At 40.4% G+C, this 72,089-nt stretch overlaps 1 protein-coding gene across 5 annotated transcripts; it reads left to right on the top strand.

Annotated features, from left to right (window-relative positions):
- Positions 1 to 2,200: 2,200 nt before the first annotated feature.
- Positions 2,201 to 58,330, top strand: LOC124119631 (steroid hormone receptor ERR2-like). 5 transcript variants are annotated; one of them, XM_048402888.1, is made up of 7 exons: positions 2,201 to 2,424; positions 17,657 to 18,056; positions 31,298 to 31,414; positions 41,693 to 41,806; positions 42,295 to 42,477; positions 49,237 to 49,509; positions 50,002 to 58,330. In XM_048402888.1, exons 2-7 carry the CDS (start codon positions 17,702 to 17,704, stop codon positions 50,241 to 50,243), a joined length of 1,284 nt encoding a protein of 427 aa, XP_048258845.1. In that variant the 5' UTR covers positions 2,201 to 2,424; positions 17,657 to 17,701; the 3' UTR covers positions 50,244 to 58,330. The 5 variants fall into 5 exon arrangements, with proteins under 5 accessions (XP_048258845.1, XP_048258843.1, XP_046338175.1 ...); XM_048402886.1 differs by lacking the exon at positions 2,201 to 2,424 and adding an exon at positions 2,698 to 2,745; XM_046482219.2 differs by lacking the exon at positions 2,201 to 2,424 and adding an exon at positions 2,752 to 3,473.
- The last annotated feature ends 13,759 nt before the right edge of the window (positions 58,331 to 72,089 follow it).

The raw sequence follows: 72,089 nt of genomic DNA on the forward strand, positions 1-72,089 counted from the left end.
TGATCTAATTAATATCTGTTCTTTTGCCAACACTTAACAAATCGTCAACAGTCGTCAACTTTTTACGCGTATATACAGAGTTGAGCGTCGATGTTTTCTTTTGGCTTCAATGAGTCAAAACAAATTAAATCAAACACATGTTGCTTCACGCGAAAATGTACGGTGAAGTTACTCTCTTCTCATTCAACTTTGATTGGAAAACAACCTGTTTTGTGTTGAAAGTCGTGAACAGACTGACGAATATGTGTGCCTTACACAATTTACATACTTTATTTACACACCTAAGTGAACTTATAGTAAATTTACATATACACACGTATGTATAGTTACACATGTGCAAAATAACTTACGTTAGTAAATGTTGTGCATGTGAACGGAGTATTAGATTCTGCTGTACACCATACAATCCATAGGCTAGATTTGCTAGCATCACCTAGTATAGTTAGGGTTTGAATTCCACAGTTATGTTTCTAGGGCTGTCAGAACCATACCCGTGCTCGCGAGTGTTTATAATTCAAGTAAAAAACAGCCAGACAGCCGGACTGGCAAGTCTATAATACATAGCCTGTCTGATTGCCAGTTCAGATTTATTTTACACTGGAATAATTATTGCAATATCGTTTCTGTGATATATTAGTATCGAATCATTATTTAAATGCCATTCATGATGTAGTCCATATCCTTTATTTTATTAACTAAATCTAAAACATATATCAGCCAGACCATCGGACGTGCATGTTTCAATAGTTGACCGACTCTGAGAAAAACTACAGCCTGTCTCCGGGACGAAACCTGTCCGCCTCGGACGGATTGGCAGGTGGGAATTTTAAACACTGCTTATACCTCCGTCAGATGTTTCATTTCCCAACATTCATCTGACACGCCAAGATAAGACTAAAATATTGTTCACAGCAACGTAAATACCACTCACTCACTCACTACAAAATACCAGCCATTCTTTGTAACACAAGTTCCTAACCTTACAACTGACTGTGTTTGAAAGGATACAAGGTGAACGATAGGAATAACCAATACGTCAATGTATTTATTATTCTATACATATTGTACAAATCCCTAACCTCTTAAATGTATATGTTAATGATTCAATGATATATGGATAAAGCCATATTGTGGAAAGTTATAGGACTGTCCTCTTTAACAAGACATGGATCACTATCAGGTCTCGGGGTTCTATATAGCATATAAATGACGACATGGGGTGATTGACAGCTAAGGAGCACATGTCAGATGACCCAATTGTGTCTGGCATGCTTATATTTGAAGAGAAAGTATATCGGATTAAGATTTCTATAGACATATAAATTGGATGTGCGTTTATATATATTAGGGGTCTTTGATATTGCTAGTAGTACTGTGATTGTAAAATTTGAGGGGGTCATTGAACACAATTACAAAGCATACTTTCGTCCCTGCGGATATATAAATGTGAATTGAATGGTTTACAGTTTTTTGTGAAAAATATCCATATCATTGTATTTGCTAAAGCTTCAAAAAGCCATTAATCTTAAATGGCGTCTGTCCGCTAATCCATTTCTGATTATCCATCAAAATGTTATATTCCATGTGGTTTCTCCCTTTAGAAAAACTTTAGCAGGCAGAAAATGTTGGACGAAATTACAACAGCAAACACACCTTTCAAACATCCAAGCGATATTCAGTGTTCAGACATAGAAAGCCGCGAAGGATCTAAAAAATACCGAAGCCTAATATAACGTTCTAATAGCAGACACTGCAGCCTGAGGCCGTTCGATGTTGCTTCACCAAAAGCTATTTCCAGTAACCCGTTTGCCTAGTTATCAGATTATCAATCAATACCCTATGCGCAGTTAATAGTACCTACCGTGCCATGAATATGTAAGTATACCCACGCGTTCATTTATATTGCATATATGTCTCGGTTACAGATAATAGTTGAATGCGAAAGCCTAACATAAAAGTTTCGATTTACTATTTCTATATAGAGGCAATTGATTTCTCCAGCGAGAAAAACTAGCTCCGTTGCGTCGGTGCTCTGGATTTGCGTAGGTATTGTACGCACGTCAGTTCACAAATAGCAGCGCTTCCCTCCAGAAATCCAATGAAGAAAACCCCATGTCCATAAAAGAGCACATGACGTCAGAGATCTTGGAGCTTCCAGACTCGGCATTGAACCAATATCTATACTTTTCAGTGAAGTTTTAAGTTTAATGGATTCTTTGAAGTGGGGATCACTCCTGCGCTGACTTGGTGTTGAAAAACTGACCACTTTGGGGGACAGCGGTGTGCCTAGTGCCCCTACAACGCCTGACCCACATCGTACCGGGACACAAGGATATATCGACTCGATCGCGACCCAGCGCTACGCTGACGCAATACACTCCCACTTGGACTCAAGGAAATTTTCACACATGATTTTCACACAAGGTAACTTTCCGCATGTCTCACGGCTCTCATCTTTCGACGATCTGTTCTAACGAATGTATTAAGTCGATTTTGTTCTTGACCACATCTCGGGAGATAACTATAATTACTTACTAGCATTTTACAACTGTGCCGAAATGTGTAGTATAGAGTTCAACGTGCTATATCAGAAATGAATGTGAAGGCCATGTGTCTCACACCTAATCTGATTGGTTGCCTTCTTGGAGGCTCGGCGAATGATAACCAATAGCATCGCGTGTAACTTAACTATCAGTTCTAAATGACCCGGTTCAGTTTTAGCCTTTCGCCGGTGTTGCAATGCAGGTAAGTGTAAGAGCCCGTTGATTTACATCAGACGTACACTTCGACTGTTCCATATAACACACATACTTGCGCCGGGGTACATTGTGAGGTGGACGTCACTCATGTGTACCTAATGTTTCGTTGCACATTGCGAAAATCGGGATGATAGATTGCGGCCTGTCATAGGAGCATAGCGTGTTATCACTTGGAGCTGGAATATATATTCCGTGAATGGATCGAATAAGTTATCTTCTAAGAATAAGAAGTGTGTGATGTGCTCCAGGAGTACAAACTGTGCTCGATTTTCGTACTTGGCTCTTAACTTTCACTTGAAGATATCCTGACAGTGTCACGATATATTTGTGCATATTACAAGTCTGCCACGAGTGATGGAAAGTGGATAAACGTCACGGATCTAACACATGTCAGCTGACAGATGAGCATAATCTGCGATATTCAGATCTTTATCATTCAACTAAAGGCCTTCGGAATTTGAACTTGCTTTTAATTTCATCTCTTCGTAGTTTCATACAGATTGTTCGACATTTAACAGACTATTCCGGTCTTGAAGACAAATGTAACCAAGTCTGTCGCTTGTGATACTAAGGGAGATAACCCATGCTGTACTACTGTCAGGTGGAAAGTCAGTTGACAGGTGGTAGATTTGGTAGCAGATCGGTCTTTGGTAGCGTTAGCTGTCAACTTGAAGTCACCCAAAGAGGATGGACACAGTTTTGACAGTCTGTCAGGTAGATAGCCATTTTCTACTGTTTCATAACTGCTCATAATTTATGCCTAAGATAAATCAATACGGTAATCTGGACCCGTTTGTAACCTGTAAAAACGTTATTTTATCAATATTTTTCATACATCAGATTAGTTTTACTAATTCCATGATCATATCTTTAAGGAATAGTTACATTTTAAGAAAAGAGTAATTTTACTCTGTGAGAAGAGATTTGAGAATCATACTTGATTCTGTGCCTCATATGTTTACTTCAGTGAAAAGAACACCCAGGGTGATTTCTTTTAAAAACCTTATCAAAAGTACTATGAGCTAGCCATGCATAACTGATCAAACATAAAATCAATTTTTAAGTTCTTGATTACCAAACACATTTGCACCACTTTAGGAAATTGCAACTTGCACATACAAACTTAAGAACTATACATAGAGCACATTTGTAAGACTTCTTGCCAACATAAAATGATGTTATGATGTGATCACTTAAGATGCTAAGTAAGCATGGTAAGGTAGTGAGACTGTAACAGCAAGCCGTGCCATACAGGGTTTGAAGATTTATGTTATCTAACTCTACCTTAACTGGCTTATGCTTTTAGCATGTGTGCATTGTAAGCCTCTTTTCTTGTGTGCCTTCTTCAGGTACTTTGTATACCTATGCTTTCTGTATTGCATAGTCTATTATTTGTTGACCGTGATATTGTGTGACATATATTATGAATGTTAGTATAAGTGTTTGAATTACCTTTGTTTATAATCGCAGCAAAGTACAAAGCATTTATTGAGACGTGTTTCGGTTAATCTAAGCTTTGGTTAATACTTTCATCCAGGTCATTTCCATGCTGGTGTGTTTAAAAATACTTGACCAATACTGCAGTCTGCAGCCGCTCTCCGACTTGAGATCACATGAATTAACCAACACCTTTGACTGACTGCTTGTTGATATCTTATATAACATGTCTCAACACCACAAGATCAATGATTTGATGTTGCCTCACATTGGCTCCCTGCTCTCATATTAGACTTGAAACTGGATTGTGAAGAACACTTCTTTGTTTCTTTCAAATGAAATGGAACATGACACTTGTGTCATATCAAGACAGAAAGTTGGTTCATGTCATATACAAACTTGTCTCAACACTGCTTGAAAATTGAACATTTAAGGAAATTCCCCTTTCCAAGTTTGGCGGCTATAGGATACCTAGACCTATAAGGATATCATTGACTTCCGCTATGTAACATGGCATCGGACATAAGGCAACATCCAGAGCTAATACTTAATCATCAATACATAAAGGTTGTGAAATTCCAGCTAGTTGCAAAGTAGTGTTCAACCGCTATTTGTTATCACAGTAATAATAGTCATCGAGTGAAAAGCCTCATGGTTGCATGCTGTTCCTGACAAACCATACACAGGGTCTGTCATTCTATTTGTAGGTATTGATCAAGATGTATTCTATGTGTATGGTACTCTATTTCTCCACTATGTACCATTGTTGGGTTGCCAGGGAAGAGGGGTATTGTTGGGGTTAGCCCAAGGGTCATCCAGCAGTTGGCCTGGTATGGCCTGGGTTATCAGCTGACTGCTATACTTTTGCACACAGCTCCAGGCTGGGCAATGGTACAGTCTGTCACAATCCTGTATCGTTGTATCAGCTGACTTGCAGATCTTGAGCCATATCTGAGACTAAATAGCTCCTCAGCCACACCACCTCCAGTGATGTGTGTATTAGGATGTTAGGTAACCAGTTTTGTGGAGCTTTGAAGTGCATTTAATGCCTTTTAATGATCACAATCTCCAATGAAGAATTTATGACTGGTGGTTCTGTTTGTGTGCTCACCAATTATGTAATTGTTAAGTTGGTGCAAAGAGAATTAATCTTTCTATTTCACCTGATATCTATTCCTGATCTTGTTGATTACATGTTAATTGTCATGTTTTGTTGTTCTTGGATTGGTTTATTCAAGGTTATGTTTGTCATCCAAAGTCATTGAAAGTATAATGATCCCATATAATTGTTTGTTAGGTTTAAGAATCCATTTAAATAATTCAGATTCAATATAATATTTGTTATGTCCGTCAGACATTGCATGTTTATGGGAGTATGGTTTGATTTGTTTTCACAAACCTACCCAGAGTAGTGTCAGTTTGGTTAAAGAGGTTCAGATCTAATTATGTTCATCCATTTTTATTAGGGGTGGTGGGGTAGCCTAGTGGTTAAAGTGTTTACTCATTTTGCTGAAGGTCCGTGTTTCGATGCCCCACATGGGAACAATGTATGAAGTGGCGTAAAACCACACTCACTTTCTCGCTTAGGATGACTCACACGAGTAAGCATATTGAATGTATGATACACAAACAGTCTGGGGGTCCTTATGCTAAAACACTAATGCCGATAGACATTAGGAAATTTCGAGATAGATTCAGATATTATGGGAACAAACCTGAAGGACCCCAGGAACCCCCCTTAGTTTCAAAGACTGTAGGCTTGCTTGACTGTAGAAATTTTAGTGGATCCAGATTTTGAACAAATGGCAAAAATCGCAAGTGGCACAAGTAATATTTTTATGGTTGATAAGCAATAGTCAATAAAGAACTATATGGCCTCAGAAGTTCATTAGACCATTAGGCCACAAGCTTCAGATCGGTGTTAATACTTTTACCAGTCAGGTGAAAATCACCTTTGAAAACAGTGTGGTCCAGGTATCAGAAATAGCGAGCCAGGGAGCCATACTGCCCAATTAATTTTTTCAGGGGTCAGTGACCTGAAACACTTCATGTATAATATAGTTCTCTTTATAAAAGTTGGTTTGTGAACATGGGAGTGTAAGTTTATGTTTATTAGATGACTTGGATTTGTTCTGCTTGCAACAAGTTGCTGAGGAAGCGATTTTCACAATTCACTCTTTGTGAGGATTTGTTTGTGAAGTGTCCCACAGATAGCATTCATTTATCAGCCCAGCTGAGCATGCTAAGTGAGTCATGTGAAATCCACACTACTGTGGCTGGTAGTGTCCCATATTCCTGAGATGAGATTACCTATTTAACACATAGGCTACCTGTGTCACCATGGTCAGACACCAGTGTCTTTGACGACTAAAACAAGAAATCATATTTATGATTCATAATAGCTTTTTTTAGCTTAAAAGAACTTTTGAATTTGATAGACTTATTGTGTTTTTTCTTTTCCTTTATAACTAAATACAACTCCTTATTTGATATATGAGCTGTCTGCTAGTACTAGGCCGAAAGAAACTTTACAGAGTTGGGATGTGGACTTTCATATTTGTCATTCTAAAATACCTTCAATAACCACAGCTGTTTTTTTTTAAAGAATATTTTTTGCCTAAATTTGTGATGATTCTTTAACATGGTAAATTTGGTAATATACTGAAATGTGAAAAGTAGATTTTGTATGAATCAAACATGTATAATCCTGTATCTCCTGGTTGGTATGTTTAGGTTGAAAAAACGCCTTCTTTCTCTTTATTTGCAAAAATCTGAGGGCTCCTCCGAGCTGAAAAGAAAATGGCCTGTACCTGGTACAGATGATTATTTCCAAACTCTTCAACAGAGGTTAATGATGCTCTGCCCCTACCTCTACAGACTAGCAACAGAAGCAAAGCTTACACACATGTTACTCTCTCTGTCTCTATCTTTTAGCCTGTGGCAAAACAATCCAGTGCACCGGTAAAATTAGCTCAACATTTCCTTCTTCAATCATGTTCATAAATCAAGACAGTTTTTCTGTCAGGAATGATTGGCTTAAAGCCAGTGTAAAGGTCCTGTGTTAACTTGCCACTTTCACTGCACTTTGTTTGGCAGGGCTTGGTTGTAGTGGAAATTTCCAGTGTGATAATTTCGTTCATTTGTTGAAGATCTTTTTTTGTCCATTCATATGTCTCTAAAATGGTTACAAGTAAGTATGTTATTATGAAGTATGTAATTTCAGCAGGAAGCTGAATACTAACCCACATGATGTAATAATGTCTGTGGACAGTAAATATTTCCTGTGTTGTGTAAACAACTTTAGTAATTAAGGGAATAACAAGCCAGTGGTGAGCCTGTGGCAAGGGTAGGAATTAAGGAAGTTAAACAGGCTCAGTAGAATTGCTTGAAACAAATGTAACCGATCTGAAACCCTTAGTCTGTCTTATGATAACACATTTATATAACACCTTGAAATGTTTGAGATTCTGTTTAGCCCCCAGTAAAGCTTAACATCAAGCACACTGGCCTAGGTGGCACTAATGCTTGGTTAAATGGTTAAAATACATGGTTCTGAATCGTTAGTAATTAGTCATGCTGCTTTAAGTCAAGTGTGCAAATTCTAAATCAGCAAAATACTTCTCAAACTGTTCTTACCTACTTCATGTACTTCAAGCAGTGTGTTGGGTACATATTCGTATGTTATGATCATTTTCATGTATTCAACAGTCAGACTTCTTCATACTGAGTGTAGGACTATGGTATTAGAGCACCAGGCATCCATACTAAGACTCCTGCTTGATATTAGCCGGACAATCTGTGGTGATGCAACAGACATGCACAGTGAGTCCCACAAGCTTAGGCAATATTTGTTTTGCTGTGGAGGAGAGTAACAGTGTATGGATTGACCCTGCACTCAGATCAGGATGTGTGACAAAATGTGGAGCCCATCCCAGGGGTGATATTAGCACTTCTCCAGACGCTATCTACCTTTGCTAACAGTATTCTTTGGGAAAGTGGAAATGTTTGTGTTTTTTTTAATCGGTTGCTGTATACAACATTTTCTCTGTTTTCCTCCCTACCTGTGTTGGACATGCAGATTGAGTCCTCCTCCTATGAATATAATGATACATGAATCTTTATTTGACATGTAACACATATAAACTTTGTTTATCATGATAAACTATTTTTGGGTTAAAGTATTAGTAATAACATTTCTTGTTTTGATATGACTTAACAGAAGAATACAATATACAGAATACAAAATCACATCTTGCTGTCAAATGTTATTGTTATTTTAGGATAAGTATAAGTATGATTATTAATACATGACCAGAAGGAATAATTATGTATTGCAACTGTTGATTAGTACTAGTTTGTTGACAATTTTTTTTTGCACATAATTGAGTTAATTGAGAATGAACATGTGTATCATATACATTATTTACATATTGCAATGCATCAAGGAATCGTCTCAGCATTAACCTCTGCTCAGCTTCCATGGTTCAGGATGCTGATTATATTTTAAGCCAAAACAGAGAGATTTGTAATGTCTGAAATTATTGATTTTTTAATAATGATTAAGAAGAATATCCTGTTAAAATTGACATGGGGGCGGTCGGGTAGCCTAGTGGTTAAAGCGTTCGCTCGTCACGCTGAAGACCCGGGTTCAATTCCCGACATGGGTACAATGTGTGAAGCCCATTTCTGGTGTCCCCCGCCGTGATATTGCTGGAATATTGCTAAAAGCGGCGTAAAACCATACTCACTCACTAAAATTGACATGGATGTGGAAAGATCAAAGCGTAAGTTTGGTCCAGCAAACTTCCTCCATGCTTCTGATTGTGTCCATGTTCTCTCATTACTCTCTCAGTTCCACTGATGGGCGTCAGACCTGAAGCACATTCTTGCTGCCCGGACTGCAGAGATGTGCTGGAATTGCTAAAAGCAGCATCAAGTCCTCAATCACCCACTTATTGTCTTGTAATAAATGATTTTTGTAGAGTCAGGGAGTAAAATATAGATTTAGTGGTCAATGTGAATGGAGTTATTTCAGGAAGCCATGTGATTACCCAAGGCAGTTCTAAGTTGGTATCCGTGTTCCGTTTCATAACTCATTGTTTAGTTACATCTGAAATGATGAAACAGATGGGAGTCCCTATACAACTTACAAGCACGCTACCAGAGATTACATTGCACACTTGTTGAGATATGTGCTGTATTCCAGAAGGGCATTTGATTTCTAATACTATCAGACCAATTTTGTGAAAATATTGATGCCTAACATCAAAACTGTTCTATCGATTGCTACCTTAATAAATTGCTTGACAGCTGATTTGCATCAAGTCTTCCCACTTTTTAGTCAATTTGTATCGATGATATGTGGTCGGTCTGATAATCCCCCATCCCAAGATGCATTGATTGATTAGCAGCTGTGCATGTATGGCCATGTAGGGCAGCTCAGCTTCCATCGCCATGTGAGTGAGGCCTTGCCACATGGCAGCCCAGCACCCTTCCCACCCACTCCTGTTATCAGCAGCTGGTTGGCTACCCCACCCACGTCCCACACTCAGGTCAAGTCATCTTGCCCACTCCTTCATTGATTACCCTGTGAAGCTGATCATTATGACTTTTAGCTCAGTGATCATGAATTATATGGTGCGGATAATGGCTGTGTGAAGACACTTTTTGTATTATTGATATTGTTTCACTTTTCAGATTGTATATGATTTTGTTTTGGGGCTTGGGTGGCTGTAAGACGTATTGTTGAGGAGGAGATGACTGTGTATGATTCAGTTTTTGGGATTGGGTGGCTGTGTATGATGTAGTGTTGGGGATTCGGGTGCTGTGTATGATGTAGTGTTGGGGATTCGGGTGCTGTGTATGCTGTAGTGTTGGGGATTGGGTGGCTGTGAATGCTGTAGTGTTGGGGATTGGGTGGCTGTGTATGCTGTAGTGTTGGGGATTGGGCGGCTGTGTATGCTGTAGTGTTGGGGATTCGGGTGCTGTGTATGATGTAGTGTTGGGGATTCGGGTGCTGTGTATGCTGTAGTGTTGGGGATTGGGTGGCTGTGAATGCTGTAGTATTGGGGATTGGGTGGCTGTGTATGCTGTAGTGTTGGGGATTGGGCGGCTGTGTATGCTGTAGTGTTGGGGATTCGGGTGCTGTGTATGATTTGGTGTTGGGGATTGGGAGGCTGTGTATGATTTGGTGTTGGGGATTGGGAGGCTGTGTATGATTTGGTGTTGGGGATTGGGCAGCTGTGTATGATGTAGTGTTGGGGATTGGGTGGCTGTGTATGATTTGGTGTTGGGGATTGGGTGGCTGTGTGTGATGTAGTGTTGGGGATTCGGGGGCTGTGTATGATGTAGTGTTGGGGATTGGGTGGCTGTGTATGATGTGTTGGGGATTAGGTGGCTATGTATGATTTAGTGTTGGGGATTCAGGGGCTGTGTATGATGTAGTGTTGAGGATTGGGTGGCTGTGTATGATTTGGTGTTGGGGATTAGGTGCCTGTGTATCATTTGGTGTTGGGATTTGGGTGGCTACGTATGATGTAGTGTTGAGGATTGGGTGGCTGTGTATGGTGTAGTGTTGGGGATTGGGTGCCTGTGTATGATTTGGTGTTGGGGATTGGGTGCCTGTGTATCATTTGGTGTTGGGTATTGGGTGGCTTTGTATGATGTAGTGTTGGGGATTGGGTAGCTGTGTATGACGTAGTGTTAGGTATTGGGTGGCTGTGTATGATGTAGTGTTGGGGATTGGGTGCCTGTGTATGATTTGGTGTTAGGGATTGGCACATCTTATAGTTGTACCAACGAGTAGTACGCTCCCCAAACTTCTAATTCCTTAAGCATGTTAAGACAACACATCATTGTTTCATTCTTCTTATTCATGATTATATAGTCATGTGGTTTCGGAGTTATACAATCACCTGAGATCATGGTCTCATTAACTTTAGGTTGAGCTTCAAAACTGCTAATAGTAATCTTATCATTGATGATTTTAATATATTTAATTTGATAAGCGACAGTTCCTAGATAATTATCACCCACATTATTTTTTTGGTCTGAAACTGTTCTTTATTTAAGCATTTTGGTGAGGTCATGAGTTAAGGATTTGACATGTGCAGCGTATACCTGACACCTGTTAGTGTCATGAGAATATATGACAATATATGTGTACAGATGATTAATGGCTGAGTTGGGTTAGACAGTCTATTTGTGTCAGCTTATGATGACTTATTGTTGGTCTCGATGCACAGTTAGTAAGTAAGGCTAGCCTGTGCCTGGTACTACTGTATTAGTACTGTAGTGGTGCTAACATTTTCAAAGTACTGGTGGAATGATGACAACCATTTGATTTGCTAGCTGTCTTACATGAAGATAAATCCCCCCACACCTTCCACCAGAGGAACAATTGTTATTGGGATCATTGTTTTACTGTGAGTACTTGTCAGTAAAGAAGAAAGCCAGAAATTAACAGTTTCAACTAAACAAAAATAAAATGGGCAAAGTGATATTCACAAGGACCTGCTTTGCTGACCAGGGATGCATATTTGCACTAGTTGGATAGTCCGAGTCTGTAACCTGAGAACCAGTAGAATTTCCGGCTTTTTGGGTGTTATCACTGCTCAGGTAACTGTTTCAGGTTAAGTTACGTCCTTGCTAATGGAGCCTTTGTGGCGCGATCCAGACTGCTCCTGTTTAGCAGAATGAATTAAGTTTTACTTCATCTATAATCAGCCACTATGAAGCAAACCTCCCCTCATCCTGCTGTAGACCCATGACTTCCGCAACTTATATTTCCAGCTATTTTGAACAAAGATGGAAACCCCCTGTCCCAGAACACCGGAATAGGAAACAGCTGTTGAAGTATGAAAACATGGTTTCAATTTTCATGATGCATCTAGACACATTTTTTTGTTAATATCTCTAGCAGGGTGCTGTAGGCCACACTGTGAATACACTTTCATATCAGGCTGTCCATACTGCTTCATCTACTCATCTACATCCTGCTATTTCTCTATTGCCTTGTCCTGGGTCCTGAATCACATACTTCCCCCCGGGTCCCTCGGTGCGCCATGCAAGGGAGTGGGGTAGGGAGGTATGTGGATGGGTGGGGGCAAGGGTTGGGAAGCGAATGGTCCTTTGGGAAACAACAGAGGCGGAACTTCTGTAACAGCAAAACAGAAATTCTGAAAGTCCATTGAGTGTATTGAACGGAATGTTCAGTCAGCGTATCCTGAACCTCCAGTTTGCGTAAACAAAATACCAGTTTGGGCATAACCTATGATAAAATCTGTTCATACAAGCCTCGTCATAGATTAGGATACCATGATGAGATGATGTTGCTGACTCATTCATTAAACTAATTTGATAATCTGATGATTTGGATTGTGAAATACTTTATCACTTGTCTTTGAGCACATATTTGAGAAGTTTATAGCAATTGACCATGTTATTATTTAATACAAGGGTAACATATTTTTGTGTCTGAAAGTCAAGGCCTTTGTACATTTGTACATGTACATATGTACATATATTAAAAGCCATATCTTGAGGCCCTTGGTCAGTGTGTGTCTGGTCTGGTCCCTGATCATACATAATGTAGCCTCAGAGTGTAAGGATCGGTTTTGACCTGGTCTGAATTGGGGAGCTATCTCTGTGGTCAGGTGATGGCTATTTATGCATGTCTCTGTCTGTGAATAAAGCGCACCTGGCCGTCTCCCACAGCTGCCAACAGCTGCCAACATCTGCTGCAGCAGCCTAAATACCAAGCCCTGTATGGTAGCGAGTCGGATTTATCTGAATCACTTGAGATGGTTGTGATGAAACAATGAACCAAATGTTTTATCAGCTGATTTATGTTTTAGTCCCTGAAGTAGGATGTAACTGCCGTTTTGGGTTTTCTGGCTAGAGAATGTAGAATATCTTATGAGTCTTGAATTGTTAATAAAGACTTGATTAGGTCTATTGCTGTGGTGTTAATGCATTCATATGTTTGACAAGGAATTGGGATTGTTTGGAGCTGGTGGGATATTCCTATTTATTATTTACATGATTCCAAGTTAACAGTGATACACTTGGGCATATGCTCGATGTCAAGGCAAACTTGTTATTTAATCAGCCACGATGTGGCAAGTGCACCCTGGTTGATGAGTTAGGTGTGCTCATCCTGATCCAGACAGTACATCCTTGTTGAGGACAGGCAACCCCAGTGTGAACAGGACACTTCACAGTTGTCAACAGATCCTAGAGTGGGGAAAGCTACCTCGTAGAATAACACACACCAATGACAACAGCACACGGACAGCGCAACAGCAAACCCTAGTGAGGACATAAATATGGCAAAGGTAACACCTTACTGACACCCCAGTAAGGACAGCACACCCTGCTGTGACCCCAGTGAGGACAGCACATCCTGCTGTGACCCCAATGAGGACAGCACACCATGCTGTGACCTCAATGAGGACAGCACATCCTGCTGTGACCCCAATGAGGACAGCACACCCTGCTATGACCCCAATGAGGACAGCACACCCTGCTGTGACCCCAATGAGGACAGCACACCCTGCTGTGACCCCATTTAGGACAACACACTCAAGTGAGGACAGCACACCCTGTTGTGACCCCAGTGAGGACAACACACCCAAGTGAGAACAGCACACCCTGCTGTGACCCCAGTGAGGACAGCACACCCTGCTGTGACTTCAGTGAGGACAGCACACCCTTCTGTGACCCCAGTGAGGACAGCACACCCTGCCGAGACTTCAGTGAGGACAGCACATCCTGCTGTGACTTCAGTGAGGACAGCACACCCTGCTGTGACCCCAGTGAGGACAGCACACCCTACTGTGACCCCAGTGAGGACAGCACACCCTGCTGAGACTTCAGTGAGGACAGCACACCCTGCTGTGACTTCAGTGAGGACAGCACACCCAAGTGAGCATAGTACGCTCCAGTGAGAAGTCGTCCTATGTCAGAGCTGCACACTCCACTGAAGATGGCACACCCGGATGTTTCACATGACTGTACATCCAGCCTACAGCTGCTACCAGTTATGACCCATATCTCCAATGGTTGACAGCTGGAGCGTGGCTCACTTGTGTGTACACACAAGTACACCTACAAGTCTCATTATGTTACAATCATCACACCATTTGCTTTCACCCATGCCATGTTATCAGCAAAAATAAAGAAAAGAGCATGCTGTGTTTTTCAAAGGCTAATATTTGAAAGATGTTTGAGGTGAAAGTTAAAAATTTGCATGCATTGTTTGAAACATAGTTGAATGTCCTGAGCATGGTATACTTCATGAAAAGGCATTCTTCTTATATTGATAAAGCTCCCTGCTCTATGTACTTAAAGCAGAGGCGAGGCTAGGTAATATTAACATACAGCATTAACGCTGAGTGGGGGAATAGAACATGAATAGGTGCTTTTGCTTCAATTTTATTGTTGTTTACAACAAAGTTGTTTATGCTGCTGTAAATGCTCTGCTCTGTTTAATATGAAACTAAAGTATACCCTCCCCAGAGCATTGACGTCAACACACGGATAGTTCAAGTTGTCTTTCCTGCAGTGCTTAGTCACCTGTAAAACAGCTATCTGATTTCTTTGATGTGTTTGATTGAATCATTGTACAACTCCAAACATGAATTGGTTATACTCTGTATGCATTGAAAAAACACAATTACCAAGACAGTTGGGAGCATGTAATGAGAGTATACTACACAGGGAATCAGAGTGAATTACTGTCAGTGGTAGTTTCAATCTTCCATGCGAGAGGTGGCAGCAGAGCTGTGGACTGGGACAGCTTTTCATTCCTCATATCCTATATATTGATTGTGCAAGCCTGGTGAAGCCAAAGTGTCCAGCAGACAGAACCATTGACTCCCGTGCTGTTGCCAACTCGGTGTCTCAAGAATCTCAGGGCACCCTTGCATCCACCTTCTCAGGTCAGGATATCTTCTAACATCTAATTCCATCACAAGCAGGTTGTGCTACATCGGAGTTGATGCACCTATTTAATTCCCGCTGATATTTTTCTGTCGTCCTCGGCTGAAACATTCTGATAAATTTCTCCTTACTGTTGGATTTGTTTTGGTGACAGTGATTTAGCATTACAAGAAGTGGAGAAGGAAATGGCTGTGCAATTTGAACAGTTAATTGAGATGCAGGGGCTGTGGTGCAGCTGTCAGTGTTTGAAACAGAAAACAGAAATAATCCAGGAGTATTAGCATAGGCATATATTCAGTTTGTGGTCCTCTTGACATTGTGCATAATAAGTGATTTTGTTGTGTGTGGCACCGACAGTAATGGATTCACAGTGTAAGGTAATGTCATCCGCTTAGTGATTGTAGACCACCAGCTGTGGTATAACATGCTGTAGTCATGGTTGTCATGGTCATGCTAGTGATGTTCAGGGGACATGACATACCACAGCATTCGTAGCATAGATGTCATGAGATGTATCATATATATGTGAGTGTGCTTTTGTATGATCTATCTGTACATGATCATTTTTGTGATATTTCGTAGTCCATCCATATGTCATAAAACATGTAACTTGACTATGTTTCACATGAGCTCATTGAAATATATGAATCCTTCCAGCAGTGTCAGTGTGATCTATTTGTAGCCATGCATTAGCTGTGCTAGTTTTGTGGCATGTGGGGGATGTGTTGTTGTTATGTATTTGTGTCTGTGGATTAACTAGTCTCAGACTTGACAACCAGCCTCCCAGTGCAGGCAGAGAACGTTCCCCATCACCAGGTTTGTCTCAGTGTAGGTGGTTCGAGTTGTTGTCTTGCGAGGAATTGGTCCATTCAAGACTGGTATGTAGAATAATATTTACTCTGCACAAGAGTTAAAGAACACAAAGTTTTTGTGTTACATGTAGAAGTGCTTAAAAGGTCCTGAGGATCTCTTTGATGTAGTGATGATGCAGTATCAGAAACTTATGGCTGTCCTATTGCCAAGAATAAAACAGAAATTCATGGTATCCATAGGACTTTGGTTTGGAAGATATTTTGTAAACTTGATCAAACAATGCAATAGATTAGTTTTATGATGTGAGGAGTAGTATGCAAATATCTGCAAAGGAATCATTGTCTTGTTGAGGGAATTCTTTTCCTATGGGAGCAGTGAAGTTTGTTCCAGTTGATAAATGATACCAAAGAAGATAATAGCATGAATTGCTGGAATTACTACCCCTGCTTTTGGAGTACCTGGTATATTAGTTGGAAGGAATCTTAATAGTGGCTCCCCTGGCCGAGTTCCAGTCTATCTTGTCTAGGAGTGGATAATGGTATAATTTGATAGAAAAATGTGGTAAGCACAAAGCCGAGTACAATTTTGTAATGGTATCTGTTCAATGGACCATGTGTATTGTTATTTTGTGGTGATAAGCAAAGATCATGATGATAAAACACAACCTATGGGCACCCAGCAGGGGGCTGTGCAAACAACACCAGGTTTTATATCTCTGCCAGTCTTGATATGCCAGGTAAGGGGTAATAAATACCTCGTATCACCTACCAGCACTGGCTAATTAAAATTGGCCTACATCAGCTTCTTTCAGTACCATACCGGCATGGTGCCTATCATCTCTGGTCATGTTTGTGAAATATGGAGCTAGCAATCCCCCATGCTCCCTGAGGGGAACGATAGAACAGATGTGCTAGAGCTTCAGCCAAGTCTGTCAGGACAAATATTGATAAACACTATGTTGAACACTTTTTTCATCCCTCCTGCACTTACTGTTAGATCCTGATATATCCTTGAAATGGTATGCAGCCGCACGCTACTGTGGTTTCCCATTTCACCTGAGAGCGTCATGCTTACATGAGACGTCTTTCGATGATGCACACAAGTAATACGTAAATGTTGGCTAGCATACGTCACGAAACCGAGAACATAGATGTGTATCTCCTACGTTCACTCATGGAACACAGGCAGTGATGACACAGATTGGTTGAGTGCCAGTTTTATTATTAGCTGTGGAGTGTGAGAATGGGGAGTTCTGCTACCTGTACATATGTAAGAAGAACTGCCAGTGTTTACAGTGGCTGCTCTAGCACAGACATCAGCTTCATGGAGGCAAGGAACTTGGAGCCGGATTTTCACTGAATCTGCATTTATGCTTCATGAATAACTGTTTTTAAGACATGATGCTCATTAACATTTAGAAGCCAATGCTCATGTTAATCTCTTTGGTTAATCATAAATGTTATTTAGAAATTTTATGATAAGCCTCTATGAGAACCATCCTTGGATCTGTTTTGTTTCAAAGCCTGCTTATTCATACAATTCGTAATAAAACTAAAAATTTATTCTTATTGGTCTTCAGGGCATTGATATTCAAGGCTGTGAATGTATGGTATTGTAGATCGGCTGTGATGCATCTAGATGCAGTCAGAGACTATCAGTTGTGTTTGTGCCAGGATTGCACATCTTATCGTTTTTGTTTGTTACAGGGTTCCGGGACATTAGATTTTCCACCCACTTCCCTATGGTCAAGTATGGATCTGGACTCCAGTATAAAATGTGAACCTAGCAGCCCTCTTGGATTAAGTCGATGTTCACAACCATCTCTTGATGAAAGTTTCGGACGGGATGTGTTCGGAGATTACGGCACCCATGATGACTATGGGTCTGACCGCTCCTACGGTGACAGTGGCGACAGTGGAAATATCTCGCCTTGTAGTGTGGAGAATGGCAAAATGGATTTCTGTACCAGCACTTTGTCGGTTGAGTCGGACAATGCAGATGGAACGAAGAGAATCTGCCTGGTTTGTGGTGATGTAGCATCAGGATACCACTATGGTGTGTCTTCATGTGAGGCGTGCAAAGCCTTCTTCAAACGGACAATTCAAGGTAAATGTCTCCTCACAGATTATCTGTGGATTTAGTGAATGTATAAAGTGATAGCATATTTATCGTATATACTTATGTGTTACGGAATGCAGCTTGTCCATGGACATGTAACTGCTGATGAAGGTAGGTTGCAGGGTGTCAGTATATATTTGTGTACAAAAGCAAGTGGAGAGTCAAATGATATTCAAGAATATGTCCTTAACATATATCAAAATACGTGTGTAAAATTTTTGATGAAAGTCGAAAGGATTTGTGAATCTTAGTTTTCGAGATTAAACATTAAGGGGGTTGTCAGATTAATATATGTTGCCCAGAATCGCGGGAACTAACTCAGTTTCTAAAACATTCAATACAAAATACTGTGACATACCGGAAATCATATTCATCTATCTGAGATAAGGGCGGTACCAGCACTGTACGTCAGTACACAGCGTTGCATGCATTGCTGACATCAGCTGAACTGCACAGGGTACATACCATTGCCTTGCCGAGTGAAACAGTGTATTACGTCAAACATCATGTGCAGTCATCACACGCAACTCTTTCTTTGTGGCCCATGACCTACATCCGGCATATATTTTTAGTTTCTATTATGTAAGACATTCCATGATGTATTAGCAAGAGCTCACTGCTTTGTTTCTTATGGCTATGACAAAAAATCTCTGATCCTCATTTGCAGGCAGGTTTGGATGGGCTCTCAGACAGTGGCATAGACCCATGATTGAGGTGGCTGCTCATTATGGGGATAGCCACTGTTCATGTTTCCCAAATTGGGTACAAAATATGAAGCTCATTCTATATATTGCCCACTGATATTGCTTGAATGTTGCTATGGTCGGGATTTTGCTGACAGCATGGTTTCCAACAAAGCTTGCCTGTGCTTTGATTATAGGATACGTATGTGCTAGCTATCGAAGTTTCTCTGGGGTGTTGTTTGCACTAGTTTGCACTTGTTCTTTGTAGGGTATAAAGGGGGAAATCTTTGTTTTGCCATTATATGTTGCTAAATTTATGTTTACTATAAATGTTGATGTAGAGTTGCAAGGTATTGAACTGAATGGTGTAGTTTCCCAAAATAGATTTTTGGTTTCTTTCCAAATGGACCTATTTTAGACTCTTTTTGCATTTCGCATATCTTTTTCTTGGTGTTCCTTGACTGGTGCAGAAAGTTAAGTTGCTGTCAGTGTCAATCAATCTAACAATAGTAACATTGAGTGAATTTTTCACAAATTGTTTTGTTTTACTTCCACTTATTTTGTGGAAGACCTGAAAGACAACAAACTCATGTTCTTTGTTTATAACATCTCTCTGTTCCTGTACATATGTATACTGAGTGTTTTGTTGTGTGTGGTGTTCCAGCAACACAACAACAACCATCCATAGGTGTTGGCAGGTGTAGAGCAGCAACAGGGGGCACGGGTGTCCCAGTTGTCTTAGGCGCTGCGATTCGCTGTGCAGAGTTGCATCCCTTTGGCATGCCAAAAACCTATGATTGTGGGTTCGAATCCCGGTTCGCCCTGATTATGTTTCTAGGTTTGTCAGCACCGTACCCTTGCTCGTGGGTTTCACCGTAGTGGTAAACATCTGAGACCTGCATCACTTCGTGCTTTCCTCCCAGTCATTAACTGAAATACTGTTAAAAGTGGTGTTCACTCACTCACTCACTCACTCACTCACTCACTCACTCACTCACTCACTCAATTCACCAGCAGTAGAACTAGCTCATTTTAGTTTCAATAGTCTGCATATGTCTGAATACTTTTCAAATTTGGTCTTTCCTGCTGGTCATATGGACCCATTTAGTTTATCATTGAGAGTATGTTTGACCTATAACACTAAAATACAGGTGCCAGTTTCTGCAGAGCTCTGTCACACTAAACAAGTCATGCCACAACTTGCACAGCCTCACATTGATTGAAATTGTGTGTTATCCACTTCATGACTTAAACAGTGGGCCTGGTTCATGAATATAAGATCAGTGAATCCATATTGCTCACATTTGATTGTGTTACTTCCTGAAGTCTAAAACTCACTACATACAGAGTTGGTCCTTTAGAGATCATCCTTATTAATATTATCCCTCAATCCAATCTTTCATTTACATTGACAGTGTCCTTGCATGGATCATATACTAGTTGATATTCTAATAGTAATTCATGTCATGTTTGTGCACAGAATGAGCAGACTCTTATTATACATAAACTTGTAATAACACTGATAATGTGTCAAACCCTTGTGAATTCAGGGTAAGGATAGAAGTCTACAATTTGAGTGTGTCACCTACCCTGAAAGTGTGGATCGTTGCTCAGGATATCAATCACAGGATTTTCTAGTCTTGTCTTGATTATTTACATTTACAAAAAATAACAAAAGAGTTTTTCTGATAGATAAGCATGGATAGGTTGAAATGAAAATATATATGTGGATTGGGATTCCTGTGTAGAATGTTCCAGTATCCCATCACAGCTGACTAAAGAGGATTGGGTGCTCAGACTCAGTGCCCAGATGATGTGGATCAGTACTTATACTTTCGTCAATGGTTTGCCTGGTCCAAAGCCCCAGTCCACAAAACAATCTCAGTGCTTAGATGATGGTAAAGCTATGCTTAAATATGGGAGTTACGATCACCGATCACTTTGTGGAACACGGGCCAGGCACAATTATATACAGTTGGTGTGATAAAGCTTGAATATTGCTGTCATTAGCGAAATAATAGGCATTTCCTTGAACAGGCATTGTTGTGGTTGGTCTGTTTTGGAAGAAAGAATTGTACATTTGTGTGTACATTGACAATTTGTTAAACTTGGGCTTTCCATGCTAGTTATGTTCAGTGACTGAGATTATTCTTTAAATTTTGATTAGTTGGTATTACACGTCTTAATATTTGAAGTATCAGCTGTTGGTTTTATTGTCTTTTGTAGATGTATAATGCTGTTTTTGTAATCTATTAAAATGCCGAACAGGTGGGTGGGTGGGTGAATAAAAATAGATTTTAATATTATCCATTTATTTATTGGTCGGATCCAGTTGGTTGATCATTGAAAGAAACGTGGCGGCCACTACTTACCCTTGCAGTGTAGCATAACCTATTGATCAAGATGTTTTTTACATCTGTTTGTCATAAAATTGGAATATTCAATCAGATTGTGTTTGTTAGAAAGGACCAAAGTTCTAGGTGAATGAGTGCACTATTTAACATTGATTTATAAACAGCTCGCTCCTTTTCTAATCCCAATATAAAAGCTTAAGCCCTGGGGAGATATTGATTAATCTGGGAATTATTTACCGCGTGCGTATAAACAGTATACTCGGTATAAGACTAGTACCCAGAAATAAGTCTGCACGTTCGTTAGTGTCAAAATAGGAAGTTCAGTGAAACTGAATGTATTGATAGGATCAGGGCATTAGGAGCTGGTATAGATCCTGCTGAAGCTTCATCCCACACTGGTTTCTTAGGCTTGTTAGTTAGGCTGTCTGCATACAGTCTACATGGACACACTTTGCAACACACCAGTGGGGTCTTCAGGTGGTTTTACATGTTACTTCTGTGCCATATGTAGAAATTTCAAAATGTTGTCATTTGACCATCTGGAACATTTTCAAGATTTTATCATTTTTCCATAGGACGTTTTTCTACATCGTTACCAATTTTGAAGAAAAAACTTTTTTGGATAACAGTCAGTGTCCTCTAACTTTCAACCATTTTGAGTTGCAGTTAATATATCAGTTTTACATACAACTGTGGCATTGTCAAATCCTGTTGAATGTCCATGTGTGACTTTAACCACTTCTGATAAGCCTAGCAATGTAAAATGCCTTTCTATCTAGTGAGCTCTGCTATTATGCTAACAATAGTCCAAATATTATCACTAAAATCTTGTGCCCAAGAACATGTTTAGGCCTTTAGACATTTTTTGTATGATTTTAAAGTATGAAAGGTTGTGAATGACTGAATATCACTTGCGTGTATATCAGTGGATATAAGATTTGTTTACAGTTATTTATGATGAAACTATATTATTAACAGATTTTAGGACCTTTTGATTAAAGTAATCAGCCCAAATCCTCAAGGACCCAAGGGCCCTCATTACTGACAACAGTGCAAAATAGTTCTGGTGTCTCTGTTACTTCATGTGATGATGTGATATATGAGATCAACGTCTCTCTTATTACACGGTTTGTGTCACTAACCATGGAAAATTGCAGAGATTAAGAGGGGCAGATCAGCCTTTCAATAGATAGCCTTCATCTGCTATCAGCTGGCAGTTGCAAGTGGCCCAGTCCAGTATGAAGCCATGTTGAGGCTTGCCGGCCTAGATTGAAACCATTGATTGTAGAAAGGGCTGACTTGCCTATAACGATATTGATTGGTGAAAGAGTACTTTATTCTGTAAGATCTGCCTAATCAGCATAGTGTCACAGGACTGTAGAGCTAGTCTAACGCTATTGATCACATGCTGTTGTAATATCATAAAACGCCACCCACCAGCATGATGGGCTTGATTGACAGAGAGCAGATAAGCCTTTTAACGCATCTCTAGAGAATCAGCTTCTTTGGGTATTTTGTATCAAGTTGACATTCACAACTCCTCTTGTTGCCCCGACAAATGACTGCACGAGTTGACTCCTTCATGTGAAGTGAGTTGGCAGATACTGTTATTCCTTATTTATTCTGGAGCTGTAATCACTCTCATTTGATAGTGTAGGAGGACCATTTTACTTTAATAAAGCTGAAATGCAACATCGGATTTCGATTCATAATCTTTTTGGTTCATAACATTGTGTTTGTAGCAGTAGCTAAGTATTTTTGATTTTTCAACTTTACGGGTCTTAGATTAAAAAAAACCCAACTATCTTATTAAGCTAATTAATCTGTATTTTAAAAGTAAAAAATATATATAAAATATGATGTTTCATTTAAACAGACTCTGGCAACTTATATGTTGCATTTTGAAAAGATATGGATGTTTTTGTTACCTTTCGTTATTTCTGGCCATCCAACTCCAGACAATTAAGTACAATTTGTTTCAATTGTTGGGTCAAACAAAGCTGTAGTAATGCAATGATTATGCATTCCATTGATAAACCACAAACCAGCTTAGTGTCATCTGTTGTACAACTCTACTATGCTCGATTGATTGTGATCACATTTACACCATGCAGCAGGGCCATTGTTACACTATACATGATACCATTAATGTAGACCTGTAGTATTGATTTCCAGGGATATCAGTCCACCGCCACTATTTGTTCAGTCAGACAGAGGTCCAAGGATGCACACAGCCTTGTCAGAACAACACTGACGTGTGCAAGGATTAGCAATGGAAACCACTGCTAGCCTGATAGCCCATGGCTAGTAAAAGTTTTAGTAATTGTGGCATTTCGAAAGCCACTAATTGGCACTGCTGTCTATTTAAATCCAGCAGAAAACTAGGTTTTGCTTCCAATATGACAATGATTCATGTTTTTTTTGTTCACATGTTTTTTATCGATGCATGGCACAACTCAAGAGAGAAAATTCACTTATGAATACCAGGTGTTATCAGTGTAAAGGTTTCTACACTACAGCCTCAGAGGATCAGTGTGTGGCAATGCTACAACATCCTGCAGACTTATTGTGAAGATCCGGGGTAGAATAGGTCTTCACCAACCCATGCTAGCCATAAGAGGCGACTAACAGGATCTGGTGGTCACGCTCGCTGACTTGGTTGATGCATGTCATCGTATCCCAATTGCGAGGATCCATGCTCATGATGTCAAACACCGGATTGTCTGTTCCAGACTTGATTATTTACAGACCACAGTCATATAGCTGGAATATTGCTGAGTGCGGCATTAAACAACAAACAAACATCATGTTAAGCCCTCTGTTAAACAATCAGTGTTTGACGCTTCAGGATTGATCATGAATTGCAAAGTAGCTACCTAATGTCCAGACCTTGATCACTGATGATGATCACAAATATATATCTAACACTGGCCCAAAATTCTACATTCGGTATTTTGGTCAAAGTTTGAATTGGTAGAGGAGAACATGCTTACCCTTTTCGTGAACACCTGATGTCATCACTGATTTTCAGTGACCCTATCATAGGATTTTCACCACTATATTGCCCCTAATGACGAATGGAATCTGTTGAGATACATAATCAAGACGGATTATTCTCTGGCATTAACATTTTATATAATATTGTTACTTTAATCATGTGGATCTGAAGTGTGATTTTTAATTCATTTTGAATGTGACATTACTAGAAATTGTAGAAGTTAATATAAATATTATACAAAAATATTTTCAATTTAGCATTAATACAACTCAAAATTTTGAAGGTTTTCATGTATCCTGATAAGGACCAGTGAGTTAGAAAGAGTTGGTATCTGTGCCCCAGACAGGCCTCTGCACATACACTGCAAGCTCCAGCTCCTGTTTAGTGTTTACCCATGAAAAATCAGGGCTAGCCAGACAGGTTGTAACCCGGCCTGGAGACTTACCACTGGGGTGGGTGGAGGTATTCAGTGTAATAATAAACTAGAATAATATCAGTCTGATTTGTTAGGCCTTGTGTGGCGGTCTGGAAGGGTGCCAATTGACAAGTGACAAGTTCATGACTTGGGTGCCAAAAGTCCAGCCACTATTGTTAAATTTACACCTCTGACTGTTGCGCACTGGGAATATATGTGTCGAACCAGATTGGAAATCTCATAAATTGAATTTGTATTGAGACTCGAATGAATATCTAGCAGACATAGTGGTAATGTTTTCTGATTCAATAATATTCATGTCAGTGTCAGAAATTGATGTGGGATCCTGACCCAAGGATTCAGGACTCAGATTCCCTGTAGCAGATGGCGGCATGGAGCAAATATACTTTTACATTGATTCCTTTGATGGATTAAGCAGTGTTGTCAGCTGGGCTATCTTAAAGAATGATGGAAAACAATGCGTCACAGCTCTTATTTCTTCTATTGACTTTCACATAAACCTATCATGCACTCTGCGCTTAACATATAAAGAAAAATACATGCAAGTTGATCAGAAATAATACACTGCTGTAACATGCATGAATAGATAGGATGACATATCAGGATTATGATTATCATTATTATGCATTTTTATGTACCAGAGGTATATGATACTACACATGTTCCACTGGTGTAAATGAATTGCTTTATGTCACTTCAGTAATTTTAAAGCTATTCACATCAAGCGTCTTTCAATCTTAATGTTTCTAAGGCATTTCAATCACTAGTCATTTTGATGGTCATGGATCTATGCTTTTAAAAAAACCTTCCAAATTTAGGGAGGAATGGGGTCCCAGATGTCTTAGGCATTACTTTGCCATGCAGAGTTGTGTCCCTTTGGTGTGCTGGATTTCCAGATTCCACCTGATTATTATTATTTTAGGTTTGTCATGGCATTTTACCTGTGGCCGTGAGCTTCACCAAACTGGTGAATGTCTAAGGTTTCATCACTTCAGGCTTTCTTCCAATGTTATGTTGACACACATATCAGCGTTAAATATTCCTAACCAAATTGTAGTGTGTTTTACTACCCATAACCATCTAGTCTTTTAGTGTACAGCTGAACCATTTTGAATTACGTTTGACATTGTACAAATTATGTGACAGCTGTTCTTGATGCATTACAGAGACGATATGTGCTTGAAAATTTAGTCAACTTTATGTAAACTAATATGATATTTATGCACGTCCTGTAAAATATTGAGGTATGAATGTGCTTACAGAGAATACCCATGGGCAATGTTTGATTGATAAGTCTACTAATGGCCCTTAACACATGCCTAAAGAACTAGAATTTGATGTCAGTTATGTAAAGATGTATGCAATGGAAAACAAGACCATTGACAATTTCTGTTTATCACTGATAGCACCATACGCAGGCATGCATAGGTTTGCACCCTTAGAGGAACAGGTGTTCATAGCAGTAACATTGTTAGGTATTATAGTATCAATTGGTCTAGTGCCCAGTAGTATTGTATGTGCATGAATGAGGGTTATCGTTCGTAATCCGTTCTAGTGGCAGTTTGACAGGAACAATGTATAAAGTTAATAGAACATGCTAACTCATGAAGTTTTGTTCCCGCTAACACTCAACAAGGGATTTAATGTTTGTGTACTGATAATAAGATTTTTATGCGTAATCATGTTTCCTGAAAATATTGTTGCCTGATGGCAAACATTCTTCTGTATTATTTTTCAAGCAAATTGTTTGTTACATTTGTATAATGTAGGTCAATTGGGTTTTAAGATTACATTGTCAGAAACTTTCAACAGCAATAAAATTTCAGTGAACACATATCAGCAGTCTACTACTTAAGCCACTAGACTGATGCCCAAGTCATGTAAGATTATGTTTGGGCAAGTGAGCTCAGATAAAAATTGTCCACAAAAAATAATAATTGTTTTCTGAAAATGATGCTTAGAGCCAGGTGTGGGCTAACTGCTTTAAAAGTGTTCAAAACTGTGGATGAAAATCAAAGTTAAGAATGAAAGCTTTCAGAGAGGGGGTCTTTACAATCAATACTATGACCAAAGACTCTTATAATTTCATAAATACAGTTTTTAAATTAGTCTTTCTGATTTGCTGCTGTTGTATTGGAATCTTAGGCTATCATTAGGATATCTCTAGAACCTAAAGTTCATGCTGTATCAGTTACTAACACTGATATATAGATTCAAAATTGTATGTATTAGGTGAACCATTTAACAAAATTGAGAAAAAAAATCCAAAAGAATATTTTTGATATTCCTATAAAAACATTCCATCCATAGAAAAACATTTGGTATTTACTGTGTTGACAACTGAAACGAAATATTATGTGAAAGCTTTTTATGTGCATAGGAAATATGAATATCTGTAACCTTACTTTGACATATCAATTTACCATGTAGCTTATACTACTCCAAGACATTAGATAACAGTATTTCGATCATGGGATGTAATTGTTTCTATGTAAATACCACTTGTTGTTATGTGTCAATGTCATTATGTGTAGCAACTGTTGAGATAACGATCGAAGAATACTGATGAGTGACAGGTGGCAATACAAGTTTCTTGCAATGTCTCCACATGCATAGGTTTTGCATGCACTTGCTATCCATAGGACAACCACTTGTTTAAGTGTGATAGGCTACAGCTGTTTCCCAGTATGGCATTATGAGATCATAAGTTATTAGGACCCCCTTAATGAAGCCATCTTAGCACCACAGCTGTCGCAACTCCCAAACTTACAGATTTTCAAGTCTAAGTGCTACAATAGCAGCCCATTAAGCAATTGTGGTGCTGAAATTGTAACCTTGTAAGCAGCAGTTAGGATAACAAAGAGAACCTAGTACTACGATTATCTTAACTTGTGTGATTAAACACAGACTTACTATATTCATAGTGCTTACACTGGTGTGTGGAACAAGATTTGGCATGTGTGATCTGAATTTTCAGAAGTGTGATGTAAAAATGTGGGATAATAATATGTATGCAATCTACTTGCCTGAACTGGATGCTAGTAGCATACTTTCCAGTAGATTGTAGTGTTGGTATATGGACTATGATAGGCTCTGCTTGCTGGACCAAACAGAATTTTATAACACTTAAGCTTCGAAAGTTGCAGTATCCTGGACCTACTTTAATGTAATAGGAGGATGTTTGGGTCTGGGGATTGACTTTGATTGCTCAGATTGTGCTATGGATATGACAGGCTGTGGGTGTCGATTCAAGCTGTCAGGGTATGAAGACACACAGTCAACCAAGTTGCCGAGACTGACCACCCAATCTATTTGGTCGCTCTCAAAACCAGCTTATGGTTGCTGGTGACCTTTTCTAAACTGGAATCTCCACAGGGTCATCCTGTGGTAGAAAAGGCGATACTGCTCCAACTGTACATTCTATTGTCACACACCTTGTGTGGAGGTTGGGTCAGATCAGGTACCTACCTCATTCTTGCCATAAATCGTCACGATATGGCTAAAATATTGCCGATGGGACGTTAAACGTAACTCTCTCACTCACTATCCATGAAAGCTGACTAAACTGGTGATAAAACCACAAACGGAACACGGAGAGCGGAAGGTCCGGGGTTCGATCCCCGGCCGCGTCATACAAAAAGACGTTCAAAGATTGTACTTGTTGTTACCCTGTCTGGCGCTCGACATTAAGGGGCTAAATCAAGGACTGGTCGGCTCGGAGTCAGTATACTGTGTCTGAGTGGGGTATTCCTGTTAAACTGCGGCATGGTATCTCAGTGAGCTAGCACTATAAATCGGCATCAGTCCGGACTAGTACAAGCAGCTACACACACACATACACGTGCATGCACGTCGCTATATAAGTGCAATAATCTTGGACGCGACGTTAAACCCAATTTCACCTCACCTCACAAACGGAACAAAACAAACCCCAAACCATCAAGTAGTCAGGTTCTGTTACCTGCCTCAGATTGTGTCTACCCATTGATCAGTGCTCATGTTATCAGTCCCTGGTTTGCTGTGATTGATTGTCAATGAAGGAAAAAGATACTTGAATAAGTCTTAACACTTAGTTACTTTCTTGAGCAAACATTTACCATGTTATGGAACTAACTACACTGAAGCAGATTCAAGGTGATCTTAGGCCCCGTAGGTCTTACACATTGATCTGTATATCAACCTTAAATCTGAATAATGAAAAAAGACAGAAAATCCCCCACAAGACAGCTATAAGAAGATTGTGCACATTACACTGGCAGTTGTAGAGTTCAGATGGGTTCTTATAATCTGTTGTGATATGCAATGTTAGTATTTACCTCTTGAAATATGTACTTGTGGTATAGAGGCCCTCTTTAGGCTTGGGTCCCAGCCAGTACAGAACTATTTGTCTTGTCAGGCCTTCTACTAATGTAGCTAACTGCTAAGGGGATTGAGAAATGGAAGTGAAGTTTTTTTCAAATCACAGCTGCTTTGTATATTTTGTGTGATAACAAGTAGTGCGTGTCGTGTATCTAGAGAAGAATGTGAAGGTGATTGCAAACCACACAAACTTTTACTAAGTATTCATCTCCTGTGGCAATTCTGGGGAAGCATAGTTCTACTGTGTAGCAACTCATTTACATCACTATTATGAGTGAGTCAATGGGTGAGTTGGGTTTAACACCACTTTGAACATTATTCCAGTTATGTCACAGTGTTTTAGCTTAACATGGGAGGAAAGCCCGAAGTAATGCAGGTCTCAGACGTTTACCACTCTGGTGAAACCTACCAACATGGCTATGGTGCTAACAAAGCTAGCCCACTATCATCAGTTTCTGTCGTATGTTCCTGTATATAATTATATGAAAACCTTCTATATTTTATAGTTCTATGAATTCTTTAACTCTTGCAGATTTGTGTTCTTGTCAACTAAAATGAGGATTAGGTGGTTAATGTTTTGTGAGCAAGCTGATTCCCAGTATGTCATGGTAGTAAAATGAATATTTGAACTGTTGAATTAATGGTAATTATATCTTCAAGAAGACTATAAAATACATAGTGATCCAGATTTCCGAAGAGTTGTTAGATTATATAAATATATTCCAATTGTCAGTCAGTGATTATGGCCACTAATCTGAAGCCCAAGTAAAGATCTGTTTGGTCTAGTAGGCTCAGAAAATATTAGTCCATATAATAACACTAAAATCCACTTAAAATGGTGCTAAGAGCCAAATTTGGGCTAGAAGCCTAAGAGTTTTGGGCACATACTGAGTTGCACAGGCTTGGGTCATCATGACCTGAATTACACCTACCAACCATGTTGCCGAGTTAATTCTGCTCTTGAGCGCTGAATATGCACTGTCCTGCTATGACCTCCATTTTTCATCTGTCATGATCTGAATTAAGTTAGAGTTGACACTGATGGTGCCGCCTTTTGCACATCTGGTCCTTTTGATTTAAATGAATTCTGTCATTGACATTTGAAAATGGAAAGTTATGGAAATGTCTAGTGTGCTTAAAACAAGGAGGTAGGTATTTGAGAGAAAGCATTATAAGTTATGGACAGTTTACTGAGGTATGGGAACAAGCTCTCTTTTTGATCAAGGAAAGTGAAACTTTATTGAATTCAAATAACTATTTCTCAGGAGAGCTATCTCGCTGGGGTCTTTGTTTACATGAACTGAGCTTTGAGATATAGCAAGAATTGTTTTAAAATACGAAAATAGTGAATGTATCAAAACCTCTGTTCTTTAAATTCAAATTTCAGTGTAATAATTCCCAGTGGAATATTGGTGAGAGCAACTTTCACATGTTCACAGTTCCATGCTTTATCAAGGATCAATGAATGAATTGAATTTAGCATGTTTTTGTGAAAGATCTCGATTTCAATTTTTTATATTTATCAGATTCCAATCCCATGGTCATTAGGGCCTTGAGCCATGAAAAATGTATTATCACACCTCTGGGAGTACATCTGAAGTCAAGTTCAGTGACAAATTGTGTGTTGTGCTATTTCTTCTGTGCAGCTGTGTGACATAGCATGTATATAACCCCAGCATTTGTAGGACTGTACCTACTTCCTTGCAAAGCACACTAGTGTTGACATGGCTCAACCTGCTTTATGGTAGAAATCCAATACGTTCCACTAATCATAGTAATAAACGTGTTGGGTTTCTGAATAGGCCCAAGGCTTTAGATTGACTGTTAGGAAGCGATAAGCGTACAATTGCTGTGATTTCATGATAATGCCAGGTTCAAGTTGGACTAGATTGATTTTTGTTTGGGGAATGTCAGCTGCTTTATTGCAAAGAAAAATTATTAGGACTTTTTACCACTTAATAGTTTTGAAAAAACCAAGCTTTAGTAGAATTTTGTAAAGACTACAAGTTTGTTGATGGTTATTTCATGAATTGCCTCTTTGATAACAAATTGACAAGACGTATGGCACTGCACGTACGTGATTAAAGGTAAACAACAAATTTACTGAGATGTTGATTGTTAATTAAAAACTAAAAAAATGATTGGATTATATGTGTGAATTAATTGCTTGTCTTTTTCTCCTCTAACTATGCGGTGGAAGATTTAGAAGCTATATACTGTGAAATGATTACTACAGAGCCAACTCTTGAATATTCAAAAGAGAAATATTCACCAAAATGTGATGATTGTTATACAAGCTATTGAAGTAGTATTAAGCCCTACCTCATAAAGTGTAAATGAAATCGTGGGGCTGTCAACAACTGTGATGAATGGGACTTAGTTATTATTTTCTGTTGTAGGAAATATTGAATACTCCTGCCCAGCAAGTCAAGACTGTGAAATCACCAAAAGAAGAAGAAAGGCATGTCAAGCCTGCCGGTTTCAAAAATGTTTACGAGTTGGCATGCTTAGAGAAGGTAAGAACAGATCTTAGGACCCTATTACTTGTAGACCTTTTGTAGAAAGTATGCTATAGTACTTCTCAACCTAACAAAGCTCCTATGGCAATGTATTGGATTATTTATACCATTGTAGCATACTCTTCTGAGAAATTATAACAGGTCGTTAAAAGGTAAAGCTACTTAGCTTCTCAATAAACCTTCAAATACAAGCTCATTTAGTGAACCTGCATTCATTACATGAATGGAATTTTAACTAAATGGTAAAATAAAGCTAATGAATATTGTCAATGTTCTCGATGTTATTATGATGATGGACGCTATTGGCTATGAAATGGATGTTTCAGTGAGGAAGTAATTGATATTGCTGATTAAGAGAACTCTGGGGTGTGGTTGAGAGAATGAAATATGGCATATGTGGCAAAAGTAGAAAAGGCCAGCAAATTATAATTATTGGAACGTGTTATTCCTTGATGACATGCAGCTCCAATGTTGGTAAAAAAAATAAAGGTTAACAAGACTGGGTTCTGGCAATGAATCTTTGTTGACATGTGTTGTCCTGATGTGTCAGTGCATATTCATTGTGGTGTATTTAGATCACAATTAAGCTAAGGCAGAAGCTTATACAAAACAGCCTGCTCATGTTGAACATTTACACATTCATGATAGACACATTTTTATTGCCTGTAAAGCATCAATGTAAACATTTCCTTTTGCTGTGGCTTTAGACAGCATGGGAGTGATTAAGGTATTGTCATACATATCACATGGACCCGTGAAGATCTGGGTTGGAATAGGTGTTCATCAACCCATGCTTGTTGTAAGAGGCGACTGACAGGATAGGGCCGTTGGGCTTGCTTAGACTTGGATAATGTGTCATCGTATACCAATTGCATAGATTCATGTTCATTATATCAATCACTGGATTGTCTGGTCCAGACTTGATTATATGACCATCCTCATATAGCTGGAATATTGCTGACAAACAAACAAACATATTATATGGTGCGCTAGAATGCCCGGGGACCCTGGTTACTGAGCCCTGACGAAACCAAAACGACCTGCCAAATACCTGGCCCATTATTTCTCCTAGTTTGATAGACAGATTCATTGATGACTGACATGAATAAATATGTATCCATAAGTTGTTTATTGTTCGACACGTGAATAAGGAGGGCATTTGGGTAGCCAGTTGTCAGGGTGTTTACTTGTCAAAATGTTTCGTCAAATGGATGGAGTGGAGTCGTTCATGGTGTGTCATTTTGTAATACTGCAGCAATAATGCCAAATCAGCATAAAGCCTGACTCCTTCATCTTGTTTCAGTCTGCTACTTGAACACTAAGTCCCAAGCCCAAGGCTTGTAGAATCTACCTTTGCTAATTATGGTCCAAATACATTTACACTCAAATCTGTTGCAAATGGTGTTCAAACAGGCTAACAATTATGCATGACAGTCTTTATGCATGACAGTCAAGGGTTCCTTGTGATAATACCAATGGTAAAAGTGATCATTTAATGGTTCCCTTGATTCACATATATATGAGTAAAATGTAAGGACACCAGGACCTGCCTTTAATTTTAAACACAACTAAAGACAAGCTGAGACTTGAAAGTTATTGCAACCGACTTGTTAGAAAATGCAAAAATTGATCATTGGTTTGAAAAATATTTTATCAATTAATGACAATTCATGATTGAAATGGAAAATCTTTCTCAGTAGTCTTCATGTAATTATCAATAAATAAAAACTAAAACCTTCTTAAAACTAAAACATAAAAAAAGTTGTTATATCAGCAGACCTTGAAAACTCCATTACCACATATTAATTCATTTCATTGAACTCCTATTATTAGAAAATACTTCCTATTTTTAGAAAATAGTTTGTGAGCATTTGTGATCGATTTCTTAGTTGGAAACTGAAACCATCCATCAGTGAAATCTAATAATTAGAAAAGCTCTGAAATTCTGTACCGTATTCAATGTATTTTGTGTCCTCTTGTGAACATGCTGCAGTAGAATACTGGCCTAAACTATACCTCCTTATGTTAGTCTGGATCATAACAATTGAACAGAGATTTAGCCTGGATTCCCAGTCAGAACAGGTCCCCAGTACCCCTGCCTGTAGGAACAGTGTTTCATCAAGACTCATGTTAATATATATATATATTTTTTAACAATTTGCATGTTTGGTTTTACAGTGAGTGAGTTAAAATTAAATGTCATATCGGCATTGGATTTTGCAATTTCATTCATAATGAGTCTCCATTTTGGACACAATCCATCAGTTGTCTGCCCCTGTAGTAGGGATGGTTGGTCATACTTTCGAACACTCTCTCTCCTAGCCCAAATCGAATATTGATGACTGTGGCGTAATACAACATTCCATCACTCATTTTAACTAAAACACTTTCTGTGTTAAATATTTTCATTATTGTTTCACTACAGAGATGCCATCGGTAATGGTTAAAGTAGTAGTCCACAAGGACATGTGATGAGTCGTTTCTGAACTTGGTGTTGGACCTAAGTGAATTTCAAACCCTTTCCATACAACGTATTCAGAGTTTTACCTTGACTTTCAAAAGTGGGGGTCCAGAGGACCTTAATTAATTTTTACAGGCTATATGAGGGTCCTGTAAAGTAATGAAATGATGTGGTGTCATGTACTGTACGTTTTGATAATTACTTGGGAGCCTGGAATGAATCGATGATCCTCTTGATAGTGGTAATGATTGACGGATGAAATGACAAACACCCATAACTGCTCTTGATGCGCTGTAGGTTCAATGATATTATTGTGCATCCCTCGGGACGCTGTATGTTATTCTTCTGCTTCCAATCTCAACATTTGCGTGTACAGGACGCACATTTGTGCGTCGCATAAAACCCTGCAGATCAGTATCTTTACGCAATTGAAACAGATTATGAAGATGGTCATTAAGCCATCTTATGATAGGTGTGAAGTGACAATGAGTGGCGGACGACCACGTTTCGGCATCACAGTCTTTACACTGCTATTTGGAGTGCAGTCATGTTCAAATGCATAAGAACCTAGTCAGCTACACCAGCTGAATGTGGTGGGAATGGTTCTTTACACAGCCATATATGTCATCATCTGGCGGTGGAAATCTGCTTGGCCCTTATCTATCACCGCAGCCTGAAGTATACTTTGGGGTAAATTAGAAGGTATGCTGTTGAGGCATGTGAGACGTCAATTGGTTGGTAATGAAGACGCCAGACAAGACGTTTATGTGGCGGTTGACATCCCTGCACCGGTTGCAGACTTGAAAATGGATATTGATGAAGTGTGGCTAAGTATATGGATGCTGTCATGACTGCAGACATAGTTGATTCTCTCCATTCTCTCATGTCCCTTGTTTCATGATTTGTTGTGTCAGAGATGACTGTGGTTGTCTCCAGTGATGTGGTAATGGTTGCTTTGGATGTCTCTTCATTATGGGGAGCAACAACAAGATGCTTCTGGTGTGTTGGTTTTGGAACAGATTTAGTGGATGGTGTGAGGTAACTTCAAATTCCCTGATATTGATTAAATATTAATTCCAGAAATTCTTGGATGTATTGGTGGGGAAGGAAGTGATTGTTTGATTCTTTTTGATGCAGTAGATGTTGGGGTATCCTCGTGGTTAAAGAGTTTGTTTGTCAACTCAAATACCAGTCTCATTTCAAATCAGGGCACAATGTTGGTAGCCCATTGTTGGTGTACCCTAAGTTGATTTGACAGAAAACTGCTAAAACGGGTGTAAAACTTCATTGAGATGCTCTTGGATGAGATTTGAAACATCATTTTTATCCAATTTACAAAATTAAACGTGGAAGTGGTCCTTGTCAAAAAAGCCTTAAATTAAAAAATCAAAGATTTAGGGAGCGCCTAGATTCAAATACTATCAGAGCAATTCTCAAGAAGCCCTGGGCCACACTTACTTCGAACACAGTTTATCCAGTAAAGGGCTGTTGTGTGTTCAGACTAGTTGAGCAAATTGTTTTTTGGTGTATATGATAAGTATCGTTAACAATATGAGCATTTCTCCTCACAAACTTCATGCTATGTCATTCCATTACCGGACCGGAGTTGGTAATGTTGGCCACAGAAACAAGGCCTGTCACCATATTTAGGGGCTCATGTGGACAGCCTCTTTTGCTGACCATAGAGTGGAAACTGGAATGAACAATCATGTAAGATAGTTATTGCCAGAATGATTGCTTTGCTGAAATAGTTCAGCCTTACAAAGGTTATCAGACTACCAGCAAAGAGAGAAGTTCTTCTCCAAAGTAATCTGATTTGGGATGGTTCTAGCACTGCCTGACGTGAATAGTAACCAAGGCCGACAGCATTTACCAGTCAACTATCAATACTGGTTGCTCCCTACATGTCGGGGGAGGTCAGTTTGGGTTCTTCTGCTTGCTGGAGTAGGATTTGGGTCGTCATTGGACTTGCATGTAAAGTATTGATTTGCAGGGTTTGTGTGCCCCCGCCTTTGGCCTCCTCAGTGAAAAGTGGGGTTGGGGTAATTGATGGCGTAACAACAGCACAGCCTGTCATTTCCACTCTTCCTTTAACTGACAGCCAACCACCAACAGTCTGGGCACAATCAGAAAACCAGAAATCAAGATTAGCTTGGAAAGTTGGCTTTTATCCCCTTGCCAGGGAGAATCTCCTCGGAAAATTTATCGCAAGTTAAAATCAATCAAATTTTTCCGTCCATTGCCTCTCTTGCTTAGCTCCATATGGAGTTTCAATAAAATCCCATGTCAGTTGAAATGACATCGATGTCTTCAAGAACATCTGCTTAAAAATTGGATAGTTCTTCAATAGACGTAATTTTAGTTGCCAAATTTTTTATTGTTTCATAATGGGATTTAGATAGAATATCAATACAAAATGCACTTTAAATGGTTGTTTTCTTTGACCAAATAGTCCAAGATCAATAGAAGAAACATGTTGAACGATTTTAATTCAATTCTGGTACAAAATCAGACAATTTGCTCTGTTAGTCTCTGTTGGGGAACATAATTAATGAGAATGTTTGTTTGTATTCATGACAACCCAGGGAATTTGTGGTCAGTCTTTGTAACTTTAACATAATTACTAATGGTACAACAATTGCTGTTGTCATTTCAATTTTGACTACTTCATCAAATGTCTGTCAAAACCTTTACAAAAAGCAATAATAAAGTGAATTTGTTGAGACCTTAATTTGATATGCTGGTGTTTCTGAATCCATACAGTACTAAATTGCCATGCCCTCTCTCAGAAATGGTGATAACATTTGTGGGAGTTGCACTGGCTCATTGCTGAGTACATTGATTGATATGCCAAGTATGACACAACTACACTGAGAATCACACAGCTAAGATGATACCATCCATCATGCTTTGATTTCAAGAGATGAGGAGGCTATTGGGCAGATTCAGATGAGGATCGTTGACCCCATCAGAGAGTCTCCATGTCTTAATCGACCTAATCAGTATTTTAAGAAGTACAACCCAGGCAATACATAATGTTCTGACTGCGAGAATGTGATCACCCCCACATGATGGGTCTGAATACAGCCTTGCCCCAGCCACAGACCTCTGCCATACCTCAGATATGCAGGTCACATCCGTCCACCCTTGAAGGCCAGCCTGGGCAACAATCCCAGCAATGTTTGGTAACTGAGGCCTGTTTCCACCTGTCTCTCACTGCTTTGTCTTATTTCCAGGTAGCCAGGCACCGTTACTATGGTAACATACATCCCAAATGTCAGTGAAGTGTTGTATGGGGTGCTTTGTTGGTATTCTGTGGAAGTGATGAAGGGAGCTTGGCCTGAAGGTATCTGTTGCCACACCTGGCTGTTTAAACATCAGGAGCCATGGTCGGCTCTGCCTGTAGAGATGCCATTCCTTGTACAGGAAGGAAAGGGGATCTCCTTCACTCAAATCAGCACATTACATCCCCCTATAAACCTTTAATTGGCCAGCAGATCAGATGAAAATATCTTTTCAGATAAGAGCCACATACGTTGATTTAGCACAGGAGATAGAACTGCCAACTGTTTCTATTGGGGAATAGGGCCTTGGACTAATGGTTTTATTTCTTTTTTGAATTAACATGCATGGTGGCTAAGGTTGGTATTGCAATGGTAAATATGCCAACTTCAATCTGTTATGCTATCTGACACATATGTAGTACAGTGTTTCTGATAACTGATGCTATGTTTTGCAAAGTGTTGATCTGTTTCCATAAAAAAACTACTCACTACAAAAAATGACAGATGGTAGTCAAGTTTGTATTTCTATGAAGACCATTGGCCCATATGGATACAGAGAAGTTCATTCATATATGTAACCATGGTACAAAAGTTCATTCATTTCAACTCACATCATATTATTCCAGTATTTGCAAAACTTTGTCACTTTTCAGAACTTTGACAGAGATATTTACATAAGTTTCTCAGTAATCTTACATTGTTCGAAGACAGAAGCCTTCTATATTTATACATACTTAGGTTATAACACTACATTTTGGGCAGATAGAGGTGTCTTAGAAATGACATGCTAAAGTAAAATGATATTCATCTTCTATGCCTAGATTACAAAGAGGACATAAAGGTAAACTTGACCAATCCCCAACCATCTAGTACAAAGTTGTCCTGGTAACTGTTAAATAGTGACACAACTACTATGGAGAAAAAAACCAGGAAGCTGAAGGAGTTGATATCAAAATATGATGTGAAATTGATATAGGCAATATATATCAATTAAGACACAATGGACTTTCATCATTCTGTCATTGCGACATTTGTATACAGTGTCTGGTCCTTCTAATGCTTGTTGATAAAGGGGCTAGTAAGTAACTGTACTGAAATGAAGAATTGAAATATTGAAATATTTGATAGGTCAAATTCTGCAGTCTACCCGATCACAAGAAGTTTTGAATCCTTCAGGCAACTTTTGCTTTGATGTCTTTGATAGGTATTCACCTGATGGAGGGGCAAGAAGTAGCTCTGAAACGCCGTACAAAAAATAAAAGAAGTTGCTATCCTTAAAAAAGTGTCATGTATTCATTTTCCTTTGGTATGAAATAAGGAATGAATAATAATTTCATCTGATGAGGGCGTAAGCATATACTCCGAAACGTTGTGACTCCTCATAATAAAAAAGTTAACATCCATATATTCTCTTCCTTAATAATTTGTAGTGTTATACATTTAAAATGACGTCATTGTTTGTACCGACATTGACAGTTGTGATTCATAGTGATGTTGAAAATATCCTTTTCCTGTAATCACAAACTCATCTGTCAAACAGAATGAATACTCTGGTTGTTATTCATCCATAGTGCACACACCATCAAAACATTGGGTTGTTACACAGCTAACGTTGTCATTCAGTGTAAGAGATGTAAGCCACACTGAAATAAGATCTAAACCCAGGTTTTGTGGGAGACCGAACACGTGATGACATGAAGACAGCCAATGGATCTCTCTGTTGCAGATAGGTGTAAGGTGGTAGTTGGACAAGTGTTGTGTCAACCTCGTTTGGGTGGGCACCCTTAGACTGGCAGGACAACTTACAAGACTCCCCCAAAGGGCAGTTGCACGATCATCCCACTTGCTAGAGCATCGTGACCCGATCAAGCTGACCTTGTGCAGTCACATGACTTTGTAATGGCTTTATTGTATGTTTGAAAGCCACATAGTCAGTATTTTGGAAAGATAATGTGGACCCCATCCATTTTAATTTAAATTGTTTATATATTAAAAGTTTTGTCTTCTTTGATTTATCTTTCCCTAGGTAAACAGGAGAATTTTGTTTTTTTAAATGTTTGTTTCCTGAGAAATATATGTGGAAAAAAAATAAGTACTAATTTATTATTATACTTTATTGTCTTGAATTTAAACATTAATCAACATTTTGTGAAATGGTTTGAGTAACACTGTTTGGTTTAAAAGGATTTAAGCATGTGTTTTGTGGAAAAAGGCTTTGAACGTTTGTTGAAATTCAATTCATCAAAGCTTATAAAAACCCTGAATATGCTGTAAATTCATCACAGCTCAGATGTATTCAGGTCTCACCTGCAATGGTGTTTGTTAATATTGTGTTTACAAACTAAGCACTAACTAAGGGTGTGTAGTTACTGGTAGAGCCTGATATAGCTTTGTGTTAAATGAAGTGTTATTTGACTTGTTCATTTTGTTATAGAGATAGTAGTCATGGTTTGGGAAAAGGAAGCCTTCAATTTCCGGCTAGACTGGTAGCTTGAAAGCTAAGAATAGTTCAATTACAAAGGCCTGAGAAGGTTTCTTTTAGAGTTAAGCTTTGGTGTCTAGCCTAAAATAACATGATAAGTATTTTGTATGTGGTTAAGGATGAGTATTAACCCATCTCCCACCAATAAACAGAAAGCTTCAGAAATGTAGCAGACATAAGGTGGATCCGAGGGATTTGATGCACTAATCTAAATGTGCAGAAAATAATTACCCTTCCCTAATACTTGTCTCTTTTTTGGATAACCGTCCCACATTTTTTCCATGATTCACCCTGAAAAGACAGAATCCATTTATTTACCCCAAGTACGTGTAATATATTTTATGACCCTCCCCTAGAAACTGACATATTTTTTTTGGACCCTCAACCGATACCCTCTGACCCTGACCGGTCCTTAAACAAACTAGACTCCCCTCTTGTCATTGAATCGGGGGGGGGGGGGGGAGGAGTAAATGAAGATAATGCAATGAGTTGCACCTGCCCCTGACAGTTTCCCACGTACTTGGTAGAAAAGTGATAGTTGATTATGATTTGATCCCCCTTTTAATATCAAGTAACATATTCCTCTCAGTAGGTGTATGTATGTTCCACAGAGACATGTAGGAGATGAATAAAACAAATGATCTGCCAAGGATATTGCTCCTCCATGATCAATGAAATACACTAATTTCCTCTTATGTCCTCATAGGTTATCAAATAGAAAAGCTGCTGATAGAAAATTAATCCCTTAATGAAGATCAGGAATAAAAAATCCCCCAAAGTCCCTTAACTGCCACATACTGGACATACTGTCTTCATTTATGTTTTATCCCAAATGAACATGTTGATTTTCCTCAACCTCTGAGGATTTCAAAATGTCAAACATCATAAACACTAACTAGCACAAGCTGCACTGCAGGCAATGACATTACTGCAGTAGCATCGCTGCCCTCAGACCTCAGACAGAACACCGTATTTTAAACTTCCTTAGGATTAGTTGGAGTCAAATATTTTCAGCCTTTTCTGGATGTTGTCACAAAATGGGTAAATTGTTTGATAGGCAATTCTTGGAAGTTGAATGGATGACAAAGTAGACAATTTTTTTTCATAGATAACATCTTCTTTATTATGCTGTAATTGTGACACTTGGTTATAGATTCTTATACCGTTGTCAAGCAAGACTGAATAGGTAGACCTTGGTTTGTTTCTGTCACTGAGGAGGCATAGATGAGGAACATTATCAAACTCATACAGAGGCAAAAGCATCACCTTTATTCAGATACATGAGATTACCAGGTGATAAACTGCAAAGGACAATGAAGAACGAAGCTTGTTTTAATTCACGATAAAACATTGTTCTATGATGACGTCATTTCTGGAGATTCGACCATTGGTTCGCATCTTGATAACATGGTAATTTGGACGACGTTATTTTTTAGAGGGAAGTGTCTAGTGAGTTGCTCCCCATAGAAGCCAAGTATGTGACTTTTATGAGAAAAACCATGGAACCTCAAGGGACAGAGGAACAGGTCTATAACAGAGCTTCAGATTGATTTTAATTTTAATGTGTTAGGAGACAATTTACCAGCCAAAATAATGGTCCAGGTATCAGAAGTAAAGGGCACAGAGGGGTGGGGGATGTGACTTTTATTGCTAAAAAAGTGAAGGGTCTTCTGTTGTTTTTCTCTGGTGTCAATGACTAAATTTGAGACAAATTGTAAAAGCTGACTTTCTATTCTCTGGGAAGGAAAACAAATTTTCCTGAACAATGCAGAGGGAATTTAACGCCTTAACTCTTTGCTATAAGGAGGGCCATATCTCGCACATCCGTGGAATGCTATCGTGAGTTATGTTTTTCCTGCATGGACTGACTGTCACTGATGCTTGTGAAAAACAATCTCACGCATACTGCTGTAGCCTGACTGATGATTAGAATACCCACTATTATGGCTGTTGTTGAAGATAAGAGTCATCATATTCACTATGCGTTAAGACTCAAGCATTCCTTCAAAGAACAGGCAGAGAATGATTTCTGTTTCCATGGTTTGCAGGTGTTCGTCTGGACAGAGTCAGGGGTGGAAGACAGAAATACAAGAGAAGCTCCTCAGACAGTCATCCATTGATACAACAGATTATACCAGTGATTAAGAAGCCATGTCAAGATCGTAAGTTCGGCTTATATCAGAACTTGGAATTCAGTTTGTTTCATAAAAATATTAAGGTGTAAAATTCTTGGCACAGTTTGAGACATCACCCACTTGTCCGAAGCTTGAGTCTTGTAAAATCCAACTCGATCTATTAAACTAAGCTGTTAATAGTCTATACAATAACACTAAAGTCTACTGAAAATAAGGCTGAAATAAGTTTGGGCAAGTAGTCTCAAAACATTTAGACACAGATTCTTGATGTACGTTAAATGATTTTTGCGTAACTTTTGATATAACAGAAAAAATTTAATGTTATCAAGGATTAATTTTTGTAGGATGTCAGTTGTTTTGTTGGCCTCTAGAATTCCACCAGCTTGAAAGCCCTGAGGTCCTATTTCGTTCATTCATCATTAATCGTAATACCCCACTTAGCAGAATTTTTAAATGAAAACATTTGTCATACTGTTAGTGTTCTATAAAGTCATGCACATTTTTTTCCTTTACAGCCATCACAACTCCCGATTTTAAGATTCTCAACACACTTCTAGCATTGGAAACCCAGTTAGACAAATTGTATGCTACGCCAGATCCCAACCAACCCGACGATGAAGTCAAGTTCATGGCTGCTGTATCCGACCTTGCTGACAGAGAGCTGGTTATCACCATCAGCTGGGCAAAACAGGTGCCAGGTGAGCTTCAGCCAACCTACTTTTTATGAACTATGACTGTCCACTTGACCCACTTACATTTCACTTGTTTTTGTTGTCTGAATGAATGAATGAATGAATGAATGAATTTGCAAACTGTTATTGATAACAAATATTTTATCAGGTGAGATTCAGTCTTTGTGTGGAATATTTGTATGGCCTTTAGAGGTGGATAAGGAAGATCACGATGCACAACCTGAACCGTAATAGATAGTTACACAATTGCTCACTTCCCGTATGAGGTGGATGCAAGTCTACTTTATTATTGTCTTTGTGGTCAGCTTATACTCCATGCTGATGCCTGGCCAAGGTGATCCCTGCTGCTCTTCCATGACAGCTTCAGAATACTATCTGAAACATTGTGAAATTATTGTTCACTAGTTTATTTGGTAAAAAGTTTTATGGAGACAATTATTAGTTGACAATTATTTCCAACGATGACAGTAGAGCTGAAACAATTACTGTAGCATTTTTAATTTACCTAGTAATGACAATATGATATTGTATCATATCAATTCAGTATTTGATTAAAAATAATAGGAAGTATTCATTTTAAAAGTTAGAATGACCTATTCTTTGTGTTTGATTTATAACAGATGTAATCTGTTATCAAATCTTTGTCAAAGACAAATGAAGACTTTTCCAAATTTGACACATCAGTGACAAAAATGGTGTCTAATGCAAAAATTCCTTATTTTGACTTGTACTGTATGTTCCTGTGGATTTTTTTCAGGTGAACAATTGACTTGCCTTTGCATGTGTTTTTAAACATCAGTTTCATTATCCCAGTGAGGCTTTGTACATACAATAATCAGGGTGGTGGGGGTAGTGTAGTGATGAAAGTGTATGCTTGTCAAGCCGAAGGCCCAGGTTAGGTTTGATTATCCACATAGGTATGACCAGTGAAGCCAATATTTGGTGTCCCCTGCCGTGATATTGCTGGAATATTTCCTAAATTGGCGTAAAACCATACTCACTCACAACCATGAGGGTAGGTACTTATATACAACCATGAGGTTCTGTCACCATGAGATTCACTTCAGCTGATATACCGAGTGTCCTGACATACAAGAGCTGATGACGTGTTGTGTGGGTGGTCTTCGGGAAGTAGCAGATGTCACCACTGCTGTCACAGTTCTCTGGCCACATGTGGAAGACAATTTGCTGTCAGTGTTTAACTGTGTAATCATATTCCAAATTATAAATTATGATCAGTTATATAAACATGGTCCTGTACCATCTGTGACAGAAGCTTTTCAGTTTCCTGTTTAGTATTTCTCAATGCCTTCATTTAATTACAGTTATGTGTAGATTGCTCTAGGCTGTTAAATACCTACAGTACTGTAATTACATTTTGGGCTGATGTTTAAGGGTGCAAATTCATTACCTTGATCTATATCTCATTTTGAGTTAAATTACTTTCATGCATCGTTACCCCCATCATGTGGGGGGCATTGGATGCCAGAGTGGCCCAGTCGTCTAAGGCACCAAAATTCGCTGTGCTGAGATGCATCCCATTGGCATGCCAGAAACGTAACGTTGTGGATTTGAATCCCGGTTTGCCTGATTATGTTTCTAGGTTTGTCAGCACCATGCCCGTGCTCGTGGGTTTTAATGAAGTGGTAAGGGTCTCTGACCTGCATCACTTTGGGCCTTCCTCCCACATTTCAAAGCGGCATTATACCTGGGAAGATCAGGTTAGCATAGGTCTGGAGCAACCCATACTTGTCATAAAAGGTGACTATGCTTGTCATAAGAGGCGGCTAACTGGATCCGGTGGTCAGGCTCGCTGACTTGGTTGATGCATGTCATCGTGTCCTAATTGCTCAGATCGATGCTCATGATCTCAATCACTGGATAGTCTGGTCCTGACCTAATTATTTTGAGACTGCCGTCATGTAGCTTGCATATTGCTGAGTGCGGCGTTAAACAACAAACAACAAAAGTGGCATTAAACCCAAATCACTCACTCACTCTTATGCATGAGGTCTATGTATATGTGTTCAAATCCCTGATTAACTCTTGGTATTGTCCTTGTTTCGTGGATTGCCTTTGTTGTCTATTGGAAAGAGTGTCTGCGCGGAGTGCGGAAGGTCATTGGTTCAATTCCCCTGGGAGGCGGTCGGGTAGCCTAGTGGTTAAAGGGTTTGCTCGTCATGCCGAAAGACCCAGGGTTCTATTCCCGACATGGGTACATTTAAGGTGTCCACTGGAATATTGCTAAAAGTGGCCTTAAACTATACTCACTCACTCACTCACTCACTCACTCACTCACTCACTTCCCCTGGCTGCGTCATACCAAGGGGCACATTAATAGGGTACCTGTTACCCTATGGTGCTCAGAGTTAAGGGTATCAAACAAGGACTGGTCTGTTGCAGTCAGTATTCTCTGTCTGTATAGATATCCTTGTTATGCTGTGTCATGTTATCTGGCTATGCGATACAGCTGTCATGATGCTTACTTTCTGTCCCGACCAACATGTTTCCAGCAGAAATAACTACCACATCAAGAGTAATTAATTCATTTCCTAATTATTTTCTCATTCTATCTATTCAGTCAATGGTTGTGATAAGTAATGTAGGTAATCAGTTCCCCTATGATTAAGTAAATAAGGATGTTTTAGGTTCATTACAAGCTCTAGTGTAATCGAAAATGGTTTTTAGTATGCTTCAGTGAACACAATAGCAGCTGAGGCCTTGTGGATGCAGCTGTCAGGATAACACAACCTCAGTCATAGAAACAGTTCCCAGAAAAATATGGTCATTTTTGTATACAAGTATTATTAGAATAATGATGCCACAATTGTCAAAATATATTCAAACAGATGTTTCATAATGTTATTTAATTAGTTTATATTTATACATGATCTTTAATGTCTTGTCATGTTTATATATGTTGTGCTGGTATGTCAGTAATTTTCATATAGATTTTTATGGAAATATTCCATTTCCAGCAGATAGCTGGGAGAAATGCTTCTTGGCAGGCAACATGCCTGAAAACCATTCCTAATGGTGCAATGATTATCTGATGGCTTCTAATGAGTTGGACGAAGTCAGTTGTCCTGATTACATTATGATGGCGGGCCTGATTAGGTTTACAATCAATGCTTGATGGTATTTACATAGTGTATCATGTTGGTGTGCATGGGTTCGGGGTTGTCTAACAACATGCTTTTATTAACCACTGATATTGTGATGGAGCATTTATGTCATTGCTAATTATGTTGGACTAATTTGTAGGTGGCCTTTCGTAATTTGATCGCCTGTTGGAGCTGTGAGTTCCCAAGACGTGAAACTGTACAAGAATTTGATAGTCAATTAGTGCCAGGTGAATTAGAATGGATGGGCTAGGAGGACTGGTTAGCGCTCTGTCGAACGGAAACAGGTGGTGATGACAGCCTCCATGAAAAAAAAATTGATTTGCATTAATTAGATTGTTGTTGTGAGAGAAAGATAGCAAGGCAAAGTTTGTTTCAAAATGATGTGGTATTTTCACAGTGAGTTCAAAAAGTGCATTCACGACAGATGAATTGACTAATGATGCAAAATATGACCCTTATTTAGCAGAGCATTAATTGAGAATCTTTGGTGAAGCACTTGGATAGATGGCGTGTTTATGTTCTGGCAGTAGGGTATTTACTAGAGGTCTTAGGTTGTAATGTTCCTGGCTCTGAGTAATGAATAATTAGGAAACATAAACAAGGGTTAGAGAATAGCTTGGGGAATCGCATGTTATTGTATCTGTTCACAGTACATGCTTTTTGTTTTTTAAGAGACAATGTTTTTGTTGTCTTTAATGATAAGGAACATAGTAAAGTGGCGTGGATGCTTAGCAGATGATGAGTTTGATGAGACATATTCTCCAGATGAATTAGATATCAAAATTCTTACTGCGGTGAGCGAGTCCATCTGGCCGAGGAGCACAGCCCTCACTTCCTGGATGTACATGTGCCATGGATCTCAGCTCTGACGTTTCAGGGAATTTTCAGTTGGAACCTTGCCCACCACCTGGGTCACAAGAACTCACTCCAGTCTAATATGCCTTAAAGAAATGGGTTTTTTTCAGGCATTTTCATTCAATCTAAATCAAATAATAACTTAATTCAGAAATATGTGCTGCTAAAAAAATCATAATTTTTGAATGTTGAAGACATGTTGGAAGTTTGAAATACACATTAACACACTGGTTGAAGTTGAGCAGTACCGCTCCACCATGTGTTGTCCTACATCCATTTGTCCCTGTTCCTGTAATCTAGATAATGCAATAATGGTTCTGTTTCCTGGTGCTGGAGGAGAGTCATGAATTTATCATTTTGTTTTTTCTGATGATTCTCTGCGACAAAACAGGATGTCAGCCATGTAAAATGATTGATTGATATTACGCTTCCTATTCATGTCTTCCAGCAGCTTGTTAATACAGACAGACGACTTGGATATTGATATGCAGTGTTGATATGTGACGGGGAAAAAGCCTGCAAGGTTCTGTTTGTTATGTGCATATGATATGAGCTGTAGGAAAGAGTTTGAAACATGCATAGTCCCTTCCTCTTGCAATGTTTGAGTGTCAGTCATGTGCTTTTATGGTGATTTGAACTTTTCTTGAAAGAGCATACAAACTTGGATAATTGTGGATGTGATATTATTTTTTCAATTTCTGCTTTATGTGTCACCTGTCGTTCTTCACAGATGAAACTCTTTCCTTCCACTGGCGCTTGTCTGAAATGAATAAGGGAAATGAATATTCATTAGGTCGTACTGATGTTTTTAATATGTTAACATTTATGATGTTTTTCTACTCTCCAGACTTGTGTCATATCACTTGTGTGGCATAGGCTTCAGGGATTCAGTTTTGAAAGGTGCATTTGTTATTCCTGCAATTTTCTGTCTTTTTATTATCCTTACAAGGATTTAAGTGGGTATCAGATGGACCCAATGGCTGCAGAGAGTGAATGTAGCATGACTGCATTCAGTCATGGTTTAGCTGCTTAATGCTAGTAATGACAAACTAGGTCATGAGTGAGTGAGTGAATATTTAAAGTCATGAAATAGGAAAATGGTAGAACAGAATCTCAGTCAATTTGTCAATCATATCATTATGATTTAACTAATGATCACTGTCATTAAAACCTCACTCATTCGAGTAGACAGTTCTCTTGAAAATACCTTATATGGAAGACACATACCTGACTATGTGAAACGTGAAGACATGCGTGCATCAGAACACAGCTCTAACTGAACATGCCCCAGGCCATCTTATCTTCCAGCAACCCTTGAACTTTAACAACTGGGCAGACAGGTTAAGACAATAATGTGTGTATCTCAAGTACTCAATTCATATCATTCTTATCATGTTGAGATCCCTACCAAGGAAGGATGAGGATTGTTCATGTGCAAGTTCAGAGCCGGATGCCCCGCTGTAGTAAACTATCTCTCATAGGTCCCTGATGGGATCCTTCTTGACCTATGCACAGGACAGTTCAGTGATAAGTCCCGAATGAAGTGTTGGAACTGTTAAATGATGAGAATATGTCTGCCATATGTGAAAAATGTGTCAAATAGCTTTGTACTGCTATACTGACGTTGTTGTCTGTAGGAAGCCATATTGTCCTTAATTGCTGTTTTGATCGATGGTTCTTTCTCGCAGCTGATAGAAATGTATTGATAGGGATTGATTGTCAATAAAAAATGGAAATTATTTGCTTAGGGGAGGGTATGACAGTTCTATCAGGGCTATTACGTAACACATTTCCCCTAATGAACAAATTGGCATATAGAAGCCAGGGTTTCATGGGACTTGTACAATCCAATTTGTTGTCAATATGAATCAGTTGCAAATATGGTTATTGGGATTGCTCAGTGATCGGGCTAAATGAATGAGGTCCCATGATATACGGAAGGTAATAGACGTGGCCCTACCGTACCCTACAGCTATGATCCTTGTTTATAACTGACAAATCCTGTTTTTGTGTAAATTACTAGTAATACATACAAAATGTGTAAAAAGTATTTCTGTCCTGTTATGTCTTTGGACACAGACCAATTTCTGCACAGGCAATTCTATCAGCAGTTCTGTAAGAAAGTGAGAATCTGGAGGAAAGGCTGCATGTTTACATTCCTGTTCATTTTGTTTCAGCATGCTGTGTCAAAAGTGCATTATCTGACATTACTTTACTTAAGAATGTATGCTAGGAGTATTAGATACAGGTTTCTACGTGCGAGTGACATTAGTTATATTAGTGTTCGGTTTGGATCAAAGTCTTTCATGGGTAGATACAAAATACCAGATCCAACCAGTCCACAATTGATTCCAGACAAGTTTTAAGTAACATAACTACATTTTGAGGAATATACCTGGCTTATGGCCCCCTCCTTCATCGGTAGAAATTAACCAGAAATGTTTACTAATATGAATAGTGATAAAATGTAAGGACACCTCCAAAATCTTGAAGTTGTACCATTCCCCCTGATTACTTTTTACGTTAGGGAGCGGTCAGGTAGCCCAGTGGTTAATGCATTCGCTTGTAACGCCGAAGACCCGGGTTTGATTCTCGACATGGGTACGATGTGTGAAGCCCATTGCTGGTGTCCCCCGCCATGATATTGCTGGAATATTGCTAAAGGCGGCGTAAAACCATTCTCACTGACTCACTTTTTATGTTAGAGCAACTGACACCGGCGTAAAAGTGCCAATTTATGTCTCTATTTCGTACTTGTCCTGACCCTTTCTATGTTTTATTGCAGGTTTCACCAACCTCTCCTTACAGGACCAGATGAACCTCCTGCAGCACTCCTGGCTGGAGATCCTGTGTCTCAACCTAGTGTTCAGGTCTTGTCCTTACAATGGTTCACTCAGCTTTGCAGAGGACCTCAAGGTGTCCCATGAACTAGCGAAAACTTACAATGTACCCACAGAGTTTGATTCTCTTACAAGGAAACTGTGCAAGAAGTTTACATATCTTGGTGTGAGCAAAGAGGAATATGTGCTTCTGAAGGCGATCACTCTATGCAACATAGGTAAGTGAAGTTAAATAATATAGTTGTCTCCCCATTTCTTTAAATTCAGGCCAGGATGAGTTCCTTTTGCCTTTGATGTAAAAGGTGACGGATATAGGAATCAGTTGGCTGCTCAGTAAGCAATAAAATGATATGGTCACTGACTAGGAACCATCGAGACCAGGTTGAGTTCATGTTAACTGCCCAGATGGTGGATTTGAATACTTTCACTAAGCAGCCATTATAAGAGTACTGATAAGGGCATAAAGCTCCCATCTTTTCACTCATTCAGTATGGTTTGTCTGTCTGTTAAAAACTTTATCAGGTCCTGGGTCCTCAAGGTTAAAGACTATAGTACTTTATACTAAAGACCCTCAGACATGTGTCATGTTTAGCATTAGCACTATGTCAAGATTTCCTTGACTGTCATCATTAATTTTGGACATGCTGAGACAGTATTGTTTTCGAAAATGATGTGTTAAGCTGTTATTAACTAGACTGTTTCCCCAGCAGATGTGGTGGCAGAGGTAACAGATTCAGTTCAGACTCTGCAGGAAAAGCTTCAGGACTCGCTCATGGAGATCATAAAGATCCGACATGCTGGCAACATGCGCCGTTTGGGACAGCTGTTTCTGCTCCTACCCCCTATAACACACATCAAACTGCTGGCCAAGCAGTTCTGGTTTGACATGAAGAAAGATGGACGTGTCATCATGCACAAACTTTTCTTAGAAATGCTGGAGGCAGATTCCTGAGGAAAGTGTTCTGGCCAACTTGTGGGGCCATTCATAATTTCTACAGCATCTAGGGAATATGTCATCTTGAGGTAGCCTGCTAGATAGGACATTGAGGAGGATTACCTGCTTGTAGGCTCATGAACAAGGAACGGGATGAGCACATTCTCTTTGTATACTGTGTGATATTCACTCATGGAATCTACAAGTAACCACTGGTAAAGTTAAGGGATTGTGTGTAACCATATGAAAGGTATCAGGTTGTAAACTAGAAAAGGATCTTGTTTGTGTTGTCTGTGTTAAAACAAGATCACTGTACTCAGAAGGATTACTATGGATATAGAAGTATTGGACTACCAGCTATGTCCAAGCATCAGTGATAATGTATATATCTGTGTGTGTGTCCATGTGACCCCTTCCAATTCCATTCCTGTCATGCAACAGTAGTGCTTCCCGCAGCAGTGGCTGTAGGCAGAGAGGTAGAGCAAACCACAATCAAATAAAGCAGTCTGCTCCTGCACAGACTGGACATCTGGTTCTTCACAGGCGAAACATCTGGTTCTGCAGAGATAGACGTCTGCTCCTGCATTGACTAGATGTCTGGTTCTGCCTGGGCTTGATGTCTGTCTCTGCACATGCTGGATGTCTGTATCTGCACGTTCTAGATTCAGACTAAGCAGACAGAGACCAGGTAGGCAAAAGTGTGGTCAGGTGGATTACATATCATCCCAATCACAAACTGGTCAGATGGGCAAACTCATTCAACCTCAACCAAATGGCATCTCATCCAATGGGTGATGCAGCTAAATGGCATGAGATGGTTCTTGTACCTTGAACATGTACAACATCTATGCAGAAATCACAGGACAATGTACTCATGCATGTTAGCAGTTTGGAGCAGGACATTTCTGAGATTATCTTCCATCATCGTGTTGGTAGGGCCGACCTTGGCTCCTGTCCTTGGGTGTCCTAGAACTGACCTCATCGTCATCACCAACCAGCTCCAACACCAAAGTTCTTGTATGGCATTAAAGCTACCCTGAACAATCAAGCCAAAGTTAACCATATCAAATATATTGTTGTGAATCTATCATCATGAATTATCTATGGATTGGGCAGACAGCAAGGGAATGGTCATTGTTTGGTGTTAAAGCTTGGAGACACTGACTCAGGTTGAATGTGTTCCCACAAAGGCAGCACTCATGGTATCTCTGTTCATCATAAATTTTGGTGTCAGATGTGCAGTTTACGCCACCGTAGAGATGCCAGTGACACAGTCCTTGCTATGTTGGTTTTCTTCTGCCTTGGCTTTATTACATGATCATGAAGTGTTTTTATAGTCACTATTTCTGGGCCAGTCAACTGAGGATCATCTCTATTTTGATAATGTCTGTGGTGTTGTATAAGTACCATATCCAATGTTTAAAAGTGCCTTGGTCACACGTAACACTGATTTTTTTCAAAATACCAAATTCGGATTGCACAAGGGGACAAGTTTCATCAAAAATGCATGTCACCTTTGAACTGTACTTTCTCTAATGTTTGTGTAAATCGTGTAATTATGTTCTGACAATTCTTTTATTATGTCCAGTGGGACTAGACCTCCCCAGGCAATGTTCAAATTGCAAATTCAGGCACTGATTGCATTGAATATGGTAATTATCAAAGAGAGAGAAGTAATTAAGAACCTGCTAAAAGAGTGTTACAAATTCAAACTGTGGCATTTAGTGGACGAGTGGCTATATTTTTAGAAGCCATGTTTTAATTGTGTTAGCTTTTGAGTTTTATGGATTTGTTCAATCAGGTGTGTAAGATATGCAAAAGGAAAAAAGGTTTCTTCTCTTTGAAGATTTTACTTTGAAAATTGTGTCACTGCCTAACCTTGCCAAGTCAGACTGCATTTGAGGGAATTTACATCTTTCACCCTCTAGACGAAAGTTGCGGAACAGCAGTTATACATGCATTTGAACTGTTAGTGGCTAGCATGCCAAAGTGTGCTGTTTTTAATCAAACTTCCCCATAACTGATAGTCATCTAGGACCAGCTGTTGATTCCAGTGTTAGACGACATGTTACTGCATTTTATTTCTAGTTTTGGTACCTTGTTGTAGTTAATGTTGTTAATAGTTGATGACAAATGTTATGACACTTGTTAATCTTTCCAGTGGGTTACCACCTTCTCATTAAGTGTTTTTTTTTATGTATTTTATTATGTTTTGTGTTGTGTGCTAGTGTGCTAGTGTGTGTGTGTGTGTACTAGGAACAAGATTAATATGTATAGTGCATGTCGTGAGGCTGATAGAGGTGCCTAAAGTGACTATTACTTACATGTTGGAGTTAAGTATTGATGTTTCTGAAAAAGTTAAGACAATGATGGATTTCAACTTGGATTTTCATCACTGAAAACAAAATGATGTCCAAGAATGATTGACGTTTTTCCAAATGTAATTATCTGCAATTTTACTGATACAAATTTAAGATGGAAAAAATCATGAAATTAGAACATGAAGTCTATACTGCTCATTTTTGTTTGTACAACTTTAACATAGTCGCCAGCCATCAATAGTTATAGCCAGGTTTACATTGAAGCATGTCTGTTTTGTTCTGACTTTGCAAATCTGAACAGTTGACTTCGGAGTGTTTGTCCTAATATGAGGACAGGCCTTGTCTTACAGAGGACAGGTTTAACCACCAGAGGACAGGATGGTTAAGAGAGGATGAGATGCACCGTCAACTGGATTCAGGATTCTGGAAACTACTGTGTTGCCTGATTCCAGAGATGATGTGTAATCTGTGTCTGAAGATGTTACTTTAAGTGTCCTTTACCTTGAGTTGCTCCTACTCTGTTCGTTTGGATCAAGCGGCTCTGCTTGTCGCCAGGGACAATGCTTGCCGACTTCGACAACTTGGATTCCAGCTGCTTGTGATCATTGGTTTCTTCAAACTGTACTTTGTTACCAAAGACTCACAGATCTTGACAAGTATGCAACATCTAGGAATCCCTATCCAAGAACAGAAGTCAACATGAAGTTTACTAGACATTGATTTTGTATGCTTTTATGACATTGTTATGTTGAACTGTGTGATAGAGCAACGACGTGATAAGGAAATCGATGCAAATTTTGTCACTTATTCCCATCAAATGGGAACTGTTTGTTTCACCTGTCAGTAGTGTACCTTTAGGCAACTATAGACATCAATGTTATAGCATTCTGACTAGTGTGTGAATTACAGAGGCCTTTGATAAGGATTGATGGACTTGTTACAGGTGCACCATAGACAGAGTCCAAGATACTCCTTGTATCTGAGGAATCGGTGTATGTGTGATTGTGATTCTGTCCTTGTTATGCCCTGATTGAATGTGAGTGTCTTCAGAGTGCACCTTAGACAGGTAGCATCAGTGTTGCCTGGTCCACTAACAAAGTCCTATTGAAATGTTGAAGTTTAAGCATGTATCCTACAGTTATCTCTTGCAATCTCAGTATTGTCGCATTCCTCCCCCTCCCACACCCACAACCACCACCCACTCCCAACCGTCCAACACACTGAATGTCCTGAAACAATGTCCTAAATTTTTTTTGTGTGCATTTTCTAGAATCTGCTCATTCATAGTCAGTCTTCTTTCGTTGTCTCTTATCCTGTGATTGATCACAAGCAGTAGAAACAGAAGCAAGGAGACAGCAATTGCCCTACCGATCTTGTAGTGAATCCACGTTTGCTCGCAGTATGTCACTCTATTTCCTGTAGACACCTGCAAGACAAATTTGTATTGTTCAAGAGTGGAACATATCTGGAAAATTGTTTCAGGCAAATAGAAGGGAAAGAAACTGATTAAGAGATTCAGTCTTGTCATTATGCCCATGGTTAAAAGGTTCCTAACATATCCATCACCATTTATTTCAAGTTAGAGAATTTCAAGCCGCCTTGGTTCAAAACATCCTGCATTCATTCTTGATCAGTTTAAAGGCAGCAACCATTCTTATCCTATTCTGTTTGTCACATTGTCACCGTTTCAGTTTACTGTTCCAACTTTTGTCCACATTTTGTTTGGCAACTGTCATGCTGTAAGAGTTTGTGTTGAACATGTCGAAAGGTTCATTGTCATCGTCATAGTAGACAGAAAAATGAAAGCGAACTAAACAATGCAAAAAGAATCCTCTTGTCCTGTGACCTCTGTTACGTTGTGTCTGGTGCGTTTCTATACATTTCTGTGTGGGCTTGACCACTTGACACTTTCCCTATGTTAATCATGTCAAACCATGGTCACATGATCGTCTTGGTCATGTTATCATGTCGGTATTCTTGTTAGATAGTCCAAAAGATCGAGAGCATATCACTACACCCTGTTTCATTGCTGACACAAGCTACCATCAAGTTTCATTTACGCATACATGTACCCTCCCATTATTGTAGAAAGTGTAGCTGTGATGGGGAGTGTATCCCTATCCTGGAAGATGTGTAAAGTAATTCAGTACCCATAGACTCACAGAGAAGCAGCTTAGCCACCCAAGATGCATACACACATACTGTAGACCTGTAGCAACAAGCTCTGCTTGTCCTGCTCGGGGTAGATTCTCAGATGAGTACATGAAACATTCCTGACTTTATTGATATTTTCAGCCTCTCAGTCTCCTTTGCCCTGGTAGTGTTGGGCGTAGGCGACTGGGAACCAAACCAAGTATTTATTGCATAAACGTGTTGGTGTTTGGAGTTACCCACTTTGTGATATTTTCAGGTTGCCATCGTTAGATATAAGATGGCTGACTGTTGGAGTGTTATATTGTATTAGAGTGTCATATTTATCAGGTATGCAAACAAGAGTTTATGTATCATGTCATAATCCCATCAGTGCCCAGCACCTTTGTCAAAGATTTCACTTCGGTTCTGCTGGAAGGATGAATTTCATTTTACCAGGTGTTTAAGATGGTAAAGAAGGGTCAGGTGGTTTCATGTCGTAAATTATGTCCCAAATATTTATTGTGCTAAAATATGAACTAAACATTCAGCGACTGCGGAATTGATCATTGAAGATGGAGTCGTTGAACCATGACTGATAGCTGTTGGTGCTGTGCACTGATGCTCATACACATTACCCAGTTCCCAAGTTTCATAGGGTTCCTTTATTTTTGTATACACACCAGAGTTGGAATACACTATGTCACAGAGTTTATTGTTCATATCCAAACAAGAGTCTTTTCAGTTGTCCATATGAACTTGTAAACCAGATTACTGTTTTTGTTGCATTTATGTTACTAGAATTCAGGCCTATTCCAGGCCCAAATCTCTTTGCTTTCTGCTTTCCTAGATCACTCCCAGCTTTGGCATGTGCCAGACAACGAGCAACTGCTAGGTCTGCTTTCAAGATCTTTGGAGATCCTAAGTTTTCTGAGTGGAATATGTTGTCTGCTTTGAGTTCATTAGTATGTCTTCTCACCTACCAAACTGAATGTTGGAAAGAAACGAAAATCGATCATGTGTTTTGATATTGATGATGTCTTTGTTATTGGAATGCTTGACAACATTGTCCAATCGTTGAAAGTAAGAAGATCTAAGCAGTTGCATAGTGATTATTGATTATTACGTATTGTATATTAAGACCCCAATTATAAACACATATTATATATATATATGCATGCTTCTTCTCCCTTTGACCCCTCAATGGTAGTATTTGCTTGTTTTGATTTGCTAACATGTACAACATGACTTATTTCCTTCTACTTACGTATATCACATACCTTTGGAAATATTCAGTTTCTGTCCTGTAGACAAATATTTACCACATTTACAACTAATTAGGTAATGTGCTATGGAATTGTCAGAATTTGAGTGGATAAGTTTGTTTTATAAAAATTATTTTTATTTTTGCTCCACTTTGTTTGTGTCTGGAGTTTTTTTCTAGCAAAGTGTGTTTACATTACTCAGTGTTAATCCTTTCAGATAGTAGGGTTTTATTACTTGTACACAATGTTATATTGTTATGTAAGATTTTCGCTATGTAATGAAGTGATTGATTTTATAGATTTGAAAGAGTTACTTTTTGAAAGCTTTTAGATAGAAATATTAACTGTTGGTTTTATTTTTGATGTTATTTTCCAAGCCAATTGTCACTGAATTCTTGTAAGAATGTGGCCTTAGAAGGCCAATATGTTTGTCATGTTGATGTACGATGTTTTGACAATCAGCATGAACTTACAATTATTTCACCTTGGCTTTCTTCTCCAAAATAGTCTTAGCATTATAATCATCATATCTTGTGGTGGTGCTACGATAACCTTGGGGAACAAGGCCCGGTTTGGTAATTGTTTGCAGTCAAGTTTACATGATGTTGCCAAGACCACAAATATATGACAGACTTAGTCCAGCAGTTACTAGTGGTTTGATACATCTGTGAGGACTATTTACATATCATCCAGTTAAGTCCCCATTCTTACTTGAGTTGTCACGGTGATCAACCTTGTGATGCCTAATATGAGTAGAATCAGGTCCCCATCAGAGGAGTCGGGAATTTGACCCTTTCTGCTGGGCCCAACTCTAGAAGTCAGGATCTGAAAGAAAATAACTCGGAAACCTCAAATCTAAAGGCTGTGATGTTAATATTGCCTTTTTCTCTCCCTTTTTTGAACAAGCAAACATGACTCAAAATTGCACATTGTATTCTTTGATAGTTTCCAATCCTTGAGAATGCTTTTCTGAAAATCTATTGTACTCTCAACTCTGGAAAGTCATACCACATTGAGCTATTTTGCAAACCTCATAGGGACTTATGCAGTGTTCTCACTATCAATGTTAGAAGCACATTTCCATGATGAGATTTATGATGATGCAGCATTATCCAGTTTCTTTGATCCACATTCTAATTTCCTGATCTGAAAGACAAGGACATTGTTATAAAGTGCTGTTTATTGATTAGTGGTATAGACATGCCTTCATTCAGCGGTATCAGTTTTCAACATGATGTCAAGAGACCCTTAAGTTTTATCAGTGTTGGGCTTAATGAACCATTGTCTGAAAACTACATAAGTGTTTATCATACATTAATTTAATTTTTTGCAAAGGAGTCATTTGCTCTCGGACCTAATTTTATTTCCTCTTTGAACTGAAAATAATTTTTAGTTGTTTTTTTATAGTATAATTGGTGAGAACACTGGGTATTTACATTAATTCCTATCATAAAAGTATCATTAGCTAGTATTCCACCCTTGGTAGTGATGAAAAGTGGACAAAGTAGGATGGAGCTATGAATGATTTCATTGGCTCTTGGGAACTACCTTGTTGAAACTGTATGGAACTGAACTTCACATCATCTGATATCATTGGGAGGGAAGGGAACTCAAATTGATCTCGATATGTTATGTTTATTTATTTTTGTAGGCCAGTTAAGGCCAGATGTTTTATACCTTGTGCACCATGACAAATGACCTTCCCAGATTGCCGCCGGGTACCATGATAGTTTAACTCAGTTTAAACGATATTTTCACGATCACAAAATACGCTTGCAATCCTTTGATAGGAACGAATCTCGTAGCCAAGTAATTTGTGACCGGTTGAATTTGTCACGGCGCTCCTACGGCAATCTGGAAAGGTATTGTTTGGTGTCTGAAGCAATACTCATGACCTCATATCTCCACTCTACTTTGTCCGTCAATGTCCGACTCCTCTGATGTGTTCAGTATAAAGCTGCAACCGTGTCTTGTGCCTTCTGTCTGTCTCTGGCCCAGCCCGCCATTTCTTGTGCCATCCCGTCTGTCACGTAGGTAACTCAGCCCAGAAGGCTAGCGTTTCCAGAGCCTGTTAGGCTCTCACAGTCTTGTTTAACCCAGGCAAAGAATCACACCCTGCCTGCGCTAAGCAAGACCTTTATAGCCTAATCAGGTCCAAGGCTGGACTAACAAGGCTCCCGTCAGACTCCACCACCAGCGAGTCCTGACAGAATCACTGAGGTGCCTCACAGCCCTCAGGGATAAACGACTCAGCCACGTCCTGAAGGTTTATCACATTTGCAGTCTTATTTTAGATGTTGATTTCTCTTGTTGATATATTTATCGGATGTTTTTTTTAAGGAGATGCCAGGTTTGTTGAGTGTATATAGCAATAAAAGGATGAAATTTATTAAGCTTGTTTTTCATTTGTATCCATTGATTTATTTGCTCTTGTGTAAGTTTTGATAATGGTAATGCCTCAGTGTTACGTTATCATCACAGAGTTCCCGAGAGCATGGACATTGAGGAACAACATTGACATTGACAACACGATAATGTCCAATTGCTCAGAGATGTAAGAGGCAGTTCTACATCAATTTGAATAATTAAGTATTTGTTACATGTACTGAAGACGTTTGTTTTCCTCCAGTGCTCATTTCGGAGAGCTAAATATCCTTTCGCTGGGACACTCTCATCAGCAGTGAGTCGTTACTGTAATTATGTCATGTCCATCAGGACATAATTCCAGGAAGCCATTAAAGCAGGCCTTAACCGAATATTCTATTAAATCGGTACAGGACGTCCTGATACATTATTTATCATCGTCAAGCAGACATCAAGTCCTGGTTCGAGGTACAGGCACGCCATGCCCCACAGCAACCAGTTCTCTGCCTATGAAGGCAACATTAAGGTTGGGAAATAACCTGACGAACATGTACCATGCAGGTTTTATGGTCAATTATCTGTTGTGGTAGCCTGAGCAGCCCATCAATATAAACTGACTGCAGTTTTCTTGCCAGGCACGAAGACATCGACCTTGTATCGATCGTCAGCTTTCGCCGTGATTACGCCCTCGGCTGCTCTGGCCCTTTGCTGATGAACCCCTGGGATCGATGACGCTGTGTGCTGGGTCGCTTCAACCATGTAGGTGTATTTGTCTACTTGTGAGTGGGAGGCATGAAACAATTGTATTAAATTGACAATCGACACGCTCTTTAAGCTTCGTTTACTATAATTAGCATAGAAACTTTTACAAGAATATTGATCTTGTCAAAAATACTATAGGATTTTTAAGGTCTTGACGTAGACGCGGCTGGCTTTCGAATTAGGCCCACGACCAGCCACGAGGCAATGCTCTCCTGATTATATTGCTCTCAAGATTCTAGCATTAGATTTGAAAGCAACTTGATTGCATTATTGGTAACTGGTTTCCATGAATGCGGGTCGGTTTGAAGTAGGGACCGTTAAGATTATCTTCCAACAATGTTTGTATTGTGTAAATCGTCACCCACTGAGCAAATGCTGACTGCTATGGTAAACAATACAAGTCGATTCCAGTGATAAAAAAAACCAGGTTCTTGTTCGGGGCATCAAGTTTAGTGGTGCTTTCTTCCGAACGAATTATTTCTCCTTTGAGTTTGCAGTTTTAAATAGTTTTTATTTCCCAGAATTTCGAGATCTCTTCGGTACCAAAAGGTTTAACTACATAAACATGTCCCAAAGCCTAAGAAGACATCAAAGGACGGGGTGGACGTCTGGCAAGGTTGTTACAAACTGCTACTGATGGAGACGGATTGTATCGGAATCCAAGCTGATGTATATCATTGTAGGTAGTCTGTTGAGTGTTAAGCGTCTGAAGAATATTACAATCGAATTCCAGATCAAAAGGACCCGTTCACGATACAAATGAACAGGAATGGAGAACACCGATGATCTACAACACTGTATTATCTCTTAGAAATTCTTGTAAGTAAGGACGATGATTGCTTCCGATCGGCTGATGACGCTGACTACTTGTTCAGCAGAACGTCATCTGAATCATGAAGCTTTGGTCTTGTGGCGCTAGGCTGTACCATTGAGTTTCTCAATAATATACATAATGCATTCGCTGTCTCAAATCCATTTCGTGTCAACGATCCTTCGATTTTTATTTCATGGGCATACTGGCTGGACCTTCCAGAAGTGTTTGTTCTTGTCTAGCTGCCATTACTAATCTGATTGATCAATTATATTCCTAATGCCGTCGTGTATAAAATACGCAAATGTGAAATCTCAAAATAAACTCTGAACAATGATAACGTTTAAATGTATTACATATTTCTGCATTCAACAATAGGAATAATCCATTAAGTAAATACCTGATTCTTCTCACTGCGGTGAAATCCACGTACGATACATATTGTCGTATGTGTTCATACATCTAATTGGTCTTCAGAAACCCAAGCTTGTAAGATGCAACTAACGGGATCGGGTGGTCAGGCTCCCTGACTTGGCTGATGCCTGTCATCGTATGATGCGACTAACGGGATCGGGAGGTTAAGCTCGCTGACTTGGTTGATGCAATCGCAATTGCGAACATCGATGCTTGTGATGTCAATCTCTGGATTGTCTGGCCCAGGCTCGAATATTTCCAGGCCGCCATATAGCTGGATTGTGCTGAGTGCGTTGTTAAACAACACACAAGACACACAATACAGAATACAATCGGTTAACGTTGCACAGCAATGACGCACATACATAGAATAAAAAGGAAATGTCAAATGCTAAACACATATGCTTTACCACTTAGATGTTGTTATCCAGCAATAAAACAACGGGATTAATGTTTACAGACTTATTAACGTAAGGGCTATGCTCATTAGAGGAGACAGCGAGTGCACAGTCTAACCATCGTACAAAACAAAGTCAAATTATATCTGCTAATACAGCCAGGGTATTATTCTCATTCCCATGACAGTACAGCCATGTCGGGACAAATTGAAAAATTGCGGGATCATAAGTGATTGCAGCACGTGAAATGCTCTTGACGTGTTTGGAAGGTAGGACTGGTCTCTGTTGGGTAATCATTGCTGGTGTGGAGAATTGGAGACGTCCTAAGTGTTCTATGCCGTGAGCAGTCCGTCAAAGGATATATGGACAGATAGATGCTTTCTGTGAACAGTTATTCTCCTGTCAGAACTGATAACCACAGAACTATGTTGTATCTATGTTACATAGGACACTGTATGTGTCTACCCGACCTCCATGTCACTCACGTAAGACACTGTATGTATCTACCCAACCTCCATGTCACATAGGACACTGTATGTATCTACCCAACCTCCATGTCACATAGGACACTGTATGTGTCTACCCAACATCCATGTCACATAGGACACTGTATGTGTCTACCCAACCTCCATGTCACATAGGACACTGTATGTGTCTACCCAACCTCCAGGTCACATAGGACAGTGTATGTGTCTACCCAACCTACATGTCACTCACATAGGACAGTGTATGTGTCTACCCAACCTCCATGTCACTCACATAGGACAGTGTATGTGTCTACCCAACCTCCATGTCACTCACATAGGACAGTGTATGTGTCTACCCAACCTCCATGTCACTCACATAGGACAGTGTATGTGTCTACCCAACCTCCATGTCACTCACATAGGACACTGTATGTGTCTACCCGACCTCCATGTAACATAGGACACTGTATGTGTCTACCCGACCTCCATGTCACATAGGACAGTGTATGTGTCTACCCAACCTCCATGTCACTCACATAGGACACTGTATGTGTCTACCCGACCTCCATGTAACATAGGACACTGTATGTGTCTACCCAACCTCCATGTCACATAGGACAGTGTATGTGTCTACCCGACCTCCATGTCACTCACATAGGACACTGTATGTGTCTACCCAACCTCCATGTCACATAGGACACTGTATGTGTCTACCCAACCTCCATGTCACGTAAGACACTGTATGTATCTACCCAACCTCCATGTCACATAGGACACTGTATGTATCTACCCAACCTCCATGTCACATAGGACACTGTATGTGTCTACCCAACCTCCATGTCACATAGGACACTGTATGTGTCTACCCAACCTCCATGTCACATAGGACACTGTATGTGTCTACCCAACCTCCAGGTCACATAGGACAGTGTATGTGTCTACCCAACCTACATGTCACTCACATAGGACAGTGTATGTGTCTACCCAACCTCCATGTCACTCACATAGGACAGTGTATGTGTCTACCCAACCTCCATGTCACTCACATAGGACAGTGTATGTGTCTACCCAACCTCCATGTCACTCACATAGGACAGTGTATGTGTCTACCCAACCTCCATGTCACTCACATAGGACACTGTATGTGTCTACCCGACCTCCATGTAACATAGGGCACTGTATGTGTCTACCCAACCTCCATGTCACATAGGACAGTGTATGTGTCTACCCGACCTCCATGTCACTCACATAGGACAGTGTATGTGTCTACCCGACCTCCATGTCACTCACATAGGACACTGTATGTGTCTACCCGACCTCCATGTCACTCACATAGGACAGTGTATGTGTCTACCCAACCTCCATGTCACATAGGACACTGTATGTGTCTACCCAACCTCCATGTCACATAGGACAGTGTATGTGTCTACCCAACGTCCATGTCACATAGGACACTGTATGTGTCTACCCAACGTCCATGTCACATAGGACACTGTATGTGTCTACCCAACCTCCAGGTCACATAGGACACTGTATGTGTCTACCCAACCTCCAGGTCACATAGGACAGTGTATGTGTCTACCCAACCTCCGTGTCACATAGGACACTGTATGTGTCTACCCAACCTCCATGTCACTCACATAGGACAGTGTATGTGTCTACCCAACCTCCAGGTCACATAGGACACTGTATGTGTCTACCCAACCTCCATGTCACTCACATAGGACAGTGTATGTGTCTACCCGACCTCCATGTCACTCACATAGGACAGTGTATGTGTCTACCCAACGTCCATGTCACATAGGACACTGTATGTGTCTACCCAACCTCCAGGTCACATAGGACACTGTATGTGTCTACCCGACCTCCATGTCACTCACATAGGACAGTGTATGTGTCTACCCGACCTCCATGTCACTCACATAGGACAGTGTATGTGTCTACCCAACGTCCATGTCACATAGAACACTGTATGTGTCTACCCAACCTCCATGTCACTCACATAGGACAGTGTATGTGTCTACCCGACCTCCATGTCACTCACATAGGACAGTGTATGTGTCTACCCAACGTCCATGTCACATAGGACACTGTATGTGTCTACCCAACGTCCATGTCACATAGGACACTGTATGTGTCTACCCAACCTCCAGGTCACATAGGACACTGTATGTGTCTACCCAACCTCCATGTCACTCACATAGGACAGTGTATGTGTCTACCCGACCTCCATGTCACATAGGACAGTGTATGTGTCTACCCAACCCCCAGGGCACATAGGACAGTGTATGTGTCTACCCAACGTCCATGTCACATAGGACAGTGTATGTGTCTACCCAACGTCCATGTCACATAGGACACTGTATGTGTCTACCCAACCTCCATGTCACATAGGACACTGTATGTGTCTACCCGACCTCCATGTCACATAGGACACTGTATGTGTCTACCCAACCTCCAGGTCACATAGGACAGTGTATGTGTCTACCCAACCTCCATGTCACATAGGACACTGTATGTGTCTACCCAACCTCCATGTCACATAGGACACTGTATGTGTCTACCCAACCTCCATGTCAAATAGGACACTGTATGTGTCTACCCAACGTCCATGTCACATAGGACACTGTATGTGTCTACCCAACCTCCATGTCACATAGGACACTGTATGTGTCTACCCGACCTCCATGTCACATAGGACACTGTATGTGTCTACCCAACGTCCATGTCACATAGGACAGTGTATGTGTCTACCCAACGTCCATGTCACATAGGACAGTGTATGTGTCTACCCGACCTCCATGTCACATAGGACACTGTATGTGTCTACCCAACCTCCAGGTCACATAGGACAGTGTATGTGTCTACCCAACCTCCATGTCACATAGGACAGTGTATGTGTCTACCCAACCTCCATGTCACTCACATAGGACAGTGTATGTGTCTACCCAACCTCCAGGTCACATAGGACACTGTATGTGTCTACCCGACCTCCATGTCACATAGGACACTGTATGTGTCTACCCAACCTCCAGGTCACATAGGACACTGTATGTGTCTACCCGACCTCCATGTCACATAGGACAGTGTATGTGTCTACCCAACCTCCAGGTCACATAGGACACTGTATGTGTCTACCCGACCTCCAGGTCACATAGGACACTGTATGTGTCTACCCAACCTCCATGTCACATAGGACACTGTATGTGTCTACCCGACCTCCATGTCACATAGGACAGTGTATGTGTCTACCCAACGTCCATGTCACATAGGACACTGTATGTGTCTACCCAACGTCCATGTCACATAGGACACTGTATGTGTCTACCCAACCTCCAGGTCACATAGGACACTGTATGTGTCTACCCAACCTCCAGGTCACATAGGACAGTGTATGTGTCTACCCAACCTCCATGTCACATAGGACACTGTATGTGTCTACCCAACCTCCATGTCACTCACATAGGACAGTGTATGTGTCTACCCAACCTCCAGGTCACATAGGACACTGTATGTGTCTACCCAACCTCCATGTCACTCACATAGGACAGTGTATGTGTCTACCCGACCTCCATGTCACTCACATAGGACAGTGTATGTGTCTACCCAACGTCCATGTCACATAGGACACTGTATGTGTCTACCCAACCTCCAGGTCACATAGGACACTGTATGTGTCTACCCGACCTCCATGTCACTCACATAGGACAGTGTATGTGTCTACCCGACCTCCATGTCACTCACATAGGACAGTGTATGTGTCTACCCAACGTCCATGTCACATAGAACACTGTATGTGTCTACCCAACCTCCATGTCACTCACATAGGACAGTGTATGTGTCTACCCGACCTCCATGTCACTCACATAGGACAGTGTATGTGTCTACCCAACGTCCATGTCACATAGGACACTGTATGTGTCTACCCAACGTCCATGTCACATAGGACACTGTATGTGTCTACCCAACCTCCAGGTCACATAGGACACTGTATGTGTCTACCCAACCTCCATGTCACTCACATAGGACAGTGTATGTGTCTACCCGACCTCCATGTCACATAGGACAGTGTATGTGTCTACCCAACCCCCAGGGCACATAGGACAGTGTATGTGTCTACCCAACGTCCATGTCACATAGGACAGTGTATGTGTCTACCCAACGTCCATGTCACATAGGACACTGTATGTGTCTACCCAACCTCCATGTCACATAGGACAGTGTATGTGTCTACCCGACCTCCATGTCACATAGGACACTGTATGTGTCTACCCAACCTCCAGGTCACATAGGACAGTGTATGTGTCTACCCAACCTCCATGTCACATAGGACACTGTATGTGTCTACCCAACCTCCATGTCACATAGGACACTGTATGTGTCTACCCAACCTCCATGTCAAATAGGACACTGTATGTGTCTACCCAACGTCCATGTCACATAGGACACTGTATGTGTCTACCCAACCTCCATGTCACATAGGACACTGTATGTGTCTACCCGACCTCCATGTCACATAGGACACTGTATGTGTCTACCCAACGTCCATGTCACATAGGACAGTGTATGTGTCTACCCAACGTCCATGTCACATAGGACAGTGTATGTGTCTACCCGACCTCCATGTCACATAGGACACTGTATGTGTCTACCCAACCTCCAGGTCACATAGGACAGTGTATGTGTCTACCCAACCTCCATGTCACATAGGACAGTGTATGTGTCTACCCAACCTCCATGTCACTCACATAGGACAGTGTATGTGTCTACCCAACCTCCAGGTCACATAGGACACTGTATGTGTCTACCCGACCTCCATGTCACATAGGACAGTGTATGTGTCTACCCAACCTCCAGGTCACATAGGACACTGTATGTGTCTACCCGACCTCCATGTCACATAGGACAGTGTATGTGTCTACCCAACCTCCAGGTCACATAGGACACTGTATGTGTCTACCCAACCTCCAGGTCACATAGGACACTGTATGTGTCTACCCAACCTCCATGTCACTCACATAGGACAGTGTATGTGTCTACCCGACCTCCATGTCACTCACATAGGACAGTGTATGTGTCTACACAACGTCCATGTCACATAGGACACTGTATGTGTCTACCCAACCTCCAGGTCACATAGGACACTGTATGTGTCTACCCGACCTCCATGTCACTCACATAGGACAGTGTATGTGTCTACCCAACGTCCATGTCACATAGGACACTGTATGTGTCTACCCAACCTCCATGTCACATAGGACACTGTATGTGTCTACCCGACCTCCATGTCACATAGGACACTGTATGTGTCTACCCAACCTCCATGTCACTCACATAGGACAGTGTATGTGTCTACCCGACCTCCATGTCACATAGGACACTGTATGTGTCTACCCAACCTCCAGGTCACATAGGACACTGTATGTGTCTACCCAACCTCCATGTCACTCACATAGGACACTGTATGTGTCTACCCAACCTCCATGTCACATAGGACAGTGTATGTGTCTACCCGACCTCCATGTCACATAGGACAGTGTATGTGTCTACCCGACCTCCATGTCACATAGGACACTGTATGTGTCTACCCAACGTCCATGTCACATAGGACAGTGTATGTGTCTACCCAACCTCCATGTCACATAGGACACTGTATGTGTCTACCCAACCTCCATGTCACATAGGACACTGTATGTGTCTACCCAACCTCCATGTCACATAGGACAGTGTATGTGTCTACCCAACCTCCATGTCACTCACATAGGACAGTGTATGTGTCTACCCAACCTCCATGTCACATAGGACAGTGTATGTGTCTACCCAACCTCCATGTCACATAGGACAGTGTATGTGTCTACCCAACCTCCATGTCACATAGGACACTGTATGTGTCTACCCGACCTCCATGTCACATAGGACAGTGTATGTGTCTACCCGACCTCCATGTCACATAGGACACTGTATGTGTCTACCCAACCTCCATGTCACTCACATAGGACAGTGTATGTGTCTACCCGACCTCCATGTCACTCACATAGGACAGTGTATGTGTCTACCCAACGTCCATGTCACATAGGACACTGTATGTGTCTACCCGACCTCCATGTCACTCACATAGGACAGTGTATGTGTCTACCCGACCTCCATGTCACTCACATAGGACAGTGTATGTGTCTACCCGACCTCCATGTCACTCACATAGGACAGTGTATGTGTCTACCCAACGTCCATGTCACATAGGACACTGTATGTGTCTACCCAACCTCCATGTCACATAGGACACTGTATGTGTCTACCCGACCTCCATGTCACATAGGACACTGTATGTGTCTACCCAACCTCCATGTCACTCACATAGGACACTGTATGTGTCTACCCAACCTCCATGTCACTCACATAGGACAGTGTATGTGTCTACCCGACCTCCAGGTCACATAGGACACTGTATGTGTCTACCCGACCTCCATGTCACTCACATAGGACAGTGTATGTGTCTACCCGACCTCCATGTCACTCACATAGGACACTGTATGTGTCTACCCAACCTCCATGTCACATAGGACAGTGTATGTGTCTACCCGACCTCCATGTCACATAGGACAGTGTATGTGTCTACCCGACCTCCATGTCACATAGGACACTGTATGTGTCTACCCAACCTCCATGTCACATAGGACAGTGTATGTGTCTACCCAACGTCCATGTCACATAGGACAGTGTATGTGTCTACCCAACCTCCATGTCACATAGGACACTGTATGTGTCTACCCAACCTCCATGTCACATAGGACACTGTATGTGTCTACCCAACCTCCATGTCACATAGGACAGTGTATGTGTCTACCCAACCTCCATGTCACTCACATAGGACAGTGTATGTGTCTACCCAACCTCCATGTCACATAGGACAGTGTATGTGTCTACCCAACCTCCATGTCACATAGGACAGTGTATGTGTCTACCCAACCTCCATGTCACATAGGACACTGTATGTGTCTACCCGACCTCCATGTCACATAGGACAGTGTATGTGTCTACCCAACCTCCATGTCACATAGGACACTGTATGTGTCTACCCAACCTCCATGTCACATAGGACAGTGTATGTGTCTACCCGACCTCCATGTCACTCACATAGGACAGTGTATGTGTCTACCCAACGTCCATGTCACATAGGACACTGTATGTGTCTACCCAACCTCCAGGTCACATAGGACACTGTATGTGTCTACCCGACCTCCATGTCACATAGGACAGTGTATGTGTCTACCCAACCTCCATGTCACATAGGACAGTGTATGTGTCTACCCGACCTCCATGTCACTCACATAGGACAGTGTATGTGTCTACCCAACGTCCATGTCACATAGGACACTGTATGTGTCTACCCAACCTCCAGGTCACATAGGACACTGTATGTGTCTACCCGACCTCCATGTCACATAGGACACTGTATGTGTCTACCCAACCTCCAGGTCACATAGGACAGTGTATGTGTCTACCCAACCTCCATGTCACATAGGACACTGTATGTGTCTACCCAACCTCCAGGTCACATAGGACAGTGTATGTGTCTACCCGACCTCCATGTCACATAGGACAGTGTATGTGTCTACCCAACGTCCATGTCACATAGGACACTGTATGTGTCTACCCAACCTCCAGGTCACATAGGACAGTGTATGTGTCTACCCGACCTCCATGTCACATAGGACACTGTATGTGTCTACCCAACGTCCATGTCACATAGGACAGTGTATGTGTCTACCCAACCTCCATGTCACATAGGACACTGTATGTGTCTACCCAACCTCCATGTCACATAGGACACTGTATGTGTCTACCCAACCTCCATGTCACATAGGACAGTGTATGTGTCTACCCAACCTCCATGTCACTCACATAGGACAGTGTATGTGTCTACCCAACCTCCATGTCACATAGGACAGTGTATGTGTCTACCCAACCTCCATGTCACATAGGACAGTGTATGTGTCTACCCAACCTCCATGTCACATAGGACACTGTATGTGTCTACCCGACCTCCATGTCACATAGGACAGTGTATGTGTCTACCCAACCTCCATGTCACATAGGACAGTGTATGTGTCTACCCGACCTCCATGTCACATAGGACACTGTATGTGTCTACCCGACCTCCATGTCACATAGGACAGTGTATGTGTCTACCCAACCTCCAGGTCACATAGGACAGTGTATGTGTCTACCCAACCTCCATGTCACATAGGACACTGTATGTGTCTACCCGACCTCCATGTCACATAGGACAGTGTATGTGTCTACCCAACCTCCAGGTCACATAGGACAGTGTATGTGTCTACCCAACCTCCATGTCACATAGGACAGTGTATGTGTCTACCCGACCTCCATGTCACATAGGACAGTGTATGTGTCTACCCAACTTCCATGTGACATATGGCACTGTATGTGTCTACCCAACCTCCATGTCACTCACTTAGGACACTGTATGTGTCTACCCAACCTCCATGTCACTCACATAGGACACTAAATGTGTCTGCCCGACCTCAATTTCACTAACAAAGGACACTGTATGTGTCTATCCCATCATACTGTAGCATAAAACGTAATGTGTGCCAACCACCCTGTAACATAGGACATGGTTAGCAACGGTCTACTCCACCACCCTGTAACGTAGGACATGGTAAGTAACGGTCTACTCCACCACCCTGTAACATAGGACATGGTTAGCAACGGTCTACTCCATCACCCTGTAACATAGGACATGGTAAGTAATTGTCTACTCCACCACCCCGTAACATAGGACATGGTAAGTAACGGTCTACTCCACCACCCTGTAACACAGGACATGGTAAGTCACGGTCTACTCCACCACCCTGTAACATGTGACATGGGAAGTAACGGTCTACTCCACCACCCTGTAACACAGGACATGGTAAGTAACGGTCTACTCCACCACCCTGTAACATAGGACATGGTTAGTAACGGTCTACTCCACCAACCTGTAACATAGGACATGGTAAATAACGGTGTACTCCATCACCCTGTAACAGGGGGCATGGTAAGTAACGGTCTACTCCATCACCCTGTAACATAGAACATTGTTAGTAACGGTCTACTCCACCACCCTGTAACATAGAACATTGTTAGTAACGGTCTACTCCATCACGCTGTAACATAGAACATTGTTAGTAACGGTCTACTCCACCACCCTGTAACATGGGACATGGTTAGTAACCGTCCACTCCACCACCCTGTAACATAGGACATGGTAAGTAACGGTCTACTCCATCACCCTGTAACATAGAACATGGGAAGTAACTGTCTACTCCACCACCCTGTAACATGGGACATGGTTAGTAACCGTCTTCTCCATCACCCTGTAACATAGGAGATGGTAAGTCACGGTCTATTCCACCACCCTGTAACATAGGACATGGTAAGTAACGGTCTACTCCACCACCCTGTAACATAGGACATGGTAAGTCACGGTCTACTCCACCACCCTGTAACATGTGACATGGTAAGTAACGGTCTACTCCATCACCCTGTAACATAGAACATTGTTAGTAACGGTCTACTCCACCACCCTGTAACATAGGACATGGTTAGTAACCGTCCACTCCACCACCCTGTAACATAGGACATGGTAAGTAACGGTCTACTCCATCACCCTGTAACATAGGACATGGGAAGTAACTGTCTACTCCACCACCCTGTAACATGGGGCATGGTTAGTAACCGTCTTCTCCATCACTCTGTAACATAGGAGATGGTAAGTCACGGTCTACTCCACCACCCTGTAACATAGGACATGGTAATTGACGGTCTACTCCACCATCCTGTAACATAGGACATGGTAAGTGACGGTCTATCAAACCGCCATATAAGATAGGACATGGTTAAAAACGGTTTACCTAACTCCTGTAACATAAGATATTCATCAGCACTTACCGACATTTACTATTTCAATAGAACATGTCATTGAATGACCTGTATTTACTTTCAATGCCATTCGTTATTCTGACACATCATTACACTGCATATATTTCACAATGTTTTCCAAACACGGACATAGGTACAACAGGATACCTATAGTGAATCCATTGATACACTGACGAAGTGTTCTCAGAATGCAATCCCCGTCATGTTTAATCTTATTAAACTGTGTCCCCATGCGCATATTGACACGGATGTAGAGACAACAGAAAATACATCTCTGGGTTTAAATCAACCAACATGCCCGTGAAGCGGACCCCAGTGCGACTCAACACGAGGTGTGGCGACGTCACTGTCGCCTTCATTAGGCAACACTACCCGGAACTCGACATTTTCGTGTTTGAAGCATACACATATTACCTCAGTAACATATAGGTGTGACCAGTTTTTCTCGATTTGTGTAAATAAGCGTGTCCTGGAAGCGATGTGTATATTGCCGACATTACATCAAACTACGAATCTAAAAACTTAGCAGGGATTGAAAATTTTATATCTGTAATTCCCACTGGGCTATTGCCTATCCAGTTGACAGACACGGTCTTCTTTTCCATCGCCTTTTCGTTTCATTTCACTTAAATGCTCCGACTTCTGGAATTTGACTTGAAGATCTAAAATCTTACATCTTTCCTTCGAGGGAAGTCGCGTGCAGACGACATTAGATGATAGATGAATGTATGACGCTATATGCTATAAGAAACTACACACGAGTAAATACGCTCTTTAAATCCTTGTAGGGCTTGAAACACTAATATTCCTTTTGAAGAACCCAAAGTTTAATTTTAATCTTTTGAACCTGTAGATTTTCTAGTTTTCGTCAAAACATTGCCTCAAATACATTTGCGTGATAGACCCGACGTATTTACGATTCGACGTCAAATTGATCGTTTTGAAATTCACCTGTTTGTCCATTTGCTTGTGTTTCCTTGACCAAAT

Source organism: Haliotis rufescens, unplaced genomic scaffold (assembly GCF_023055435.1).
Source record: "Haliotis rufescens isolate VD_foot unplaced genomic scaffold, xgHalRufe1.0.p SCAF_3, whole genome shotgun sequence".
In the NCBI taxonomy this organism is placed as follows: Eukaryota; Metazoa; Mollusca; class Gastropoda; order Lepetellida; family Haliotidae; genus Haliotis; species Haliotis rufescens.

Bases quoted from the DNA above. Each gene is read 5' to 3' on its own strand.
- LOC124119631 (XM_046482219.2), top strand. From the start codon at position 3,447: ATGGACACAGTTTTGACAGTCTGTCAG. The intron at 3,474-17,656 runs GTAGATAGCCAT...TGTTTGTTACAG, and splicing joins CAGTTTTGACAGTCTGTCAG to GGTTCCGGGACATTAGATTT. The intron at 42,478-49,236 runs GTGAGCTTCAGC...GTTTTATTGCAG, and splicing joins CTGGGCAAAACAGGTGCCAG to GTTTCACCAACCTCTCCTTA.